We start from the raw sequence: 60,948 nt of genomic DNA, 5'->3' as shown, positions 1-60,948 counted from the left end.
TGTCCCAGGAATGTAAAATCTCATGGTATCTACATAAATTAGGTAAAGTAGGGGCCCAAGCATCAAACCGTGTGGAACTCCGCATTGGAATCGATAACTTCTTGATTTGCAGCCATCAGTATTCACTCTAAGTGGTCACCCCCCAAGATAAGACTCGAAACAATTCAAAGATACATCCTGAACACCTAAACAACGTAGCCTACTCAATAAGATTTTTAAAACAACAGTATCAAAAGCTTTGCTAAAATCTATGAAAATTAAAAGCACTAACTCACCACGTTCAAGCGCAGATTTAACAAAATTTGTGTGACGGTGGACTGCATGCATTGTTGAATGGCCTTTCCTGAATGCAATCTGTGTTTCCACGAGAAATTCATATAGATTCAGATGGTTTTACAATCTTCTATGCATGACTTCTTCATATAGCTTTGAAAACAAAGACAACATCGGCATCGGTCTCCAGTTCGAAGGCTCTATCTTCAGACCTCCTTTATGCAAAGGGATAACCGTGACCTCTTTTAATCGCGGAGGAACCTCACCCTTTTTCAGCAATAAGTAAATCAAATATACAAAGGCGGGGCAACAAATATACCATTACTAATTTAAACGTTTGCAGATTGAGACCATCATTCCCAGACGAATTTGACTTCATAAATACTATTGTTTGCTTCATCTCCTGAAGATTAGTTTCAGTTATGTTCATGTTTGCCCCCAAACCTGTTTCATATTTAAGAGGCTCGGCAATTTTACTGCTATCGTTATATGAAATTTCACTTATTGATTCACCTATTTTTGAAAAATACTCACCCAAAACGTCAGAAATTTCCTCCCTTATAACAAATATTCTATAGTTAACTTTTAGACTAGCTGGATTTCCATTCTTCTTGCCACCATTTAATAATTCATTAATAGTTTTCCGTGTGCCTTTCGTGTTCCCTTTATTATTTCAAATTTCATTCCATAATATTTTTTAATACAAGATCTGTGAAGCCGATTAGTTTCATTACGAAGTTTTTCAAAGTCATTGAAGATTCCTGTGACTCTGAAGTCAAATAAAGTATGTACAGATCATTTCTTTTCTGGATTATTCGAAGAAACTCCTGGGTAATTTGACAGTCTTTATTGGACATGTTGAATCAAATATCGATTGAATAATACCTATAAACTTATCAAATGCAGCGTATGGACTTTCAAATTCATCATAAACTTCTTGCCAAGAAAAAACACTCAGTTCTTCCCTAAATTTATCAATATTCTCTTTTTTCAGCAGCCTTTTCTTTGTCCTCTTTATTTTTGGCTTTTGTGTACGTGGGAAGGAAGTCACTGCTACCACAGGAAAATGATCAGAAGACTCACTAATTATTACCTCAGCATAAGAAGTAGCAAGTAGGTGAGATCGAATAAATATGTTATCGATTAATGTTACTGAACGTTGAGTAACGCGCGTTGGAATTCCTGCTACAGTATATAGATCATGACTAGCCATAAGGGTGGAAAATTCTAAATTAGCATTATTCAAACACAAAAGATCAAAATTAAAATCACCCAAGCAAATAAACTCGGAAGTACTCAACTGGATCTCATCCAAAACTCTACCAAAACCAAGTGCAAACTCCTCCCATCGAGTACTCGATGGCTTATATACCTCACTTATCAAAATCTTATTTCCGCCAATTTCTAGCTCAAGAGTAAGAGTTTCAACCCTACCTTCCATCCAAATGAAAGAATCCTCCCTAATATTAGCCAAAAGATGCTCCTTAGCTAGAAATGCTAAACCTCCACGCGCCTTCGTCTTTCCATATTTTACAATAAGCTGATAATAGCTCTCCAGCTATCGTTGTGTCAAGCTGCTCTCTGGAGCAGCTGCATCTCGGTCCGGCTTTGTCTAATGGTTGAGATAGGGAATGATCGCACTGTTTATATCTCTCTACAGTGGGCAGATAGGTAGATACGTAGATAGCTAAGGCAGATAGCCATACAATAAGGGTAATTTAGATAGCCTATCTGTTTTTGAGCTACTTGAAGGCAATTGGAGACCAAAAATGATTCAAAGATTCATGACCGACCATGTCCACAAGATTTGCAAGCGAGCGGGCGAACGAGATTTCTAATTAACAGCGTTTTTAACCAAAAACGGGTAAAGATTAAATTAAAAAGAAAACAAAAATTTCTGTGGGAAGTAAAGAACTAAGTTAGTATTGGACGTATCAATATCGGTCGTATTGGTACCGGGCGTATCGGTATCAGGTGTTTTTTTTTAATCATGATTTTGTGCCTTCTATGATTTTTTTTTTATTAAAAACGGGCAAAGATCATTTTAAAAAATAAAGTTTTTCTGAGGGAAGTAAACAGCAAATTTGAAACTTAAAACGAACAGAAATGATTACTTCACAGCTTATGTAATATATATCGATAAAACTAGTGCAAATAAACCAACTGGTGATATTTTCATATGTTTGTAGGATTATAAAAAATTAGCAATTTACTAAACACAAAACAATATATAAGTTTTGGTGCAATAAAAGTAAACCCTTTAAGAAAACTTTTAACAGTATCGAAATGAAGTATTTTAGGATTAGTGCTTATTTTTTTCGTTTAATTTGGCGTCACTTCTTCACAATGGGCTCAGTCCAATTATTGTCTTTCTCTTTGGATCTGAAAAAAAAAATACTTTATGATTATTTTGTAGATAAGTTCGAAGTTAATCAATCTTGGTAGTAATAGAACTACAGACTCGCTTTAGAATTTGTATCATATCTTAAAATTCTCTGTTGTATAGACAAAAATATTCGGATTTCCGGAGTTCATATTTTGGTTTATTTGTTCCTCATTTCGAGTAATACTAGGCGAGACTAAGATGTTACCTGATAAATCAATCCATTATCTTTGTATGCTGTTTAGTGACTTTGCACTTCTTAAGATAATATTCATTTTTATACCCAATTTTTTAAGGCAATTTTAATTGTATACTGAAATTTACTGATATCACAGCTCATGTAAGACTGTGACAAGCGTTATAGATAAGCTTGTTCTTGTGAGGCTACGTACCAACTTTTGACTCCATTTGATTGTATATATTGAATTCTACGGGACGTATACACCTTTTCAAAGAGAGTGAGTACCCCCTCACATGGTATACACTACAGTTTGACATGCACATTGCAAAAAGCGAGCAAACCTTTACCTATAAAGTGGTCAAACACGTTTTAATAGTATAGTCGAGATTGTATAACACAAACAGACTGGTTTTTTGAGACAATACCCATTTTTTAGGGCCCCTCAGAGACAGCAGAGGTTACTCTATATACGATAACTTGATTGGTAATTGGATTCAAATAAAAGGAGCGATTTTCATTCGTCCTTGCGATTTTGTATATAATGGCCATGCGTTACGATTAAATTTTCATAATGTTCTAACATACTATGGATAACACATTTCATATTATTGACTTTGAAGCTTTGCAAACATCGATTTATAATGAGAGTTCAGTTTACTAAATTTTCTTAATTTATTTCCAAATAAAATCATTTTACATAGTCACCTCTCCAGTAAATTCAAATTTCAGGGGCATAGCCCTCCCCCCACAATCCAACCTCTACAATATGATGATTATAGTAACTAGGAAGATTAAAATACCTTCGTTTTTGCATTACATAAACCCCATCTTCCCTCCCCCCCTCTGTTTACGAGTTTAATTCATTCATTACAAATAATTCTTTCGTTCAAAACGTCATTTCCCGTCGTGTATTTAGAATGTGCTTTCTTTTCCGGTCTAGATTAAAACCATCTGTGTTTAATCTTTTTACAAAAGGGACGATTTCAGAAACAACCTTTTGCATGCGCATTATCTAAATTAAGAAAACAAAGGAATGGAAATGCGTAATTCTAGACGCTTTGAAAAAATAGGGTGAATTAAACGAGATATTCTATTTTCAAATTTATTTGATGAAAGCAAATAATGTTTCAGTTAAATTTTCAAAGTTTTACCTTCATGGAAATGAGAGGGATGGGGCATTGTAAATGCTCTTATTTTCGAATTCATGGATTTTATAGATGATTAAGAGGCTTTTATAAAAATCTTTCACTAATTTCCTTTCTTCTATGATATTAATGGGATGTCAGATAGGAACGGAAACGATTAAACGCTACTTACAGATTTCCCGCAAAGTGTTAATACGGGGGGGGGGGCTTTATTTCTTCGATGTGTTCTGTATAATACACAAGTAGTGGGGTGATGGCAGCGGGGTGTCTTAGAGTACTTATAGTGCTCTACTGTGGGCTAAATTTCTTGTAAAAAAAACCGAGTGGATGACTTGAAATAAAATTTTTAACTAGAAATGGCTGAAAAGTGTTTTTGGGGAGATGGGTCGATGACAGATGGGTGTCTTAGCGTAGTTATAGTGTGATAGTGGGGGGAGAATTGCTAGCAAAAAATCAAAATGAATGAGTTGAAATACCATTTTTAACTAGAAATCTCTGAAAAAATATTTTTGGGGGGAGATAGTGCGATGGCAGCCGGCTGTCATAGAGTAGTTATAGTATGATAGTTTGGGGGCGTATTGCTTACAAAAAATCCCGAGTGGATGACTTGAAAATAAAAGTTTTAACTATAAATGGCTGAAAAGTGTTTTTGGGGAGATGGCTCGATGACAGAGGGGTGTCTCGTCGTAATTATAGTGTGAGAGTAGGGGGCGAATTGCTAGTGAAAAACCCAAATGAATGAGATGATATAAAAATTTTAACGAGAAATGCCTGAAAAGTGTTTTTTGGTAGATGGGTTGATGGCAGAAGGATGTCAGCTTAGATATAGTGTGAGAGGGGTGGTTAAATCTCATGAGGAAAACCCAAATGGACAAGTTGAAATAAAATTTTAACGAGATACGAACGAATTGTATTCCGGGTAAGATATCTTTATAGTACATGAGGGTTTTCACGAATTTATAGTGTGATGGTCGGAGGTGAATCGCTAGTGATAACACCGAATGGATGACTTGAAATAAAAAATTTTAACAAGAAATCTCTGAAAAAATATTTCTGGGGGGATGGGGTGATGTCAGCGGGGTGTCTTAGAGTAGCTATAGTGCTCTACCGTGTGTCAAATTGCTTGCGAAAAACCCGAATGAATGAGTTGAAATAAAATTTATAACGAGAAATGTCTGAAAAGTGTTTTTGGGGGGATGGGGCGATGGCAGAAGGGTGTTTTAGAGTTGTTATAGTGCTGTACTGCTTCACGAATTGCGTGCGAAAAACCCAAATGAATGACTTGAAATAAAAAATTTTAACAAAAAAAAATGTCTGAAAAATGTTTTTGGGGGGATGAGGTGATGGCAGCGGGGTGTCTTAGAGTACTTATAGTGCTGTACTGTGGGTCGAATTGCTTGCGAAAAAACCCGAATGAATGAGTTGAAATAAAATTTTTAACTAGAAATGCCTGAAAATTGTTTTGGAGGAGATGGGGCGATGACAGAGGGGTGTCTTAGCGTAGTTATAGTTTGATAGTGGGGGGGGCAAATTTCTAGCCTAAAATCTGAGCTAACAAGGGTTTATAACCCTAACTCTAGTTTTTTGTAAGAAAATTATGGAAAATACAATTCTCTGGTTCAAATGTGAAACTTAAGTCCATTTTTGGATCGAAAAATAAAACTATTTCAGTAAAATCTGAGATAATAAGGGTTTTTGACCGTAAACTATAGTTTTTTGTAAGAAAATTAGGGAAAATACAATTCTTTGGATCATAGGTGAAACTTAAGTCCAGTTATGGATCGAAAAATAAACTATTTCTGTAAAATCTGAGCTAATAAGGGTTTTTGACCGCAAACTCTAGATTTTTCTAAGAAAATTATGGAAAATACAATTCTCTGGTTCAAATGTGAAACTTAAGTCTATTTTTGGATCGAAAAATAAAACTATTTCCGTAAAATCTGAGCCAAAAAGGGTTCTTGAACGTAAACTCGTTTTTTTAAACAATTCTCTAGTTCAAATGTGAAACTTAAGTCCATTTTGGACAGAAAAATAAAACTATTTCCGTAAAATCTGAGCTAACAAGGGTTTTTGACCGTAAACTCTTGTTTTTTGTAAGAACATTATGGAAAATACAATTCGTTGGCTCAAGGGTGAAACTTAAGTCCAGTTATGGATCGAAAAATAAACTATTTCTGTAAAATCTGAGCTAATAAGGGTTTTTGACTTTAAACTCTAGATTTATGTAAGACAATCAGGGAAGATACAATTGTCTGGTTCACATGTGAAACGTAAGTCTATTTTTGGATAAAAAAATAAAACTATTTCCGTAGAATCTGAGCTAAGAAGAGTTTTTGACCGTAAACTCTAGTTTTTTGTAAGAAAATTATGGAAAATACCATTCTCTTGTTCAAATGTGAAACTTAGGTCCATTTTGGATCGAAAAATATAACTATTTCCGTAAAATCTGAGCCAATAAGGGTTTTTGACCGTAAACTCTAGTTTTTTGTAAAAAAACTATGGAAAATACAATTTTCTGGTTCAACTGTGAAACTTAAGTCCAGTTTTGGATGCTCATAATGATGAGGACTGATGGTTCTAATTCAATATTTTTTTCATAAAAACAAACTATTTTTTTTTAAACTTCGAAATTACTCAGCTTTATTTATTTTTTTATTTATCTATTTTTTTTGTACGTATCTTAAAATGACAAAATATGCTTATGGCTCTAACAATTGTACTCTATGATTGCTCAGAGACACGATGTGGCTTTCCCACTGGTATTCTATGTCCGGTTATCGACACTACCTAGTCTATTGCATGTATTAAATCATTATTTATTACGCAGTGGAACGATAAACACATAAGTCATATCTTTAAACAAAGTGAAGATGGAGAATTTTAATAAAGTGTGTTCACATGACAATGTTGTTGTAGCATTGAATGCCGACAAGGAGAAGTATTTAAACTATGAAACAAGTACAAGTGGTAGCACTATTGGAATTGTATGCATGCATTGTCATGACAGTAAGGAATTAAATTTCTTTGGAGTACCGAAAAAATTCAGCTCTTATGTTGGTGGATATGCGAGATTGAGATCTCCAGAGATGGTTGCACTCAAAGAGAATGCCAACATAAAAATAATCATTGATGATTGAGGACAACTCCTTGCTACTGTTGCAGGTAACACATCACCTACTGATACATACTATCGTCAGCTTTCGGGTATTAGCATTCAACGGAAGGTTAAAAAAAGAAAGGCCTCAAGAGTCAAAAGAGTGAGAGAGATAAAAAACACAAACAAATACGTAGATTACGTGCACGCACGTAACCTCGTCTAAATTAACCTTAAAAATGAAATAAAGCTATGTCGACTGTGCAAGTTCTCTCACTATATATATCCCGTCTCAGGGCACACTCCATGTCTTTGTCGGTTTTTGCGTCTAAATCTGCGTATTTCCATGTGTTTTTATCTCTCTCAATCTATTTGTCTTTGTGTTGGGGTGGATGTTTTCTTATTCTAAAGCATGCCTAGCCACTCTAAGTGAACTAAAACTAACTCAACTTTTTGAATATCTCTCTCACTATGACTGTGTGTCTGAGTGGGTGTAGTGCCATCTATAACCGGTCTAACCTAAATTCAACGTAAGGACGCATGAAGTCAAAATGAATAGAACTTGGATTTTATGATTATTATCTGATTTTTTTAATTAAAAGTTTAAAAACGAATTTATTCTTTCTGGTACTTAGATTTTATCAATTTTATCCGATGTATCTGACATTTGATGTTGATAATGCATTTAAGGGATATTGATAAAAAATTTATTCACTCTAATACTTAGATTGTGTCAATTTTATCCCATGTATCTGAGATATAGAATTTAATAACTTTGATACTTAGATTTTGTCAAGTTTATCCCAAGTAATCGAGAAAGGGATATTGATATAGAATTTAATCAATCTGATAGTTGTATTTTGTATTTTATCCGATATAGCCGACAAACGATGTTAATAATGCATTTCAAGGATGTTGATAAAGCATTTACTCACTTTGATACCTAAATTCTGTCAGTTTTATTCCTTGTATCCGAGAAAGTGATGTTGATATGGAATTTAATCACTCTGATACTTATATTCTGTCAGTTTTATCCGACATATCTGACAAAGGATGTTGATAATGAATTTATTCACTCTGATACTTAGATTTTGTCATTTTTATCCCTTGTATCTGAGAAAGGGATGTTGATATGGAATTTAATAACTCTGATGCTTAGATTATGTCAATTTTATCCACCATACCCGACAAAGGATGTTGATAAAACCTTTATTCATTCTGATATTTAGATTTTGTCAATTTTATTCAACATATCCTACAAAGGATGCTGAAAAAGCATTTTTCACTCCTATATTTAGATTTTGTTAATTATAATTGTTGTAACTGATAAAAGATGTTGATAAAAAATAAATTATTCAATTAGATATTTAGATTTTGTCAATTTTATCCCATTTACCCGAGAAAGGGACGTTGATATAGAATTTAATCAATCTGATACTTAGATTTTGTCAATTTTGTCCCATGTACCTGAGAAAGGGATGTTGATATAGAATTTAATCAATCTGATACTTACATTTTGTCAATTTTATCCGATATTTTATCCTATGTATCAGAAAAAAGAATGCTGATACAGAATTTAGTCACTCTGATGCTTAGATTTTGTCAATTTTATCCGACATATCCGATAAAGGATGTTGTTAAAGCATTTATTCGTTCTGAAATCTAGATTTTGTCAATTTTATTTGATTTATCTGACACAGGATGTTGATAAGAAAATTATTCACTCTGACACTTAGATTCGGTCAAATTTATTCAATGTATCTGACAAAAGATATTGATAAAAAAAATTTATTCACTCTAACACTTAGATTTTGTCAAATTTTTCCTATGTATCCGAGAAATGGATGTTGATATAGAATTTAATCCCTCTTATACTTAGATTTCGTGAAATTGCCGTATTGTCTGTCTAGGAAGGGACTTCAATCGATAATGAATGTTAATAAAGAATTTGCTCAATTTTTTTTCATAATTGCCTGTATAAAATTTTTGCATTGCGTATCCAAATCGTGAATTAAAGAAAGAGTTTGTGACTTGTTTACCTACCTACTTACATAATTTTGAAAATAACTTAGTGACATATCAAATTACAGATGTTGATAAAGAATTTATTCATTCTGATACCTAGATTTTGTCAATGTTATCCCATGTGCCTGACAATAGATGTAAGCAAATTCCTTTTCTTACATCTCCAGTGTTTTAATAGACATTCTAAACGTTTGATATGCTAGCTTACTCTAAATATAATGAACACGTAACAATGTAATGCATAATATATTTTTAATGAAATAATGCTATGTAGAATATGAATACAAAAATATATTATGATACATTATTAATATCAATGATTAACTTTGGACATTTTGAATCTGTTCCATAAAATAGTTCACCATGTTCTCTCTTGATATTGTAGCTATTGTCTTCTCTTAGTTCGTAATCAGTAGAATAATCATTATACCATTTTGAGTCATACACAATTTTTACTGGTGTGTCATCAACAGGCTCAATATGCTTTTCGTCTTTGGTATTATTTGGTTCATTGACTGTTTGATCAATGGCAGTAACGTTTGCTGGTGCTTCGTTTTTAATAGATTCATCTTTATATTCCATAGTGATGTTTTCTCCCACTGCCCTTTTTATTTTTCTGGCAATTTCACTGTCTATTATCATATTATTTTTACACAGGTAACAGTTTCGGCAAGTAGACACGATATGGTTTACGATATTAGTAGAAGACTAAGCCTTTCTTTTTTTGACCTTCCGTTGAATGCTAATACCCTAAAGCTGACGATTGGATGTATCAGTAGATAATGTGTAAACTGCAACAGTAGCAAGGAGTTGTCCTCTATCATCAAGGATTATTTTTATGTTGGCATTCTCTTTGAGTGCAATCATCTCTGGAGATCTCAATCTCGCATAACCACAAACATAAGAGTTGAATTTTTTCGGTATTCCAAAGAAATGTAATTCCTTACTGTCATGACAATGCATGCATACATTTCCAATAGTGCTACAACTTGTACTTGTTTCATAGTTTAAATATTTCTCCTTGTCGGCATTCAATGGTACAATAACATTGTCATGTGAACACACTTTATTAAAATGCTCCATCTTCACTTTTTTTAAAGATATGACTTATGTGTTTATCGTTCCACTGCGTAAAAAATACTGATTTAATACATGCAATAGACTAGGTAGTGTCGATAACCGGACATAGAATACCAGTGGGAAAGCCACATCGTGTCTCTGAGCAATCATAGAGTACAACTGTTAGAGCCGTAAGCATATTTTGTCATTTTAAGATACGTACAATAAAGTTGAATAATTTCGAAGTTTAAAAAAAATAGTTTGTTCTTATGAAAAAAAATATTAAATTAGAACCATCAGTCCTCATCATTATGAGTATCTAAAACTGGACTTAAGTTTCACATTTGAACTAAAGGATTGTATTTTCCATAATTTTTTTACAAAAACTAGATTTTACGGTCAAAAACCCTTATTAGCTCAGTCTTTACGGAACTAGTTTTATTTTTCGATCCAAAAATGGACTTAAAATTCACATTTGAACCAGAGAATTGTATTTTCCATAATTTTTACGGTCCAAAACCCTTATTAGCTCAGATTTTACAGAAACAGTTTATTTTTCGATCAAAAACTGGACTTAAGTTTCACCTATGAACCAACGAATTGTATTTTCCATAATTTTCTTACAAAAAACTAGAGTTTAGGGTCAAAAACCCTTGTTAGCACAGATTTTACGGAAATAGTTTAATTTTTCGATCCAAAAATAGTCTTAAGTTTCACATTTGAACCAGAGAATTGTATTTTCCATAATTTTCTTAAAAAAAACTAGAGTTTGAGGTCAAAAACCCTTATTAGCTCAGAATTTACAGAAATAGTTTATTTTTCGATCCATAACTGGACTTAAGTTTCATCCATGAGCCAACGAATTGTATTTTCCATAATTTTCTTACAAAAAACTAGAGTTTACGGTCAAAAACCCTTGTTAGCTCAGATTTTACGGAAATAGTTTTATTTTTCGATCCAAAATGGACTTAAGTTTCACATTTGAACCAGAGAATTGTATTTTCCATAATTTTTCTACAAAAAAACTAGAGTTTACGGTCCAAAACCCTTATTAGCTCAGATTTTACGGAAATAGTTTTATTTTTCGATCCAAAAATAGACTTAAGTTTTACATTTGAACCAGAGAATGGTATTTTCCATAATTGTCATACAAAAAACTAGAGTTTACGGTCAAAAACCCTTATTAGCTCAGATTTTACAGACATAGTTTATTTTTCTATCCATAACTGGACTTAAATTTTACCTATGAGCCAAAGAATTGTATTTTCCATAATTTTCTTTCAAAAAACTAGAGTTTACGGTCAAGCACCCTTATTAGCTCAGATTTTACGGAAATAGTTTTATTTTTCGATCCAAAAATGGACTTAAGTTTCACATTTGAACCAGAGAATTGTATTTTCCATAATTTTCTTACAAAAAACTAGAGTTTAAGGTCATAAGCCCTTATTAGCTCAGATTTTAGGCTAGCATTTCACCCCCCCCCCCACCCACTATCACACAATAACTACGCTAAGACACCCCTCTATCATCGCCCCATCTCCCCCAAAACACTTTTCAGCCATTTCTAGTTAAAAATTTTATTTCTACTCATCAATTCGGGTTTTTCACAAGCAATTCGGCCCACAGTACAGCACTATAAGTACTCTAAGACACCCCGCTGCCATCACCCCATCCCCCCAAAAACATTCTTCAGACAATTTTTTTTGTTAAAATTTTTTATTTCAAGTCATTCATTTGGGTTTTTCGCAAGCCATTCGTGCAACAGTACACCACTATAACGACTCTAAGACACCCTCTACCATCGCCCCATCCCCCCAAAAACACTTTTCAGACATTTCTAGTTAAAATTTTATTTCAACTCGTTCATTCGGGTTTTTCGCACTATAGCTACTCTAAGACACCCCGCTGACATTACCCCCTCCCCCCAGAAATATTTTTTCAGAGATTTCTTGTAAAAAAATTTTATTTCAAGTCATCCACTCGGGTTTTTCGCTAGCAATTCGCCCCCCACTATCACACTATAACTACTCTAAGACATCCTTCTGCCATCAACCGATCTCCCCAACAACACTCTTTTTTAAATTCTTGATAAGCATGCCTAAGACTCTAGGCAGACATGCCTTTCCAAAAACTAACCTGACAAGTATGTGTCCAATAAGAGAGTCATTCATACTCCTGCCATTTACCCGTACCCCAGCCGTTTAAACATTGGCCTCTCAATTACTTGGATTATTTGTCTTGGCTTTTCTCTGTCTACAATTACCCAGCCCTGTCTTGATGCAACCTATGCAACCTATTGCCCAAAATACTTGATAACTTCAATTCAATTCTTGGCTTTTCTCTGTCTACAATTACCCAGCCCAGTCTTGATGACTGAAACTGAGTCTTGAAACTGAACTCTCATTATAAATCGATGTTTCCATAGCTTCAAAGTCAATAATATCAAATGTGTTATCCATGGTATGTTAGAACATTATGAAAATTTAATCGTAACGCATGGCCATTATATACAAAATCTCAAAGATGAATGAAAATCATTCATTCAATTTGAATCCAATTAGCAATCAAGTTATCGTATATAGAGTAACCTCCAGCTGTCTCTGAAGGGACCTAAAAAAATGGGTATTGCCTCAATAACCAGTCTGGTTGTGTTATACAATCTCGACTATACTCTTAAAACGTGTTTGACCACTTTATAGGTAAAGGACTGCTCGCTTTTTGCAATGTGCATGTCAAACTGTAGTGTATACCATGTGAGGGGGTACTCACTCTCTTTGAAAAGGTGTATACGTCCCGTAGAATTCCATATATACAATCTACTGATGCCCAATTCAATATTCTTGTTTTTTATATTTGGCTTTTGTGTTTTCAGTAAAGTGCTAGTTTTTTTGGTACTGGTGCATTATGCGGGCCCACGAAAGAAGTCAAGTTTGGTTAATTCAAATAAAATAAAATAGGAGGAATATATAATAGTTAAGAAACAAATTTGGGCAATATATTTGCACATTATAGGGGTTGGGGGTTGGGGGGGGGGGGTAAACCATAGCATATATTAAATACGCAACCTAACCTAGGTACCTTTCCCCTAAACTCCAAAAAACAATCGTTTAAATAGTGTATCTCATTGAGAAACCACGGCTTTGCAATCATTTATCTATAGCGGTCTCTTGCAACAGTATATAGCGGTGGGCCCACATAATGCACCAATACGTTTTTTTATAATCCTACAAACATATGAAAATATCACCGGTTGATTTACTTGCATTAGTTTTGTCGATATATATTAGGTAGGCTGTGGAGTAATAATTTTTGTTCGATTGAAGTTTCGACCTTGCTTTTTAATCCCACAGAGAAACTTGGTATTTTAAATTAATCTTTGCCCGTATTTAACAAAAATCATATAGAAGGCACAAAACCATGGGAAAAAAAACGATACCAATACGCCTGGCACCGATACGGAAAATACCGATACGCCCGGTACTGACTTCACTCTTTGCTTCCCACAGAAAAACTTTTATTTTTTTAATTCATCCTGGCAGCGACTATCATATTTTAGAAGAATATTGAATGGACAATCAAATCTTTCGCTATTTTAGTGCTGAAGGAGGAATTAAATGGTACTAATCTTTTGGTATTATGGTGTTTCCTTACAAGGGAGAATAACTGTGCAACATTACCGTATAATCTGTAATATAAGGAAGACATAATTCTAAAAAAGACAAATTTGACAAATTCCTTCATATGCCTCTTGAGCTTCGCACCTGAATCCGTAAAATTATCAAGCTTCCCATCTGAGAGCAAACTGTCTCCCATTTTAAAAGCTGCAGCGAACATATTAGCTACAAAAGTAGAAATAACCAATTTTGTTCATCTTAAGTTTCAGAAATAGCTTAAAATTTTGAATAGCCCCATCCAGAGAATAAAAAATGTATTATAGGACACTACTTTTTCAGGTGAGATCTTTCGGAATTCATACCCCCCTTCTGTGTGCAAAGTACGTAGTTGGTACAAGTCTCGGTACTTGTCTATTATTCCGAAAACACCAAGGATTATGATCCGCAATATCAGACATGTATTTTAGACATGTATATTTTAGAAAAAGATGAAGCTGTTAGAAAACAAGCTGATTTATGCCTAACTTTAGTAAATGTAGCTTCAAGATCTAATAGTCACTCAATGTCACTCAGTTATATATTTCTCAGTTATATATAACTTATACAGGCTTTGTCAGTGAGTTACACATATTTAAAAGTAGTAGGCTAAATATGTCACCGAGTTATATATTTCTGTATATAACTTATACTGGCCAATTCAGTGAGTTACACATATTTATAAGCAGTAGGCTAAATATGTCACTGAGTTATATATTTCTGTATATAACTTATATAGGCCTAGTCAGTGAGTTACACATATTTATAAGTAGTAGGTTAAATATGTCACTCAGTTATATATTTCTGTATATAACTTAGATAGGCCTAGTCAGTGAGTTACACATATTTATAAGTAGTAGGCTAAATATGTCACTGAGTTATATATTTCTATATATAACCTATATAGGCCCTGTCAGTGAGTTATGTATATTTATAAGTAGTAGGTTATATATGTTTCCCAGTTATATATCTCGGCATATTAATTATATGCCTAGTCAGTGTTTTACACATATTTATTATTAGTAGGCTAAATATGTCACTAAGTTAAATATTTCTGTATATAACTGAGTTAGACCTAGGCTGTGAGTTACACATATTTACAAGTAGTAGGCTAAATATTTCACTCAGTTATATATTTCTGTATATAACTTAGATATGCCTAGTCATTGATTTACACATATTTATAATTATTATGATAAATTTGTAACTGTTTTATATATTTATTTATATAACTTATATAGGCCTAGTCAGTGAGTTACAAATATTTTAAGTAGTAGGATAAATATGTAACTGAATTATATATTTCTGTATATAACTTATAAAGGCCTAGTCAGTGAGTTACACACATTTATAAGTAGTAGGCTAAATATGTCACTCAGTTATATATTTTTGTATATAGCTTAGATAGGCCTAGTCAGTGAGTTACACATATTTATAGTAGGCTAAGGTTAAGTAGTAGGTTAAACATGTCACTGAGCTATATATTTCTGTATATAACTTATATAGGCCTAGTCAGTGAGTTATATATAATTATAAGTAGTAGGTTAAATATGTCACTGAGTTATGGCCTTTGCAAAACAAAAGTGATCCGTTTATCTGACCTCCCCAGGCCATTCAGCGTGTCCCCAGGTGGCGATAGGGGAACACTCTACAGATATGTAGGGTACCTCCATAGGAGGCACGGACCAAGGGGGGACCTTGTCCCTGGGGGTCCATAATAGAATCTGGGGCACCCTTGCCCGGGGTCATAAATACAGGCGGAGGAGGAAGAAGGCCCCTCAAATGTACACTCAAAAAGGTTAATGTTAAAAAAAGGTAAAGGTCCACTGGTTTGTCCACAAGTTCCATGAGTTGCAAACCTTCTCCCAGCAATGGGTTAAATTGCATGGTGATGCAGAACACCATCGCGGGAGGATCCTCTTTAAGAGGACAACTGTGACAGGGCGTTATATCCAGATCTATGGACAACGACCTCTTCAAAAGGCTGCCTCGACCCTGTCAGGGTGCCTGCAAGAATGGGGACCTTGCGGTCAACTCTATTCCCACTTGAGGAGTGGCGCCCCTCCAGGAAATTATAGCCTAGTAAACGACACAGTATTCGCACGGGATTCTGACTAATGGACAATTCTTCTGGGATTGGTATGTTTTGATGGGCGTCTTTGGGCTGAAAAACCTCTTCATAGCTGATTTATCTATTACGGGTTGCCTCCCCGTAGTAGCATAATATTTGTAGGCATGAATATATAATGAGTCAGAGGTAATAGGCTTGAGATTGTCTGCGCAGGATTTCGACTCTTGTTGATAGAAGAGCATCGCCAAGTGCTGAAAACCATGTTGTGACCAAGATGGGCCCAGTATTGCACAAAGCCTCCATTCATGGAGTTCCCAGGGACTTCTTGCTGTCCAGTTCTAAGCCGGCTTAAGCACTTCGGTGTAGACTTGAGAAAATATGTGATCCTCGTCCTGCACTGGTATCCGGGATCATTGCTTTTCCTGAGGCGAAAATAATTTCAATGATTTAAAGAACATGAAAATTGGAACTTGGAATGTTACAACGTTAAAAAATTACCATCGTATCGACATTTTGACTGACGGATTCAGGCGATTCAAACAGGACTTATTAGGAGTTTCAGAAACTCATATCCCAGGGGTAGGATGTATTAAATTAGGGGATATAGAATTTATTTACTGAGTCACGAAAGATGGGGTACATTGACAGGGATCAGGGATCGTAAGGAATACGAAATCTGCTATGTCTTGTACAGGTTGTGAGGGAATCAAAAATAGAATGCTAATCGTTCTTTTTTGACTAGAAAGTTCAGGGCATCAGTTATAGTATTATATGCCCCTGCAGAACCGACTGATGGAGATACTAGTGACTCAGATGAATTTTACTTACAGTTACAGGAGCAAATAGACAAGGTCCCAGGTAGAAATATGATGTTTTTACTGGGAGATTTTAACGCCCAGGTTGGTAGAAATAAGGATAGATGGTATCCCGGCTTAGGTAAATTTGGTGTAGGAAAAGAAAACAGTAACGGATACAGACTTTTGCAATTTTGCAGGTATAACAATCTAGTTATAATCAATACGGTGTTTGGTCATAAAATGGCTCATAAGCTAAAATGGTATTCACGTGATGGTATGACAGCAAACCTTATTGATTATTTTATAGTAAACCGAAGACTGGCAGGATCAATACAAGATACTAGGGTATATAGGAGTGCTGTTATTGATGTTAAAAGTAAAGATCACCATCTAGTAGTGACAAGGGTTAATTTAAAGCTGAAATATCGGAAGGGTAATTACCTCCCGGGAAGTTATGATGTTAGTAGACTCCAGGATGAGAATTTGAGAGAAACTTTCCAGGAACAGTTGAATACTAAACTTGAGAGTTTAGAATTTGATAATGTGGAAGATGGGTGGAATAATTTAAAAAAATAATTTGTGTAGTTGCTGAAGGTGTATTAGGGAAGAAAGCTAGAACTGCAGCTAAGAATATTAGTGAAAAAGCTTTATGTTTAATAGAAAGGAGAAAGGACTTGTACAAGAATTATCTGAGTGATAGATCGCATGAAAACAAAAGAAATGTAAAGAAAGTGGCAAAAGCATTGAAATATGAACTAAGGAGGTGTGAAGGGGAGGCCATGGATAAAATTGCGGAGGATTTAGAAGATGCAGCAAGACGGCATAATAGTAAAATATTGTACTGGCACGTTAACAAATTGAGAGGTAGTAGTCAATCCGGACTTGTCCCAGTTAAAGATAGGAATGGGGTGGCAATTAGCGATAAGGAAAAAGCTAAAGCGAGATGGGCCGAACATTTTGAGAACTTGCTTAAACGAGATAGTTGCAGGAAAAAATAGAGAGGAAAATGAAAAAGTTTGTGATACCTTGGATGTGAAGGAAGATTTGTTTTGTGAGGAGGAATTAGCAACAGTACTAAAAGGATTAAAGAATAATAAGGCTCCAGGTGCTGATAGGGTAGTAAATGAGTTTCTTAAATTTGGTGGCTCTGTGGTTAGAAATAAGTTATTGAAGATTATGAATATGATTTTTTAAAAAGGGGAAGTACCTAAGGATTTTAGGAAAACCTTAATTAAGCCACTTTATAAGAAAGGTGATAAAAGTGCGTGTGGTAATTATCGAGGCATTAGTCTGGTCTCTGTAGGTAGTAAATTACTCAGAAATATGATACTTTTTAGACTGAGAGATGGCGCAGACAAAGTTTCAAGAGAAGAGCAGTGCGGTTTTAGAAAAGGTAGAGGATGTGTTGACCAAATTTTCACTCTTAGGCTATTAATTGAAAAGTACCTGAGTTTCCAAACACCTTTGGTCCTCAGTTTTATAGATTATGAGCAAGCGTTCGATTCTGTTGATAGAAGAGCTTTAGTAAAGGTTTTATCCTTGTGTGGTATACCAGACAAATACATTAAAGTGATTAGTGCTATGTACGAGAATAACACTGCTGCAGTTAAGGTAGGAAATGAGGTTAGCAGCTGGTTTTGTATTGAATCAGAAATTAAGCAGGGTTGTGTTCTACCCCCTTTTATATGGATTATTTTGATGGACTTTGTTTTAAGGAGCACAGGAAAGGCAATGAGAGACCACGGAATCAAATGGGGAGGAAAAAGTCTCCAGGACTTAGATTAAGCTCTTGATTTAAGCATCCTAGATGAAAGTGTGAGCAAAATGAATGAAGTTTTAGAGGTTTTACGATTCCAGGGTGCTAGTATAGGTTTGAAAATTAATGTTAGGAAGACTAAGTCACTAAGGCTAGGAATAAGTGAAGGTGAAAAGGTGACGTTGGGTAATAAAAAGATTGATCAGGTGGGCAGCTTCACTTACCTTGGTAGTATTATTAGTAAAGATGGTGGGAGCAGTGAAGATATTAAAAATAGAATAGCCAAGGCTCACAGTTAAAAAAAAGTCTGGAAGAATAGGAAGATAAGTCTGCAAACCAAGATTAGAATCTTAGAAGCTACAGTGATGACAGTGGTCAAATATGATTCTGAAGCATGGGCTCTCCGAAAAGGGGATGAAGATTTGCTAGAGAAATTGCATAAGGATTGTTCTGGGTACCCGGCCGACTGACCATATTTAAAACAATAGGCTATACGAAAAATGTGGTTCAATACCGCTTTCTAGGTCTATAATGAAAGAAAGGTTGAGGTGGTTAGGGCATGTTGTGCGGATGAAGGATGACAGATTGCCGAAGATTGTTCTTTTCGGCCAACCATCTAGGGTTAAACGGAAAGCAGGTCGTCCCCGTCTGGGAAGGGAGGACTCCATAAAGAAAGATTTACAGGAAAGGGGAACTTCCTGGGCAGGTGTAAAAAGGGAGGCGGTGAATCGAGTGGGGTGGAAGAGGAGCGTGCGAAGCTGTGTTGGCCTCAGGCGGCTTGGTGCTGCGATGAGTTGTTAGTAGTATATATATATATATATATATATATATATATATATATATATATATATATATATATATATATATATATATATATATATATATATATATATATATATATATATATATATATATATATATATATATATATATAAATATATATATATACTACGAAAACTTTACGAAAAAGAAAGTTTTTTTTTAAAGAAAAGTAAAGGCCATATTAAACTTAAGATCAGTAGAAATAGAAGCCTACAATAATTCAAACTCAAAACGACCAGAAATTATTATTAAAGAATAAAAAAGGAAAGGAGAATAATTGGTATGGCGGTAACATTCCATATAAATTTATATGAATGTATACACAGTGGGCTGTAATAATGCAAAAGGTAAATATAACATTGGTTTAAGAATGGAAAGAAAGACAAGGAATAAATTTACGACGATAATCAAGTAGAAAATAAGTTTTATTTGAACAATGCCATAAAGCCATGACATTTGATTATGATGTTTGGTGCTTCGCATTGATATTTCAGTTTTAAAAGTTTTATCAATTTTTCTCAAAGTGAAATTACGTGGTGTGCATGAATATAGACTTGCAGCTAACTTAAATATAGTCACTTCCAATTTTCACATCTGTTTACTGATATTGGTTTGATTTTTATTGTCTGTAGTACTGAGGAGCTCATTAAGGAGATAATCAAACACATGTTTTTAAACTATTTGCACCCTTCCAAAAGATAACAAATAATCAAATAATTAAACTACTAAGACTAAAATAAATACTTGCTAGTTTATTTTTATTGATAGGTATGTCCCTCGATTTGGAACAGTGAGATGGAACACTTGCAAACCACTTGGATGGCTCACCAAGTTTTTTTCTGCTTTCGCAATTACGAATAATGCACTTAGTAACCATTTCTCAGTGATTGACGAAAACAGACTAATCCACTAATGCAGAAATAAGTGGGAGGAGCTTTTTGTTCGCACCGAGAACGAAGACCAGAAATGATCTGCGATAAGCTTACTGTCTATAAACTGTGAATCAAACACACCCGAGCAATTTGCGAAACTAATCTGTACTAACCTTGAAGGTGAAGTAGCCAGTTTTCCGGGGTAATTCTAAGCCTGGGCAGGGAGGCAGGCGCCCCCACTCCCTCCATTTTTCTGATATTAATAAATTCCTTCTATTTTATGTTTTTACATTCCTGTGGTATACCTAGCAACCCCCCCCCAGGGTTAAAAGCCATAAAACTGCTACTGGGCAGTGATAAACGAACACATATTTGCATTTCAAAAATGGCATATTTATTGGCAATAGCGGAGTTTCTGTCCTGTTCGGACCCACACACAATAATATTTATTCTCCAAATTCATTGCACTCAGAAAATTTCTATTTAATGATTTTCCAGGGTCAGTTCTGGTTTAAAAACGGGCCTCATCCTCCTCCCAACAAAATGCACGGATATAACCTCAGTTTTTATTCCAAATTTACTGATTTTATTTCAAATTTTTTATATGAACCGACTGAATTCATCAACTTTTGGATATAGCATATAGCTAAACCCGAGCAAATTCGACAGCTGAGTTACAGCCAAACTAGAAGATTCTATTAGAGAATTAATTAACTAGAAGAAAATTAAATAAAACGGTACTTGTTAATTATCCGGTAGTCACACGAGAAAGACTGCATCGAGAAAGACCGAGATGCTACATGAAAAACAGGTTTTCTATGCCTTGTGAGGTGTTGCTCACTCCGTGACAAAGAGTTAAACTTTAGTGTTGGGGGGTTGAAGGGGTAAAAAGAGATACCTAGGTTAGGTTACGTATTTAATATATGCTTTGCCTTACCCCCCCCCCCCCCTAATGCGCAAATATATAGCCCAAATTTGTTTCTGAATTATTATATTTTTATCCTATTTTGTTTTATTTCATTAGCATTAACGAAACTTCACTTATCGCGTGACTACCGGATTCTCAACAAGTACCAATAAAACTTCTAGGATATAATGAAATGAGAATTCCTTATTATTTTTTTGTTAAAAAGAAGGTCAATATATACCAAATCATATTATTGAGTTAGGACTAAAGTGAATACACCATTCGATGCCTTTTTTTATGCTGATTACGAATATAATAAGCATTTCTATCGGAAATGAATTCCAGCCCCCCCCCCTATATATGCCAAGTCTGGGGTAGGTTAGGTGTAGCCGATATAGGGGGGGGGCTGAAATTCATTTCCGATAGAAATGCTTATTATATTCGTAATCAGCATAAAAAAAGGCATTGAATGGTGTATTCACTTTAGTCCTAATTCAATAATATGATTTGGTATATATTGACCAAAAAGAAGACCTACATTCTGTTTTAACCCAACTTTCAATGCTTCTCTTCAAACAAAAGCAATAAAATGATCAATTACTCGAAAATTGATCCAGATTACCTTAAACTTAAGTAGGACTTTCTCATGCCAATGCCAAAGTCTAAAATGTTACTGATAAAAATAACCTGTTCTGTTGCCAAGGTCCCATAATTGAAAACACTCGCACCTGCGCAAAATAGATTTGTTATATAATTCTCAAAAGCATCTGGTTCTCCCTTGATTAAAGCCAGACATCGAAATTTGGAATGCATTCAAGAATACTGTGTAGAAATACTTCATAATTGTAGAAATTTCGCAAGCGCCTATGTAATGTTCATGAAGAATGAGGAATGCAGACAAACATGAATCATTTGTATCCAATAGTGATCATCTATATTAAAGAGGAAGCTAATAACTGAACTAGGGCTGAGAGAGATTCATGGGCGTAGGCAGCATATTGTCTAGGGGAGGGGGCAGTCGATAGTGTGATGGAGGGCCTTTTATCAACTGCTTTTCCAACCATCTGCTTTTTCAGCCATATCTAATGTAAATTTGAAGGTCTAGGGGGGGCAGATGCCCCCCCCCCCCTCCCTACGCCCATGGAGAGATTATATATGTTCCAGAATCGATATAAACTAAGGGCTAAATTCAGGGGACCCAGCACTTTGTTAAATAAAACAATGCAAGTTTATACGTGGCAAGCTTTTAAAGTAAAAAAAAAAGATTTAAATTAAATTTATGCTCGAGAAAAAGTAGGTTAATTAGCAGCTGAATTAATCTTACGATATTACTTGCATAATCTCACTGAAAAAATTTAACCCCGCTCTTTTGGACTAGGACATTAGTCCCATTGACCCAGCCACTGCATCCATGATTCAGTCAAATAACCTACCACCACCACCCGTAGGCTCTATAGAAGACAAAATTCTTTGAGGGGAGGGTCAAATTGGCAAATTGTGGTGAAGGTAGATAAAGCATGGAATCTAAAGATGGGTCGATAGTCCTTCTGCCTGTGATTTCGAACCTAAAGCCCTCCAAAAAATCAAAGTGGGGGCGAAGCCCCCCTAAATTGACATCACTGTGCCAAATCAATATTCCGAAAAAAAGCAAATTTTATGAAATACATGCCACGGTGCCCATAAAGGGTCATGGTCCTCCCCAAGGAAAACCATAAAGTATTTAAAGAAAACGTATAAGAATAAAAAACGAAATTTCTAAATTAAAATCCTGGTAAACAGAAAGCGATGGTAGTAACCCCCGCCTCCTACCACCAAATATTAAAATTCTGTTGGCGCTCACGATAGGAGCTGAGATGTGATTAAAGTGAAAGCAAGTATAAACTATATTAAATTAAGTTTCTCTAAAAAGAATGAAACATTTTGCTGTTATTGCAACTAGTTAGACGACAGTAGTAGTAGTAGTTTTAGTAGTAGTCGAAATTTCACGATTTTTGTTTTTACCATGGCATATATTTTCGGCGCAGTTCATTGTCCTACTCTGCCACCACTTGGCTATTTAGTTTCATAATTTCTGGGATCTAAAATATTGGGTGTTGTTTTTACCATCGTTGGAAGCCACGTTCAATGGCCTTTTTGAGCCTATACCTATTGCTGGGTAGTAGGTGCGGAAAATATATCTTTTATATAGGTTTGGAGAATTTTCCTTTCCAATAAATGTTTGTACCCTAAATATTCTGAAAAACCCCTTCCTCCAGATTATATTCTCTAGGGCATTTTGAGAAGTTTGGCTACTTGCATCTGCACTTTTACGCACATAATACAGTGATATTACAAGAAAAGGGGCTGTCTTAACCTGAAATCAGGGTGATAGTCAATAAATTTTTCCTTTTTACACGCCCATTGGAAATTTCAAGGCATTTTCCTACCTACAATTAACAAAATTTAAAATACTCTTAATTTCCTGAAATCAGTAGTATATCTTCCAAAATGAAACTCAAGTTATGCCCTGTTTCCTACATTGCATCTTTTCTTCTTTTATGCTTCTCCTTTGCTTTATTAACCCCCCCCCCCTCTAGACTTCAAAATAAAATCATTTTGATATTTTCATTGATGAACATCCCTTTTTGGTATTTCTCTGAAAACAAAAACAAATATGATCCCCTCCCCATGGTTAAAAAAATATACGTATTTTGAACCCAATGGTAATGTATATATTGGATTCTAATGCCCGGAAAACCCCAACGAGTATATTAGCTGGTACACCTCATCTAGTCTGGCTGATATTAATCCACCTCTCCTAGTAGATATGCTGATCAGGGGCGTCCTGAGGCTCATTTTATTAGGGAAGCGATTTTTGTAAATTTTACCGAATCGCTACCTGATTTATGCCAAAATTTCTGCAGAAATCAATAATTTTACTAAATTTCGGCCGATTTCACAAAATTTGTGCTGAAATTTTTGCCTTCAGCGAAAATTTTACCAAATGCCAAAAAAGTTGGGGGGGGGCGCCCCTCCCCCTGGAACGCCCCTGATGCTGATGAAAAGGGTTTAGAAACTTGGATCCCTTTAAACAGTGCCACCAGGCCAGGATTTACCTATAGACTCACTAGACCCGAGCCTAGGAGCCCGCAATAAATGACCAATTAGTGATTTTCTTCTTAGCAAAAACTAGACTGATGTGATTTATCGTCAAAGTGCCAGGTGCACTCCACCGCCGCGCTGCCTATTGACAGTAAAGTGATTTTAAAACAACATAGGAATCCTGTGGCCGCTTATAAACTGTCAGATGTCTCCAATTAATGGCAACTGAGAGTTCGGTATCACCCCTTGCTTTCATTAATCACTTAAGTGATTTTTTGACTTCATGAGGAGCCTCACAGAAAAAGCCGTGGAATGTAAGGCTGGGGTTTCCAAATATGGGGCCGCCTTTATGTACCGTGGGGCCAGTGGTTGTAAAACTGTCAAAACTCCCTAAAACTGTAAAAAAAAACCTTTGTTAGGGCCTTTTGACCCTGGTTACCAGATACATAAACTTTTCTTTTGTTTTCAGTTTCAAAAAGGCCCCTGTCAAAGGCCCCACGCAGTGGCCGCTGCGCCAGGCCCTTGCAACCGTAAAGCCGGCTCTACCTTTAAGTATAGAGGTAGGATTAGACTATGCTCCAATCAGGTACAACGAGAAATCTAGATCTTACTTTTCAGCCAATCTTGTTTAAGTCTGATAACCCATTCTGGCAAACATCTTTATTTACATTTTCTTTCCTCTTTTTTCTAGTGCCTCTTCCCACTTTGAAAAGTATTCACTAATTGTTTTAAAATCTGGGTCATTTAAATTTAACCAGAAAAATTCACTTTGGAGGGAAGAGGCTAAATTTGTCAAAACAGCAAATACAAACTGACTAACAGAAAGGAGCGGTGTTTTTTTCATTTTAGGCCCACATATATTTGTAGAATTATGATATTATTTTCTCTCCTCAGGCTATAGGCCAGACGCCCCCTTTATAAGTGGTAGCATTAGTAAGTACATGTAATTATATGTAATTTATTCACATTTGTTGAACGACAAAAAATAAGAATTACCACGGCTTTTTTGCAATAAATTTCTATTTATCACCGTAGACCAAGTCACAAAAAATTTGGTTGGGATGATGTCTCATGTAAATCGCGCTGAAAGTTCAAATGGTGGTTTCGTAACAAAAAAGTCTTGAATTGTAAACGTCACATACAGCGAGTTTTGTCAGTTTTTTTGTTCTTTTCTCATTGAACGTCTGCCAGAACTTCGGTAAATCGAGCCAGACTCAGTCTATTGCTTAATTTAACTTGAGCAAAACTCCAGCATCAGAACATACTCAATTGTCGTAAATCGTCAAAAAGTCCAAAATGGCTCTAATCAACAGAAATATACGAATATTTCTTATTCTCCGTGCAATTGACTTTCCATTTAAAAGTAATGGTTATGATTACCACATTAATGAAAACATTGTAAAAAGTAATCTGTGGAATTTATAGTATTCATTTTCAGAAATAAAACCCTGTGTTTCAAGTCTATTAACTGGCCAATCCTGTGCAGGCAAAAAGGCCTACCGTATAGGTGTTGCAGGCTTTTCAAAAGACTCCATTAGAAACAAAAAGCTTTATAATCTTGTGATGGGACAGAACATGAAACTTTACTTCCTGATTGAAAGAGTTCTGGTTCCATCCTGTCTGTCACAGAGGAGTCTCAACTTCAAAATCATTTTATAATTGTTTAACTGCTACAAGTAGGGGAGCCTCTCTAATTTCAGGACGAGATTTAATGTCCTTGGAAAAAGTCTTATTTCTAAGCCAATCACAGAGCTAGAAATACTTGATGAGATGACGTGACAGCCACAAGATCATTGAATACTGCCGGGTGTTACATCAGAGCAGATTTATGGAAATTGATTAGCTTGAATTTTACGTAATATGTTTGTTCGTCCAGAATTGATTGCATTATTAGCGGTATCTAATAATGATAACTGTTTGTTATGGTTTCGCACATTATAAGTTGTTTTTGCATCTCGTCCAGAATTGGTTGCATTGTTAGCGGTATCTAATAATGAAAAAGTTATATCATTTTTATAGGGGTTAAACAAAGCTCGATAACATTCATACTTTTATTTAGATTGCATGAAGGGGATAAAAAAGCTAAAAGCGTTTAATAGATAAAGAAATTCTGAGAGAATGATATGTCTTGCGTAGCTTACCGTAATTATTAGAATAACATCACAGGTAAAAATCTATGGAAACGGTTAGCGACGCCAAAACGATTTTGTGACTTAACTTGGCTTTATTTCTTATGTGACCTATGAAAACTTAAATATTTTTTAGGGAGGGGGATGTTTCAAGGGTTAATTGGGTAAATCATTATGCCCTTCTCACATATTATGAGTTGTTTTTGTATCTCGTCCAGAATTGATCGCATTATTAGCGGTATCTAATAATGATAAGATGTTATATCATTTTCATAGGGGTGAAACTAAGCTTGATAATATTCATTTTTTTACTTGGATTGTATGAAGGGTATAAAAGAGTTAAAAGTGCGTACCAGTTAAGGTAAGTCTGAGAGGATGATAAGTCTTAGGCAACTTGACATAAATGTTAGAATAACATCATTGGTGTCAATCTATCGAAACGGTTAGCGATGTCAAGAAGATTTTGTGACTTATAAAAACTTTAATATTTTATAGAGAGGGGATTATTCAAGGGCTCATTGGGTACATTTTTATGCCCTTTCCATACATTATAAGTTGTTTTTATATCTTGTCCAGAATTGATCGCATTATTAGGGGTACCAAATATTGATAACTGTTTGTTATGGTTTCACATATTATAAGTTGTTTTTGCATCTGTTCCAGAATTGATTGCATTATTAGCGGTATCTAATAATGATAAAAAGCTAAATCGTTTTCATAGGGGTGAAACAAAGCTTGATAAAATTCATATTTTTAATTGGATTGTATGAAGGGGATAAAAGAGTTAAAAGTTTGTACCAGATAAGGTAAGTCTGAGAGGATGATATGTCTTAGGCAACTTGACATAAATATTAGAATAACATCACTGGTATCAATCTATGGAAACGGTTAGCGATGTCCAGAAGATTTTGTGACTTAACTCGGCTTTATTTCTTAGGTGACTTATGAAAACTTTAATATTTTTTAGGGAGGGGGATGTTTGAACGGCTAATTGGGTAAATTCTTATGCCCTTCTCACATATTATAAGTTGTTTTTGAATCTCGTCCAGAATTGATTGCATTATTAGAGGTATCTAATAATGATAAAAGTTTATACAATTAATATAGGGGTGAAACAAAGCTTGATAACATTCATATTTTTAATTGGATTGTATGAAGGGGATAAAAGAGTTAAAAGTGCGTACTAGTTAAGGTAAGTCTGAGAGGATGATAAGTCTTACGCAACTTGCCACAAATGTTAGAAAAACATCAGTGGTATCAATCTATGGAAACGTTAAGCGATGCCAAGAAGATTTTGTGACTTAACTCGGCTTTACTTCTTTGGTGACTTATGAAAACTTTAATATTTTTAGGGGGATGGGATGATTCAAGGGCTCATTGGGATACATTCTTATGCCCTTCTTTTTCAAATTAGCTAATGTATACTGTTTTTTTTAGGGGGGGATGATCCAAGGGCTAATTGGGTGCGAGTTGGGAATAGGATCCTCCCACGCAAATAGAATATTGTGGTTGCGGGGCAACAGTTTGATTTTTTTGTATTTTTTCCCTGTGTCGATAGTATAATATCAAATTTCAAGTACCACTTCACAGTAAGATTCGAGGGTTGAGTTAGGCTGAGACCCTCCTACACAAATAGGATAATTTGATTGCGAGGGCAAAACTTTGATTTTTGTCATGTTTTTTTCGCTTCGTCCAGAATTGATTGTATTATTAGCGGTATCTAATAATGATAAAAAGTTATATCATTTTCATAGGGGTGAAACAAAGCTTGATAATATTCATATTTTCAATTGGATTGTATGAAGGAGATAAAAGAGTTAAAAGTGCGTACCAGTTAAGGTAAGTCTGAGAGGATGATAAGTCTTAGGCAACTTGACATAATTATTAGAATAACATCACTGGTATCAATCTATGGAAACGGTTAGCGATGTCAAGACGATTTTGTGACTTAACTCGGCTTTACTTCTTAGGTGACTTATGAAAACTTTAATATTTTTTGGGAGGGGTGGGGGGATGATTCAAGGGCTCATTGGGTACATTCTTATGCCCTTCCCACACATTATAAGTTGTTTTTGCATCTCGTCTGGAATTGATTGCATTATTAGCGGTATCTAATAATGATACCTGTTTATTATGGTTTCACTTATTATAAGTTGTTTTTGCATCTAGTCCACAACTGATTTCACTAATAGCGGTATCTAATAATGATAAAAAGTTATATCATTTTCATAGGGGTGAAACAAAGGTTGATAATATTCATATTTTTAATTGGATTGTATGAGGGGGATAAAAGAGTTAAAAGTGCGTACCAGTTAAGGTAAGTATGAGAGGATAATAAGTCTTAGGCAACTTGCCATAAATGTTAGAATAACATCACTGGTATCAATCTATGGAAACGGTTAGCGATGTCAAGAAGATTTTGTGACTTAACTCGGCTTTACTTCTTGGGTGACTTATGAAAACTTTAATAATTTTAGGATGGAGGATTCAAAGGCTCATTGGGATACATTCTTATGCCCTTTTTTTCAAATTAGCTAGTGTATTTTTTTGGAGGGGTGGGGGGTGGGGGATGATCCAAGGGCTCATTGGGTGTGAGTTGGGAATGGGATCCTCCCACACAAATAGAATATTGTGGTTGCGGGGCAACACTTTGATTTTTTTGTATTGTTTTTTTTTATCCTGTGTCGATAGTTTAATATAAACTTTTAAGTACCGCTTCTTAGTAAGATTCAGGGGCTGAGTTGCGCTGGGACCCTCCCACACAAATACTAGAATTTCACTTCGACGGCAATACTTTGATTTTCGTCATGGTTTTTTCACAGTGTTGATGATTTTAGTTTAATATAAACTTTCAAGTACCACCTCATGGTAAGATTCGGGGGATCAATTGGAGTAAAATCCTCCCACACCGACTTATTATTTATTGTTAAAGCACAGAGGACAGTGAAAATAAAATATGTTGTTCCAATGGGTTAATGTGATGTTTGGATTGAGTATGCTAATGGGTTATTGAATTGGCTTTTAGGTATCCTTGGAAAAGTAACATTGCCTTTTAGGTTATCCCCCTCTCTCCAACTTTTTCTCAAAATGTCATGAAATATACTTTTGGCTGTACCAATCATAAGATATGCTTCCTTATAGACACGAGGCGGTTTTCCCTGCGGTACTCTATGGCCGATAATCGACACCACACGGCTGTACCATTTGAGAACTAAAGTTACATCAAACAACAACATAACAGATTATAACATGGATCAAAGTGTAGAGTTACAGATATCTTTTTATTGTGAGTGTGCTATTTATAATGGCCACTATCATGAATTCAGTAATGCGTATGAGAGTAATGCAGTAAATTTAGAAATCATGGAAAATGGAATAGAAGAGGACAATCTGCGTCAAATGAGTAGAAGAATCTTTGATGAAATGGTGAGAAAAAGGGTAGGCTCATCAGTTTCTGCAGTGAAAGAGAGTGACCATTATCACAAGAAACAATACAAACAATGAACATCCTCTCCATTACAAGGAACATCAGGAACACAAGGAAGCTCTCACAAAAGGAGGTTCGATATAGCAGAAAAGAAAGATATAAAGAAGAGCCAAAGACGAGATGGATATCTCTACAGAGGGCACTATCAAGAGAGAACACGATGAATTATTTTATGATGCAGATTCACAATATCTAAAGTTGTTCAACAATGTTAAATATTTTGAAAAAATCATCTTGTGGTGTTATATTTGAATATACATTTTAAATATTGACTATGGAACTCGAAGACATTGACTGGGATTCTACGATAGAGTGATTACACCATATAATAAAAGTGGTCAAGAACTGAGAAATGTTCAGGAGGAATTTAGTGAAATTTGCAGCTTTTTTTGGGGTTGAAGCACTATACGTAAAGGGCGACGTATCTACAGATAAAGTTTTAATTCGAAACTGTGACCCTAGGATCTCTACTTTTCAATTTAAAAGAATTTTAGTGTCCTAAATTTGAAGGGGCTTATCACCGTCCTGAAAACGAGGTTAGGTTCTTCGCGCAGTGGTTACCTAGGGACATACCTGATCGTGATAAGCGCAGAAGGCACGGTAAAAAGTATTCTATATCATGGGATTCTCGTTTGTGGATGTTTGGCAGTGAAATTCAAGTATTATTTTTATGTAAATATGTGTTTTTTTTAAAAAAAAATTTTTTAATATGTTTAAGCAATAAATATCTTTAAGCTTAACCCGTCTTTATTCTCTAAAATAGTTCAATTTATTCAGAAAATTATATGAAAAATTGTAAGTAAATAACAAATAGCCTCTTGAAATCGCCTCGTTGACAAACAACATGGAAATTTTATCCAGGAAAATATGAGAAAATTGTAAGTAAGTAACAAACTCTTTCTTGAATTACCACTTGGATAGACAATACAGAAATTATGAAAAAATTATAAGTAACTAACGGACTCTTTCCTGAATTTGCCTCTTGGATATACAATACAGAAATTTCATTCAAGAAATTATGAAAAAATTTTAATTAACTAACAAACTCTTGAATTCGCCTCATGGATACACAATACAGAAATTTCATTCAAGAAATTATGAAAAATTGTAAGTAAGTATCAAACTCTTTCCTGAAGTCACCTCTTGGATACACAATGCAGAAACTTCATTTAAGAAACTATGAAAAAATTGTAAGTAAGTAACAAATTCTTTCTTGAAGTCACCTCTTGGATACACAATACATAAATTTCATTAAAGAAATTATGGAAAAATTTTTAAGTAAGTAGCAAATTCTGTCTCAAATTCACCTACTGAATAAACGAAAAGATGTTTTTTTACTGTATTTATGAACAAATTTTAAGTAAGTAACAAACTCTTAATTGTTTTCACGAATTAGACATACAACGTAGAAATTTAATTCAAGAAATTATTAAGAAATTCCCAGTAAGTAACAATTTCTTTCTTGAAGTCAACTCTTGGATACACAACATGGAAATTTCATCCAGGAAATTATGACAAAATTGTAAGTAAGTAACAAACTCTTTCTTGAATTACCACTTGGATAGACAATACAGAAATTATGAAAAAATTATAAGTAACTAACGGACTCTTTCCTGAATTTGCCTCTTGGATATACAATACAGAAATTTCATTCAAGAAATTATGAAAAAATTTTAATTAACTAACAAACTCTTGAATTCGCCTCTTGGATACACAATACAGGAATCTCATTTAAAAAAATATGAAAAAATTGTAAATAAGTATCAAACTCCTTCTTGAATTCGCCTCTTGGATACATAATACGGATATTTCATTCATGAAACTATGAAAAAATTGAAAGTAAGTAACAAACTCTTTTTTGAATTTACCTCTTGGATACACAATAGAGAAATTTCATTCAAGAAATAACGAAAAAAATGTAAGTAAGTAACCAACTCTTTATTGAATTTGCCTCTTGGATACACAATCCAGACAGTTCAATTAAGAAACTATGAAAAAATTGTAAGTAAGTGGCAAACTCTTTCCTGAATTAACCTCTTTGTTTCACAATACAGAAATTTCATTCAAAAAATTATGAAAAAATTGTAAGTAAGTAACAAACTCGTTCTTGAATTTGCCTCTTGGATACACAATACAGAAATTTTATTCAAAAAGTTATGAAAATTGCAAGTAAGTAACAAACTTTCTTGAATTCACCTCTTGGACACAAGACACGGAAATTTCATCCAGAAAATTATGAGAAAATTGTAAGTAAGTAATAAACTCTTTCTTGTATTCACCATTTGGATACACAATACCGAAATTTCATTCAAGAAATTATGAAAAATTGTAAGTAACTAACAAATTCTTTCCTAAATTTGCCTCTTGGATATACAATACAGAAATTTAATTCAAGAAATTATAAAAATTGTAAGAAAGTAACAAACTCTTTCTTGAACTCACCTCATGGATACACAATACAGAAATTTCATTCAAAAAAATAAAAAAAAATTGTAAGTAAGTATCAAACTCTTTCTTGAAATTGGCCTCTTGGATGCACAATATAGACATTTCATTCGAGAAAATATGAAAGAATTGTAAGTTAGTAACGAACTATTTCTTGAATTCACCTCTTGGATACACAACACAGAACTTTCAATCAAGAAACTATGAAAAAATCGTAAGTAAGTAACAAACTCTTTCTTGAATTCACCTCTTGTATGCACAATACAGAAATTTCATTCGAGAAATTATGAAAAATTGTAAGTAAAAAGCTATTTCTTGAATTCAACTCTTGGATACACAATGCAGAAATTTCATTCAAGAAATCATGAAAAATTGTAAGTAAGTAACAAACTCTTTTTTGAATTCACCTCTTGGATACACAATAAAGAAATTTCAACAAACTCTTTGTTGAATTCACGTCTTGGATAAACAATACAGAAATTTCATTCAAGAAATTATGAAAAATTGTAAGTAAGTAACAAACTCTTTCTTGAATTCACCTCTTGTATACACAATAAAGAAATGTCATTCAAGAAATTATGAAAAATTATAAGTAAGTAACTTTCATTCAAGAAATTATGAAAAAAAGAGTTTGTTAGTTACTTACAATTTTTTCATAATTTCTTGAATAAAATTTATGTATTGTGTATTTAAGTGGTGACTTCAAGAAAGAGTTTGTTACTTACTTACAATTTTTCATAGTTTCATGAATGAAATTTCCCTGTTATGTATCCAAGAGGCAAATTCAAGAAAGAATTTGATATTTAATTACAATTTTTCCGTAATTTTTGAATGAAATTTCTGTATTGTATATCTAAGAGGCAAATTCAGGAAAGAGTTTGTTAGTTACTTACAATTTTTTCATAATTTCTTGAATGAAATTTCGGTAGTGTATCCAAGCGGTGAATTCAAGAAAGAGTCTGTTACTTCCTTACAATTTTCTCATAATTTCCTTGAAATTTCCGTGTTGTGTGTCTAAGAGGCGAATTCAAGAAGGAGTTTGTTTTTTAATTACAATTTTTCATAATTTTTTGAATGAATTGAACTATTTTAAAGAATAAGGACGATTTAAACTTAAACATATTTATTTCTTAAACATATTAAAAAAAGATTTTTTGAAAAAAAACACACATTTACATAAAAATAATACTTGAAGTTCACTGTTAAACATCCACAAACGAGAATCCCATGATATAGAATACTTTTTACCGTGTCTTCTGCACTTATCACGATCAGATATACCCCTCGGTATTCATTAGGTGAAGAACCTGACCTCCTCTTTAAGACGATGAGAGGCCCCTTCGAATGTGGGACACTTAAATTCTTCATAATTGAAAACTGGAATCCTAGGGTCACAGATTTGAATCAAAACTTTTTCTGTAGTTACGTTACCCTTTACATAGAGTGCTTCAACCCTGAAAAACCTGCAAATTTCACTGACTTCTTCCTGAACATTTCTCAGTTTTTGACCACTTTTATTATGTGGTGTAATCACTCTATCGTAGAATCCTAGTCTGTTTATATGACGTAATGTAGTACTCCATAAGCTTTTATCATACTCAAACATATTATAGTTCACTATCCAATGATAAGAGTCGATTTCTTCGAGTTCAATAGACAATAATAAAAATGCACATTCCAATTTAACACCACAAGATGATTTTTTCAAACCAATAAATTCTGTATCATATAGTCCTATCATTCTGGAGGCTACTAATGTAATATTTGAGCAGAGAAATACTTGATCAAACTTTTATATCTTTGCTCAAGGTTAGAAAGACTTATGACTAGGGGGAGGAGTCCTAAAACCATCTGAATTCATTGTATGTAGGAGTCATAAATCCTGTTGATTTCATTGTAGGGAGAAGTCATAAGACTCTCGGTGTCTATTGTATGCAAATGAAACATGGAAATTGTTACGTAACTTAGCTTGTAAAATATTACATGTTTGTTCATATCATACATCTTCAACTTTTAATAGATATTCTAAGCGTTTGTGGTGCTAGCGTACTCTATATAACAAAGTAATGTGTAGTATATTTTAATGAAGTAATTACAGGTAGAATATTAATATAAAAATATGTTTCATACATTATTATACATTATTAACGTTGTTGAACAACTTTAGACATTCTGTGTCTGCATCACAAAATAATTCATCGTGTTCTCTCTTGATAGTGCTCTCTTTAGAGATGTCCATCTTGTCTTTGTCTCTTCCTTATATCTTTCTTTTCTGCTATATCCAATCTCCATTTGTGAGATCTTCCTTGCGTTCCAGATCTTTCTTGTAATGAAGAGGTTATTCTTTTTCTGTACTGTGTCTTGTTATAATGGTCACCCTCTTTCACTACAAAAACTGATGACTTTGTTACTTTTCTCCCCATTCCATCAGGAATTCTTCTTCTCATTTTATGCAGATTGTCCTCTTCTATTTCATTTTCCATGATATCTAAATTTGCTGCATTACTCTCATACAAATTACTGAAGTCATGATAGTGGCCATTACAAATAACACACTCACAATAAAAAGATATTTCTAACTCTACACTTTGATCCATGTTATAATCTGCTATGTTGTTCTTTGATGTAACTTTAGTTCTCAAATAGTACAGCTGTGTGGTGTCGATAATCGGCCATAGAGTACCACAGGGAAAACCACGTCGTGTTTATGAGGAAGCATAGCGTATGATTGGTACAGTCGTAAGCATTTCATGTCATTTTGAGAAAAAGTTGGAGGGAGGAGGGGTAACCTAAAAGGCAATGTTATTCTCCAAGTATAGCTAAAAGCCAATTCATTAACCCATTAGCATACTCAATTCAAACATCACATTAACCCATTCGAACAACAGATTTTATTTTCACTGTCCTCGGTGCTTTAACAGTAAACAATGAGTCGGCATGGGAGGATCTTACTCCATCTCAACCCCGAATCTTACTATGAAGTGGTACTAGAAAGTTTATATTAAACTAAAATCATTGACAAAGCGAAAAAAACATGACAAAAATCAAAGTGTTGCCCTCGCAATCAAATTATCCTATTTGTGTGGGAGGTTCTCAGCCCAACTCAACCCTCGAATCTTACTATGAAGTGGTACCTTGAAAGTTTATATTAAACTATAGACACAGGGAAAAAAAAAAAATCATTGTTGCCCCGCAACCACAATATTCCGATATTCTATTTTTGTGGGAGGATCCCATCCCCAACACGCACCCAATGATCCCTTGGACCATCCCCCCCCCCCCAAAAAAAAAATCACTTGCTAATATGATAAAGAAGGGCATAAGAATGTATCCCAATGAGCCCTTGAATCATCCACCCTAAAAATATTAAAGTTTTCATAAGTCACCTAAGAATTAAAGCCGAGTTAAGTCACAAAATCTTCTTGACATTGCTAACCGTTTTCATAGATTGATACCAGTGATGCTATTCTAACATTTATGGCTAGTTGCTTAAGACTTATCATCCTCTCAGACTTACCTTAACTAATAAGCACTTTTAACTCTTTTATCCCCTTCATACAATCCAATTAAAAATATGAATATTATCAAGCTTTGTTTCACCCCTATGAAAATAATATAACTTTTTATCATTATTAGATACTGCTAATAATGCAATCAATTCTGGACGAGATTCAAAAACAACCAATAATGTGTGAGAAGGGCATAACAATATACCCAATGAGCCCTTGAAGAATCCCCCCCTCCCTAAAAAATATTCAAGTTTTCATAAGTCACCTAAGAAGTAAAGCCGAGTTAAGTCACAAAATCTTCTTGACATCGCTAACCGTTTCCATAGATTGATACCAGTGATGCTATTCTAACAATTATGTTAAGCTGCCCAAGACTTATCATCCTCTCAGACTTACCTTATCTGGTACACACTTTTAACTCTTTTATCCCCTTCATACAATTCAATCAAAAATATGAATATTATCAAGCTTTGTTTCACCCCTATAATAATGATATAAATTTTTATCATTATTAGATACCGCTAATAATGCAATCAAACCTGGACAAGATGCAAAAACAACTTATAATGTGTGAAACCATAACAAACAGTTATCATTATTAGATACCGCTAATAATGCAATCAATTCTGGACGAACAAACATATTACGGAAAATTCAAGCTAATCAATTTCCATAAATATGCTCTGATGTAACACCAGGAAGTATTCAATGAGCATGTGGCTGTGACGTCATCTCGTCTAGTATTTCTAGCTCTGTGATTGGCTTAGAAATAAGACTTTTACCGAGGACATTAAATCTCGTCCTGAAATTAGAGAGGCTCTCCTACTGCTACAACCCAAAGGCTCCGACGTTTACCTTGGATTAAGGAGGTTTAGGTTCGAGCATAGGTTTTATTAGTGAAGTATATAATTTACAGCAATGTTCTTATGACTTGTCGACACAAGAGCCTTTGTAATCCGTGTTCAAGTCAACGGTCGACAAAGCCTATTTTTCTGTGCTCTATTAACACTAAATTTTTGCAGTCGATTCTGAACACTAAGATAACATCACATATCACTTCACAGCCAAGATAGCTTCACTCCTTATATTCTGGCTAAAATTTAGAAACTCTAGGCTCTTGGACGATTACACCGTAAATAATTTGGTACTTTTGACGGAATCAAAGAAGCACCAAATACAAATACTGTGCTTAAAACAGAGACAATGTTAAAGTGAGACTGCAGGTAAGAACTAGCATATAGAAATTAACTTAAAACATTATTTCGACACAGCTTCTCACAATGTTTTGAACCTCAGCTATCCACGAGCCCTGTCAAAATGGTTTTGCACTTCCTATATATTGACTCGATTACTGACACATTGGGTCCACTTCCCTGAACTAGACGAGATTTTAATCGAAACATCCAATGCTACAGCCACGTTAAACAATCAGTTTTGGACGAACCCTAAATCCGCAACAATATACGGCTTATAACTTTCGACGCTCTTGTCAGCTGGGTAATTTTATGTAACTGAAGCCCAACCTTCTGCAATTGAAGCACTCAAAGCCATTGAGGTATTTAAATCCTCATCAGAAGATTTGAGATAGATGAACAACTTTTACATACAACCCAACACTATTCTTGAGAAAACTAGCCCAGCATGCCCTGTGATTGTCCTGCTACCTCCTCAAAATGAGGTAGTCTTTGGTTCGTTTCTGATCTCTTCATTTACTAATGAAGATAGGATTTCAAACACCAGCATTTTTTTTTTTTTTACCAAAAATACGAAACATGCAGAGGCAATTGAAGAGAGCATTATTTTACCAAAAATACGAACATGCAGAGGCAATTGGAGAAAGCTAAATGTAGCTTTCAATCATCACCTCTTCGTTTACTAATGAAGGTAGGATTTTGAATGCCACCACTTTTTACCAAAAATGCGAAAATGCAGAAGCAATAAGAGGAGGCTAAATGTGGCTTTCAATAACCACCTCTTCGTTTACTAATTAAGGTAGAATTTTGAATACCAGCAATTCTTTTTTTACCAAAAATATTGGAGGAAGCTAAATGTCGCTTTCGATCATCATGTGACAGACCTAGATTAAGATAAGAAAGCTTACTTCAGGACGGGATTCCTTCTATGAAAATGTTCTTTTAGGGGCTAATAATTTAACAATAGCAAAGCACATACATTTTTATGTGATAGATCTCAAGCCGAAATGGCCAGCCATGGCAAAAAAAAAAAGAGAAAAAGAATATCAAGATAAAGAAAACAAACAGGACTACGGCCAGTAGGAGTAAAAGACAAACTAAAACGACGCGGATATTTTAAAAAATATTAAAAAAAACTTTTGTATATATACAATTGATATTACTGTGATGAAGCACCAGAGAACTTAAATAGAGTCACTTCAATGAGAACACTGGGGTGACCTTCTACATGCTGTATTCCCCTTAGTTTTCTTTATCTTAAAATCTTTCTCTCTTTGTTTTTGTATGTGATTTACTTTATTTCGATGACGTGAGTTTGAACCTCCTCAGAGTCTTTACTGGCTATGGCAATCGTTCACGATAGTTCTTCCAGCTTTCTTAAGATAGAACTAAAACAATACGATAGTCAAAATTACGTAGTTTGGAAATGCTTTTATTAAATTCTTCATCACAGAAATGAGGAGATAGAATGGCTAGCCATTGAGGTAATTTTACCACTTCGTGAATTAAACACATATTATTAGATAATCTATTAAACTAAGCTACTAAGGCATTTCCAAGCATAAGCTCAACAGAAAAAAACAATAACAGAAACTGAAAGTGTCGATAATCGGATTCTAGTGGCTTTATTTGAATTCCACCATTCATTTTGCGGTTTACTAAGAAAATAAATTGCAAGTCAGCCAATGGAGGGAAGCAGAATATGGTTTTCCTGCTATCTAATTTATTTAGTTGTATATACGTAAAATGTCAAACAAAAACTGGTTACTGCAACATGGTAGTGAAAAAAGTAGATTTAAAATGCTGTTGGAGTTTATTCATGGCTATAACGTCTTACTCAAAACTGAAAGGTGTATCCCACTATGTTATTATTTTACATAGGTTGAAGTTCTCCTTTAGAAAAAATAGAAGCTTACATCTTGATGTTTGACGAGCTTTTTGGCACATTTAAATAAAAAAAGTGTGAGAAAATGAAAGTTCTTCGCTGAGCGACACGGCTTTATTTAAGTAAACGGAACATAAAATTAAGTTGATCTGTCTTTGAGCAAGACGTAGAAATAAATTTGCCTATCAAATATGGGCTTTAACAATTTTTGCTGGAAACCAGCAAAGAGTTAAAATGCTGCTTTAACTTTCTATTGGTCCGTCTTTTCCATTTCAACTTAAAAAGTCTAGATATTGGATCAACTTTAAATTAGTTAGGGACAAACCGATATCTGACTGAAGGTGTTTTCGTGCCCTCTTGTTGGTAAAAAAAAAAGGTGTTATTATCCTGAAACAAAAGAAAACCCTATGTCAATATGCAGAGTTAAAACACATAAATACATTCGTTCTTGAATAACTTATATACAAAAGTTAAAACTATACTCTAAAGAGAGGGCGGAGAGTGGAAGGGCTGAAGCCTTCTTACTATACAAGATAGCCCGAAAATGACCATAAAACATTCTTTTCCCAATGGAAGAAATGGGTTACACTCAAGTTTATATCCAGGATTTTTGTTCGGGGGGAGGGGGTATCAAAAAACTTTAAAAGAGTATCAAAAATGTGCTTATTTCCAATTTTGTCCGCTTTTACGAGACGAACAAAATTTCACGCGGGGGGATTCAAACGCTCCCCCCCCCCCTGCTGGACACGGTCTTGGTTACACTAAAACTTATAATGCACAGACATGATTGTAGACAACAAGATAAAAGCCATTCCCTTTGACTCTCCCCGACTTTTACGCTAAAATTTGACCATCTTTCATTTCAATACTAAATTACAAGGACTGACAACGACAGTTATGACATTTTAATGAAACACTTCGAGAATGATATAAAAGATAATTTAGTTGTGCTTTCCTTGAGCAATAAAACTTTTAGTTCAATTTCTTTTGAAAAACTACCGAGAAATGTAGTCAGGAAAGATATTGGTCTATCTTTTAAGGACAGTGGGCGACAGACGCCTAGTAATTGGGAGATCGCAACCCCTTTACCATGCAAGATAGACCTGAATATGATTTTACAACCAAAATTGTTTTTTGCTTTTTCTTGGAAATAAAGGGCGATGTTGGAATTTAAAATAAGCTGAAATATATCAAGGAAACAAAAGTGCCTTTACCTCCCCCCTCCTTAACCGGTTTTTAACACTAAAGTTCGACCATCTTTACATCAATTCTTTAATAATAAATGCTCAGAGATGAACAGAAGCCAGCAGAGTTAGAAAACTGTATTGAAACGTACTGAGAAAGAAAAAGCTTAATTCGTTTCATTTTTTTTAGTTCCCTGTGAAGTATTGCTATTATTACATAGCTGAGACAGGAGGCCGTTTTGGAGAGGGGAAAGGACAGAGGGGACAATTGCCCCTGGCGATCAAATTTAGAAACACAAAATTTCAAATAAATAATCTAGCCGTTATGAACATTTTGTGATTTTAGAAATTTCATTTTTATTAAAATAAAGAAGAGCAGTTAATAAATGAAAGGAAAAATAAATTATTAATTAATCAATTAAATAAACAAATAAATAATAATTAAATTTATATAATTAAGTAATTTAAATAATAAAATGAGAAACAATTAAAAATAAATTATTAACAAACTAGATATAACTTGTTAATAAATGAAAACCTTTTCTAAAATTTGGCCCAATAATTATGTGGGATACAGGGGGGGCTAATCAAGATTTTGCCCCGGGCGCTAAGAGGCCAGAACTGCCACTGGCTGAGACTCAGTTTTATCCAGCCATCGAATTAAATTTTTGAAATTTAGTGAACAGTGTTTTTTAGAGAAAACAGACGCTGCAAATATTTTAGAGTAAACAATTTTCCTAATTCTAAACTAAACGATTTTCCTATTATCTGAGCAAATCTAAATCCTTCTGTAAGTAAAGTGTATAAGTAGAATCATAATTCTGGGTCGATGAATGGATAGATCTGAGACCAATGAATGCACTGTCATAAGCGCCTCGTCTTTTTGGTGGAACATGAGTAGTAATCAACATTATACTTTGAGGACTTTATGTTCCATCCGGTTTTTCTGGTAGGTAATTCTATTCTACAGGGGCATTACACCCTTTCAAAGAGACGGGTTTTCTATTGTGACATCGATTTTTTGGAGGTCAAACTCATGGATACATGTTTATTTTTTATTTTTTTTTAAACTGGTATTTTTTCAATGAAGCCCATAGCACTTTGCAGAAACCCGTGAATGTAGGACTGAAAGTCCAATTACTAATCAAGTTAGTGTGACCGCCCTTTTTGATCTGGTTAAGTGGGTATAATCTGGTTTGGTTTGTTCTTGCGAGAGGATTACTCAATTTACATCTTAATTGTAGCTGGGCAATGACTAAATGAACATTTGAAAGTGAATAAAAAAAAGGGGTTATTACCGATTGGATAATTTTAACAAGAAATGACCGAAAAGTGTTTTAGAGGAGATGGAATGAATGTGTACTGTATAATACACAAGTGATGATTTGCACAGTGTTGTCAATTTTAAATAGTTTAGAAATAAAAAAAGTTAACAAGAAATGGCTGAAAAGTGTTTTGAGGAGTTGAGTTGCACGAGGTTGACTTGCACGAGGGTTCAGTTACATGCGGATTCAGTTACACGGGGATTAGTTAAATGGGGTCGAGTAGCACGGAGGTTCAGTTGTACGGGGTTTCGGTTATACAGGGGTTCAGTTACATGGGGGTTCAGTTGCACGGGGGGCATCTGCTATAAAAAACACTCCATTCTAAACAAATACGAACATTTTGAAAAGCAGACAAAAAATTGGACACCATAATCAGAATTATTTAGCACATGCAAAAAGGGGTAATTAGTGATTGGAAAATTTTTTAATGCTTTTACAATCAGAGATGTTTGATTAACCTTTGCAAAAAAAAGGTAATGGGATTTGCGAATTGGAGGTAATAATTTATTTTAGTAAAGTAATTATTTATTTTAGTAAAGTAATAATTTATTTTAGTAAAGTAATAATTTATTTTAGTAAAGTAATAATTTATTTTAGTAAAGTAATAATTTATTTTAGTAAAGTAATAATTTATTTTAGTAAAGTAATAATTTATTTTAGTAAAGTAATAATTTATTTTAGTAAAGTAATAATTTATTTTAGTAAAGTAATAATTTATTTTAGCAAAGTAATTATTTATTTTAGTAGAGTAATTATTTATTTTAGTAAAGTAATAATTTATTTTAGTAAAGTAATTATTCATTTTAGTAAAGTAATAATTTATTTTAGTAAAGTAATAATTTATTTTAGTAAAGTAATAATTTATTTTAGTATAGTAATAATGTATTTTAGTAAAGTAATAATTTATTTTAGTAAAGCAATAATTTATTTTAGTAAAGTAATAATTTATTTTAGTAAAGTAATAATTTATTTTAGTATAGTAATAATTTATTTTAGTAAAGTAATAATTTATTTTAGTAAAGTAATAATTTATTTTAGTAAAGTAATAATTTATTTTAGTAAAGTAATAATTTATTTTAGTAAAGTAATAATTTATTTTAGTAAAGTAATAATTTATTTTAGTAAAGTAATAATTTATTTTAGTAAATTATTGTTTTAAAAAATAAAGTTGTGAGACAGGGTCAAACTTTAGCGTAAAGAGCGAGGCGCTGAGGAGGGGGCAGTCCCTTTCATATAGGGAATAATTTCTGTTCGTTTTAATGTCGCTCCATACTTTCAGTTTAAAAAACTTGTTTTTTTATTTAATTTCTGATCGTTTTTTAGTTAATGCAGCTTTTATTTGCATAAAACTTTTACTTTTCTTTTGCTAAATGGATGTCTTTACAAATTAACTTACGTAACTAACTTCTATATTCGTCTATTATTCTTCTGACAAAAAATACAAAGTTGCAGATTTTTGCGGATATGAGCTTTTTTTTCTTGCTCTTTTAACTGTCTACCAGCTCAATGTTATCTAAACACTCCGAGAAACTTCCTAAGAAGAGTTTTTGATACAAAACATCACCTATGAAAAGATTCTTTTAAAAGATACCCCTTAAATTGAAAAAAGAAACCATAAGCAAATAATCTTAACAAAGTTTTATCTCTTCCAAAAGAAACTTAAAAGGTAAACAAATTCAACCCATTTCTCACTGGCAAATTCCTACGACATTTTTGGGTATATAAAAAACATAATTTCCCATTCTTGCTAAACTTTGATTGAACGAATATTAGACAAATCTACTTTACTTATACAAGTAGAATTATCTGGCAAGATTTATGTTTCAACAGGGTTATCCGATATTGGAATACAGTTTTTAGAATGTGCCATTGAAGATGTATCACTTGTGGAACTTATATTAAGCCTCAGCTTCTTTACAGGGCTTCTGTCTTCTTCATTACCACCTGTCTTTCCTTTTTCAACCGACCACTTCGTTTCCATAGCCTCAGAGTTTCTAAGTTTTTTTTCAGCTTTTGCTGGGTTTTCTAGTTTTTCTTTTCTAATTTTTCTATAAGTGCATCATCTTTCACATAAGGTGGAATTTCAGAAACTCTTCCAGATGTTGACAAGAACTTGTTGTTTTTGTTTTTAATTTGTGTGAAAATGACCTTTGTCTTATCTTTAATGTATGTCTGACAAGTTTGTTTCTTTTTCAGGCTAGAAAACTTGGGGGAATGTGTATCACTTCCATTGCTTAAAGAACCATATTCTACTCTTTGCTTTTTCTTCTTTGGTTCGCTTATTTCACACTTGGAATGAAAGTCCAATTCGTCATAACGAGGATGTAAAGATCCTGATGCCAGCAGAGCACAGGACTTTAACTCACTTTCTGTTAGTTTGTTTATCACTACTGTAGAGAACTTCAATTGTCTCCGAATTCCAGGTATTTCAGCGAGGCTAATGAAACATCTTTTTGTCATTTTTTATTTCCTGAAATGGAAATTAAATTTAAGTTAATAAAGATTGTTAACTTTAAGAGCAGCAGTTTATATCCCTACTGACTTCCCTTCATGGCAGATAAAAGTAAGGAGCGACTAGTTTTTTTTTGGAGTTGAGTTGCACGAGGGTTGACCTGCACGAGAGTTCAGTTACATGCGGATTCAGTTACACGGAGATTAGTTAAATGGCTTTATTATATCTTTACAGAACAAATTATTATTTTAGAGAATTATTTCGGTGAAACAGTTAGAGATATTTTAAAAGAGGATTTTAGAAGAGGATTTGAGGGTGAAACTCTGTGATCGTTATAATATACAAGTTCCATTTGAACAGCGTTGTGAGGTCCCTTACCACAACCCCAAAGGGCTCCGATCCCTCCACCCCAACCCCGAAGGAAGCCCCCATGTCCTCAAAGGTTCTCTGGGCTCCCAAAGGGTCCCCCGGCGCCCCAAAGACTCCTGAGCCTCCATTATAATACTTTTTAAGGCTTTATTATATCATTTCTATTTTTTTGATAACTTGATAGGTGATTTGAATAAAAGGAATTCAAATATTTTGTCTATGAAATAGAAGCTTACTCAATTTGCTAAAAGATATTCCATTTTGCACAACTCTGATCTGATTGAATTGTCACCGACAATGAGATTTAATCACTGCTAAGCCTATTGTTACTGTGAGAGTTACCCGATTTACAGCTTAGTGTTAACTGACAAGAATTTGGTAACAAAAAATGTGCAGTTTCTATAAAAATGACTGAATTACAAAATCAAAATTAAATTGCATTTACTACTTTTCATTTAAACTAATGCAGCTTCAATAAAAGATTTTAAATTATTTTGTTTAAACTATTGCAGTTTCTATAAAAATGACTCAACTACAAAATCAAAATTAAATTGCATTTACTACTTTTCGTTTAAACTAATGCAGTTTCTATGAAAAAATTTGAAATTATCTCGTTTAAACTATTGAAGTTTCTATAAAGTTAAGTTAAAAAACTGCTCACCAAGTTTGGCGAAATAAAAGCGTCTATTTGGAGCATTCCCCCTTCAGCTTCCAAACTGTAAGAAGGACCTGAATGTATATCATCCCATTTTGAAGGTATTTTATACGTTATATTATGGAAATTAAGTCTCGCTCTTCTTATCAGATTCAAACGCTTAATATCTCAAGCATATGCGAGTCAAATTTCACCTTAAAGCCCTAACGTATCTGATCAAGCAATTTAAGTCTTAGGATCAATTTCATAGGAACACTCAATACCCTTAAAATGTCTGATTCAAATTATTAAACCTATGGAAATTCTTGATTATGTAATTCAGTCACTTTTACAGAAACTGTACATTTTTGTTACCAAATTCTGATCTAGATTTCATTTTTACAGAAACTGTACATTTTTCTTACCAAATTCCGGTCTAGATTTACCTTTGATTAGGGAAGCTGTAATAATAAATGAAAAGTTATACTATTAAAATAAATTTGCTAGTAACAACTCATTGCACTACAAAACCATCTGATGTAGTCACGGCTATGTTTAATCAAGAAAATATCTGAATGAATTTAAGGTATAGTATGAAATGCTTGCAAAAAAAACACGAAAATACTACTACTAGTAACAACTCACTGCACTTCAAAACCATCTGATGTAGTCACGGCTATGTTTGATCAAGAAAATATCTGAATTCATTTAAGGAATAGTATGAATGGCTTGCAAAAAAAACACGAAAATACTACTAAAAATAACAACTCACTTCTCTACAAAACCATCTGATGTTATCACGACTATGTAAAAAAAACACGAAAATACTAATACTAGTAACAACTCACTGCACTACAAAACCATCTGATGTAGTCAGCTATGTTTGATCAAGAAAATATCTGAATGCATTTAAGGTTAGCATGAATGGCTTGCAAAAACACGAAAATACTACTACTAGTAACACCTCACTGCACTACAAACCATCTGATGTAGTCACGGCTATGTTTTATCAAGAAAATATCTGAATGCATTTAAGGTATAGTATGAATGGCTTGCAAAAAACACGAAAATACTACTACTAGTAACAACTCACTGCACTACAAAACCATCTGATGTAGTCACAGCTATGTTTAATCAAGAAAATATCTGAATGCATTTTAGGTATAGTATGAATGGCTTGCAAAAAACACGAAAATACTACTACTAGTAACAACTCACTGCACTACAAAACCATCTGATGTAGTCACGGATATGTTTTATCAAGAAAATATCTGAATGCATTTAAGGTATAGTATGAATGGCTTGCAAAAAACACGAAAATACTACTACTAGTAACAACTCACTGCACTACAAAACCATCTGATGTAGCCACGGCTATGTTTTTGTCTATGTCGTTCCTCCATTTCTGAGGGGGCAGGAGATTAAGAAGGCTATTATTTCATTTTTTAATTTTCATCATCATCTTCAACTAATTATTTTTTTTGTTCGACATGAGGTTACATTTTGACATCGTTTGACAATTTACTAAATTTTAACGTTTTCTTATGCAAGAGTCGGAACACACGCATTTAAGGTATAGCATGAATGGCTTGCAAAAAACACGAAAATACTACTACTAGTAACACCTCACTGCACTACAAAACCATCTGATGTAGTCAAGGCTATGTTATATCAATAAAATATATGAATGCATTTAAGGTATATTATGAATGGCTTGCAAAAAACACGAAAATACTACTACTAGTAACAACTCACTGCACTACAAAACCATCTGATTTAGTCACTGCTATGTTTTATAAAGAAAATATATGAATGCATATAATGCATAGTATGAATGGCTTGAAAAAAACACGAAAATACTACTACTAGTAAAACCTCAATGCACTACAAAAACATCTGATGTAGTCACGGCTATGTTCAAAAAACACGAAAATACTACTACTAGTAACAACTCACTGCACTACAAAACCATCTGATGTAGTCACGGCTATGTTTTATCAAGAAAAAATCTGAATGCATTTAAGGTATAGTATGAATGGCTTGCAAAAACACGAAAATACTACTACTAGTAACAACTCACTGCACTACAAAACCATCTGATGTAGTCACGGCTATGTTATATCAAAAAAATATATGAATGCATTTAAGGTATAGTATGAATGGCTTGCAAAAAACACGAAAATACTACTACTAGTAACAACTCATTGCACCAAAAAACCATCTGATTTAGTCACGGCTATGTTTTATCATGAAAATATCTGAATGCATTTAAGGTATATTATGAATGGCTTGCAAAACACGAAAATACATACTGTAAAATACTGCCAAAACTATCTGTTAGTCATATTTCAAAAATTCGAATGCTTTAAGGATAGTATGAATGGCTTGAAAAACACAAAACTACTACTAGTAACAACTTACTGCAGTACAAAACCCTGATGTAGCCACGGCTATGTTTTTGTCTATGTCGTTCCTCCATTTCTGAGGGGGCAGGAGATTAAGAAGGCTATTATTTCATTTTTTAATTTTCATCATCTTCAACTAATTATTTTTTTTTGTTCGACATGAGGTTACATTTTGACATCGTTTGAAAATTTACTAAATTTTAATGTTTTCTTATGCAAGAGTCGGAACACACACACAAACACACACAAACACAAAGTTCGCCCCCGCTTAGCATGCACTACCTAGTGTACATCTTGGAGCACCACGCGATCTGTACAGTTCCAACTACATTTGGCGCATTTCGACCGCGCTTTCCGCAGTTGTAATATGCTAGAAAAAGTTCACTACGCTTGGCTGTGTATGTGTATATGTGATCATAGGTTTGGTTAGCCTATGTAAGCGCCCGTAAACTTGAATAAAATATGCAATGTCGACATAATTTTATTTCATTTTTTAAGGTTAATTTAGACGAGGTTACATGGCCTGCCATGAAACCTCGTCTAAATTAACCTTACAAAAATGAAATAAAGTTCTGTCGACTTTGCATATTTTATTCAACTGTACGCGCGCGTACATAGGCTAACCTAACCTATGATCACATATACACATACACAGCCAAGCGTGGTGAACTTTGCCTAGCATATCACAACTGCGCAACGCGTGGTGGAAATGTGCCAAATGTGGTTGGAACTGTACAGATCGCGTGGTGCTCCAAGATGCACACTAGGTAGAGCATGCTAAGCGAGGGCAACTTTGTTTGTGTGTGTGTGTGTGTGTGTGTCTGACTCTTGTGTGTTTTGTATCTGTGTTTGTGTTTGTGTGGGTGTGGGTGTCTGTGCTGGTTGGGGGGGGTTTGTTTGGGTGTGTGTGTGGGTGGGCGTATGTTGGTGTTGGTTCGTGTGTGGGTGTGAGCGAGTGAGAGAGTGTGTGAGTGTGTGTGTGTATGTGTGAGTGTATGGGTAGGTGAAGGTGTATATATAGGTACATATAGGCACAGATATATATGTAGGTATGTATGTATGTGTGTGTGTGTGTGTGTGTGTGTGTGTGTGTGTGTGTGTGTGTGAGTGTGCGTGTGTTCCGACTCTTTCATAATGAAAAGATAAAATTTATTAAATTTTAAAACGATGTAAAAATTTAACCTAATTTCTAACAAAAAAAAAAAAATTAGTTGAAGATGAGGAGGAAAATAAAAAAATGAAATAATAGCCTTCTTAATCTCATGCCCCCTCAGAAATGAAGGAACGACATAGACAAAAACATAGCCATGGCTACATCAGATGGTTTTGTAGTGCAGTGAGTTGTTACTAGCAGTAGTATTTTCGTGTTTTTTGCAAGCCATTCATATTATACCTTAACTGCATTCAGATATTTTATTTATAAAACATAGCCGTGACTACATCAGATGGTTTTGTTTTGCAGTGAGTTGTTACTATTAGTAGTATTTTGGTGTTTTTTGCAAGCCATTCATACTATACCTTAAATGCATTCAGATATTTTCTTGATCAAACATAGCCGTAACTACATCAGATGGTTTTGTTGTGCAGTGAGTTGTTACTAGTAGAAGTATTTTCGTGTTTTTTGCAAGCCATTCATACTATACCTTAAATTCATTCATATATTTTTTTGATAGAACATAGCCGTGACTACATCAGATTTTTTTGTAGTGCAGTGAGGTGTTACTAGTAGTAGTATTTTCGTGTTTTTTGCAAGCCATTCATTCTATACCTTAAATTCAATCATATATTTTTTTGATAAAACATAGCCGTGTCTACATCAGATGGTTTTGTAGTGCAGTGATTTGTTTCTAGTAGTAGTATTTTCGTGTTTTTTGCAAGCCATTCATACTATACCTTAAATGCATTCAGATATTTTCTTGATAGAACTTAGCCGTGACTACATCAGATGGTTTTGTAGTTCAGTGAGGTGTTACTAGTAGTAGTATTTTCGTGTTTTTGCAAGCCATTCATGCTATACCTTAAATGCGTGTGTTCCGACTCTTGCATAAGAAAACGTTAAAATTTAGTAAATTGTCAAACGATGTCAAAATGTAACCTCATGCCGAACAAAAAAAAATAATTAGTTGAAAATGATGAAAATACAAAAATGAAATAATAGCCTTCTTAATCTCCTGCCCCCTCAGAAATGGAGGAACGACATAGACAAAAACATAGCCGTGGCTACATCAGATGGTTTTGTAGTGCAGTGAGTTGTTACTAGCAGTAGTTTTTTCGTGTTTTTGAAAGCCATTCAAAGTAGAAATTCAATTCATTGAGTTATTTTCACGATTGATTATAGTCGTGAATACAGCAATGGTGTTTGCGCTTAAGTTTGTTTGTACTGTCAGTAGCATTTTCGTGTTTTTTGCACGTCATTATTGGAAAAACTACTTTGCATTCAGATATTTTCTTTATCGTTCGTAGTAGTGGCTCAATACGAGTTTTTTTCGTAGACGTGTGTGTTTAATTTTTTCAGATTTTTCGTGTTTTTGTAATCCCTTAATGCTACAGAAGAAATGCATTCCGATATTTTATTGATAAAACTTATCCGTGACTACATCAGACGGTTTTGTAGTGCAGTGAGGTGTTACTAGTAGTAGTATTTTCGTTTTTTTCAAGCCATTCATGCTATACATTAAATGACTTCAGATATTTTCTTGATCAAACATAGTCGTGACTACATCAAATGGTTTTTTAGTGCAGTGAGTTATTACTAGTAGAAGTATTTTCGTGTTTTTTTGACATACTCGTGATCACATCAGATGGTTTTGTATTGAAGTGAGTTGTTAATAGTAGTAGTATTTTCGTATTTTTTTTTGAAGGCAATTCATTCTATTCCTTAATTGAATTCATATATTTTCTTGATAAAAAATATACATGAATAAATCAGTTGTTTTTTCATTGATGTTATTTTTTAGTATAATTAGTATTTTCATGTTTTTTTTTGCAATCCATTCATAAAATACATTAAATTAAATAAGATATTTTCTTTATTAAAAATATCCGTGACTACATCAGATGGTTTTGTAGTGCAGTGAGTTGTTACTAGCAAATTGATTTTAATAGTATAACTTTTCATTTATTATTACAGCTTCCCTAATCAAAGGTAAATCTAGACCAGAATTTGGTAAGAAAAATGTACAGTTTCTGTAAAAATGAAATCTAGACCAGAATTTTGTAATAAATATGTAAAGTTTCAGTAAAAGTGACTGAATTATATAATCAAGAATTTCCATAGGTTTAATAATTTGAATCAGACATTTTAAGGGTATTGAGTGTTCCTATGAAATTGATCCTAAGACTTAAATTACTTCATCAGATACGTTGAGGCTTTAAGGTGAAATTTGACTCGCATATGCTTGAGATATTAAGCGTTTGAATCTGATAAGAAGAGCGAGACTTAATTTCCATGATATAACGTATAAAATACCTTCAAAATGGGATGATATACATTCAGTTCCTTCTTACAGTTTGGAAGATGAAGGGGAATGTTGCAAATAGACGCTTTTATTTCGCTAAACTTTGTGAGCAGTTTTTTAACTTAACTTTATAGAAACTTCAATAGTTTAAACGATATAATTTCAAATTTTTTATAGAAACTACATTAGTTTAAACGAAAAGTAGTAAATCTAATTAAATTTTGATTTTGTAGTTCAGTCATTTTTATAGAAACTGTAATAGTTGAAACGAAATAATTTCAAATTTTTTATTGAAGCTGCATTAGTTTAAATGAAAAGTAGTAAATACAATTTAATTTTGATTTTGTAATTCAGTCATTTTTATATAAACTGCACATTTTTTGTTACCAAATTCTTGTCAGTTAACAATAAGCTGTAAATTAGGTAAGTCTCTCACAGTAACAATAGGCTTAGCAGTGATTAAATCTCATTGTCGGTGACAATTTAATCAGATCAGAGTTGTGCAAAATGGAATATCTTTTTTCAAATTGAATATGCTTCTATTTCATAGACAAAATATTTGAATTCATTTTATTGAAATCAACTATCAAGTTATCAAAAAAATAGAAATGATATAATAAAGCCTTAAAAAGTATTATAATGGAGGCTCAGAAGTCTTTGGGGGGCCGGGGGACCCTTTGGGAGCCCAAACAACCTTTGAGGACGGGGGGCTTCGTTTGGGGTTGGGCTGGAGGGATCAGAGCCCTTTGGGGTTGTGGTAAGGGACCTCACAACGCTGTTCAAATGGAACTTGTGTATTATAACGATCACAGAGTTTCACCCTCAAATCCTCTTTTAAAATATCTCTAACTGTTTCACCGAAATAATTCCCTAAAATAATAACTTGTTCTGAAAAGATATAATAAAGCCATTTAACTAATCCCCGTGTAACTGAATCCTCATGTAACTGAACCCTCGTGCAAGTCAACCCTCGTGCAAATCAACTCCAAAAAAACTAGTCTCTCCTTACTTTTATCTGCCATGAAGGGAAGTCAGTAGGGATATAAACTGCTGCTCTTAAAGTTAACAATCTTTATTAACTTAAATTTAATTTCCATTTCAGGAAATAAAAAAATGACAGAAAGATGTTTCATTAGCCTCGCTGAAATACCTGGAATTCGAAGACAATTAAAGTTCTCTAGAGTAGTGATAAACAAACTAACAGAAAGTGAGTTAAAGTCCTGTGCTCTGATGGCATCAGGATCTTTACATCCTCATTATGTCGAATTGGACTTTTATTCCAAGTGTGAAATAAGCGAACCAAAGAAGGAAAAGCAAAGAGTAAAATATGGCTCTTTAAGTAATGGAAGTGATACACATTCCCCCAAGTTTTCTAGCCTGAAAAAGAAACAAACTTGTCAGACATACATTAAAGATAAGACAAAGGTCATTCGAACACAAATTAAAAACAAAAACAACAAGTTCATGTCAACATCTGGAAGAGTTTCGGAAATTCCACTTGATGTGAAAGATGAAGCACTTATAGGAAAAGTAGAAAAGAAAACCCGGAAAACCCAACAAAAGCTGAAAAGAAAACTTAGAAACTCTGAGGCTATGGAAACGAAGTGGTCGGTTGAAAAAGGAAAGACAGGTGGTAATGAAGAAGACAGAAGCCCTGTAAAGAAGCTGAGGCTAAAAATAAGTTCCACAAGCGATACATCTTTAATGGCACAGTCTAAAAACTGCATTCCAATTTCGGATAACTCTTTTGAAACAGAAATCGTGCCAGATAATTCTACTTGTATAAGTGAAGTAGATTTGTCTAATATTTGTTCAATCAAAGTTTAGCATGAATGGGAAATTATATTTTTTATATACCGGAAAATATCGTAGGAATTTGCCAGTGAGAAATAGGTTGAATTTGTTTACTTTTTAAGTTTCTTTTGGAAGAGATTAAACTTTGCTAAGATTATTTGCTTATGGTTTCTTTTTTCAATTTAAGGTATTTCTTTTAAAAGAATCTTTTCATAGGTGACGTTTTGTATCAAAAACTCTTCTTAGGAAGTTTCCCGCAGTGTTTAGACAGCATTGAGCTGGTAAACAGTTAAAAGAGCAAGAAAAAAAAGCTCATATCCGCAAAAATCTGCAACTTTGTATTTTTGGCCAGAAGAAAAATAGACGAATATAGAAGTTAGTTACGTAAGTTAATTTGTAAAGACATCCATTTAGCAAAAGAAAAGTAAAAGTTTTATGCAAATAAAAGCTGCATTAACTAAAAAACGATCAGAAATTAAATAAAAAAACAAGTTTTTTAAACTGAAAGTAAGGAGCGACATTAAAACGAACAGAAATTATTCCCTATATGAAAGGGACTGCCCCCTCCTCAACGCATCGTTCTTTACGCTAAAGTTTGACCTTGTCTCACAACTTTATTTTTTAAAAACAATAATTTACTAAAATAAATTATTACTTTACTAAAATAAATTATTACTTTACTAAAATAAATTATTACTTTACTAAAATAAATTATTACTTTACTAAAATAAATTATTACTTTACTAAAATAAATTATTACTTTACTAAAATAAATTATTACTTTACTAAAATAAATTATTGCTTTTCTAAAATAAATTATTACTTTACTAAAATAAATTATTACTTTACTAAAAATAAATAATTACTTTACTAAAATAAATTATTACCTCCAATTCGCAATTCCCATTACCCCTTTTTTTGCAAAAGGTTAATCAAACATCTCCGATTGTAAAAGCATTAAAAAATTTTCCAATCACTAATTACCCCGTTTTTGCAAATGCTAAATAATTCTGATTAGTGTCCAATTTTTTGTCTGCTTTTCAAAATGTTCGTATTTGTTTAGAATGAAGTGTTTTTTATAGCAGATACCCCCCGTGCAACTGAACCCCCATGTAACTGAACCCCTGTATAACCGAAACCCCGTACAACTGAACCTCCGTGCTACTCGACCCCATTTAACTAATCCCCGTGTAACTGAATCCGCATGTAACTGAACCCTCGTGCAAGTCAACCCTCGTGCAACTCAACTCCTCAAAACACTTTTCAGACATTTCTTGTTAATTTTTTTTATTTCTAAACTATTTAAAATTGACAACACTGTGCAAATCATCACTTGTGTATTATACAGTACACATTCATTCTATCTCCTCTAAAACCATTTTAGGTCATTTCGTCTTAAAATTATCCAATCCGTAATTACCGCTTTTTTTTTCTTCTCCTTCAAATGTTCATTTAGTCATTGCCCAGTTACCACTAAGATGTAAATTGAGTAATCCTCTCGCAATAACAAACCAAACCAGATTATACCCACTTAACCAGATCAAAAATGGCGGTCACACTAACTTGATTAGTAATTGGACTTTCAGTCCTACATTCACGGGTTTCTGCAAAATGCTATGGGCTTCATTGAAAAAATACCAGTTAAAAAAATAAAAATAAAAAATAAACATGTATCCATGAGTTTGACCTCCAAAAAATCGATGTCACAATAGAAAACCCGTCTCTTTGAAAGGGTGTAATGCCCCTGTAGAATAGAATTACCTACCAGAAAACCCGGATGGAACATAAAGTCCTCAAAGTATAATGTTGATTACTACTAACATGCTGCAGCAGGCCTGTCTCAAAAGTACTTGTTTCAGAGGGAACATGTGTTTTAAGCAGCAACACTTTCAGTTTAAGGGTTTTCAGAGACACTTGAAAAATAAAACACTAACATTTACCAGCTAGCTATATTGGCTGCATTCTAGAACTTATTTCAGAAAGTACTGGCCAAACTTCAAAGCGAGTATTGGAACGGGGCTGAGTAAGTGGCAGCCCCCTAAACACATAGCATAATTTCTGCTCTTTCTATGTTTTATTGTCACTACTTCCTTTCTTCTGAAAAAACGTTTAATCACACATCCATTAATAGCCTGAATCTAGTTTTTCTTCAACGGTGTTGCACTTGGGTTTCTTGGTATCATGAGCTCTACGTTTTGTCGAAAACTATGTACATTAGCTTAATCCATTTTTTCTAGTCCAATTGGCAGAAAATAGTCCGACTTGGTAACACTGACTCGTACCAAAAACTATACTGGGAACAAAATTAAATAAGGCAAACAACTGACCCTTGTGCATCCTACGAATCTGAACGCACTTAAAAATTGGCTCTCTACTACAAGCTATAAAATTTATTGGCAGTGTAAACGCTTTAAAGTATACGTATTCCAACTTGATACTTGAGTATTATCACAGTGTCAAAACCAAAGTTTCAGGAAGCACCTAGAGAAAGGATGCATAGAATCAGCACGAAAAGAACACGTGTTCTATCAACAGCTGATTGCTTCGAAAGACATGTTCCTCTCGAAAAATAGGCAATTCACATTTAAAGATTTGTGTTTCAAATTTCTTCTGTTTCATTATGGCACCATTCTCTGGAAGGTGGAGCCTTGGGAAACGTGACTGCTTCAACTCTTCCTTTTGCAAAAGTGTCGATGAACTGACCAATGAAGTCTCTGCAAAAGTTAGAGATGGTAAAAGTACGGTATCTAATCGTAATTCGTAGATGAATCTTTCTAATTACCATTTGACCAAACCTGTTTTACAATTTTAAAATTTTAATGTTAACATACTTGATTGCATCTTAGTTTGTGTAGTTGAAAGGATATCTCTAAGGAATACATTAACATCAAAATTTGCAAAACTATTTTGCATTTGAAATACATAATGACATTTCAGCATTATGTAAATGCTGTTAAAGGTCATGAAATGGATAATTAATTGTAATTCTAAATAAGCCTTCCCAATGGCAATCTGGCCGACTTTGTTTTACAAATTTATTAAGGAAAAGTAATAACTGTATCGATCCTTTATATAAAATTTTCAGCTATTTCTACGACCATGATACAAATGAACCTTACATAATCCATATTCATAATGATGACCGGCGTTTACCCCCCCCCCCGGCAATTACCCCCGGACCCCCCCCTGCGATTACCCCCCCCCCCCCCCGCGGAAAATAAGGCTTCCCAAATTTGAGAATTTTATTTTTTATTTCCGTAGGGGGAAGGAACTTTGGTATTTGTGTATTATGCGCCACTCACTCAAGTTTACGCTATGTAAAATTCGAGGACACAGCGGTTTTTTCGTTACTTTAGAAATAAATTTGGGCAATATATTTGCACATTAGGAGGGGGGGGGGGGTAAAGTATAGCGGGTCTGCATGCAAAATGTGTTTGGTACAATTATTCTGCATATTAGATAGATAGATAAAAAAGTGTATTTTAAAGCCAAATATATGGCTATGAACAAAGTAAAATAACATAAATGAAAGCCGTAAATAACATAAACTTTGATCAGCGATCATCATAAAACACTTAAATAAAACACTACATTAACGTAACAATAGTATTTAATACTTGTAAACATGGTCATTGAAAAAAAAACATTTAACATTTGGAAAAAACGCTTACATGAAAATTACATTTACTTTATACAGGGATTTTTTTTTTTTTAGGTAACAAAATTTCCAGATACCACGCTATTCTTCTGTAATTTTTTAGTGGTCATATACCTAGAAAGAATTGTTTTTTTAATTCAAACTATCCAAAAACTTTACCCCCCCCCCCCATGTGCCAATATATATTCAAAATTATATATTTCCCACCGGTTTTTTCGTCAGTTTTTCGTTACTTTAGAAATAAAATTGGGCTATATATTTGCATATTAAAGGGGGGGGGGAAGTATAGCGGGTCTGCATGCAAAATGTGTTTGGTACAATTATTCTACATATTAGATAGATAGATAAATAAGTGGATTTTTAATTCCAAATATACGGCCATGAACACAATAAAATAACATAAATGAAAGGCATAAATAATATAAAATTTGATCAGCAATCATCATAAAACACTTAAATGAAACACTACATTAACCTAATAATAGTATTTAATACTTGGAAACACGGTCATTGAAATAGAACATTTAACACTTGGAAAAAACATTTAAATAAAACATTACATTTACTTTATACTGGGATTTTATTTTTAGTTAACAAAATTTCCAGGTACCTCGTGTATTTTTAGTGGCCATATACATAGAAAGAATTCTTTTTTGAATTCAAGCTATCCAAATACTTCACCCCCCTATATGCAAATATATAGCCCAAATTGTATATTTCCCATATATTCTGTCACTTGTCTTTGTCTTGTCTCGCGCTAAGATGGAAAAACTAACAGAGAAATGAGTTTTGTTCTTGAGTTTTACACGGCGTAAACTTGAGTGAGTTGCCCATAATACACAAGTAACAAAACTCTTTCCCCTACGGAAATTAAAAAAATAAAACTCAAATACAGTTCTCAAATTTGGAAATCCTTATTTTCCACGAGGGGTATTTACCGGGGGGGGAGTATTTTCCGGGGGTAATCGCCAGGGGGGGGGTAAACGCCTAGAACCACTCACAATGAACTATGTCGACCCCTTATGTAATTTCGACCCAGATAGGCCCCATTTGTAATAAACTATATCTATCCATTATGCATTTCTAATATTATCTTGTCGAAAGATAAACGTGTAAAAATATTGCATTCACTTATTACGTCATATACGATACAACCTACGATAAGGGCGTCATTCGTCAAGCTTGTACAAGAAAATGCAGTTTTTTTGTAAAAACGTGATTCTATCTTTAAAACCATTTGTTTTTTTAAATACAAAAGGCAGTAGATGTAGCAATTTCCTTTAAGATGAGCCGTTAAACAGCTCTCTATGAATTTCCAGTGCTGAGCTAGCTGAGTGAAAAAAGATGCCGTCGATGCAGAATATCGTAGATCAAGCCACTTTTCTTGTTTTCAAGTCGACATATTTTCTTTGTTGTTAAAGTCACGAGACTGTAAGTTTCCTATATAGAAGTTTCAGAAAAGTCAGTTCTAATAGTGTACTTTGTGTTTCGATCTGACACTATTTTTAGGAGTTATGGGCTATTGTATTTCTTAGTATGGGACGTGATCGTCTCTTACTAGGTTGCTAGCTACTTCTGCGACCCAGATTCACGAGGTTTTAGTGTCAGCCTGTTTGATGGACTCTTAGTCTCATGCAGTCAAAAGGATAGCCCAAAGGGAAACAACAATTTCAACATTGACCGCGGCAATTTAAATGCTTTTACTTTGCATTTAAATGCTTATTGCCCCATTTAAAAAATGGCAAAATATGTAGTGTCATGAAAATGGAATTTAATTGTGATTCGTGATTGAGCCTTTCAAAAGACAATCTGACAAACTCTATCTCATATTCTGAGATGCTAACGTCAATAAAACTTTATTGACTTTTAATTTATGCAGCCAAAAGGATATCCCTGATGAACAGATTACTATATGGATGAATAGGTCAAATATGTTTAATACTAACGAAAATGATTTGCAGTTTTTCTTCTGGGTGAGGATTTATTGTTTATGCCGTCTTCTGACAAGATCCCAGGCGCAACCAAAGTGAAGATAGGAGGGTTAATTAATGCGTTAAATAGCTCATTGAGCTCTGTGGTAGAACTAGGTTAGCTATCGAAAATGGAAGTTTTGGCATTGATGGGTTTTGCGGGGAGTATCACAGAATAAATATTAAACATAAACCAAAATTTCTATACTCTCTTTTGGGACACAACAGTCGCACACCTTTCTTCATAACTGCGCCTTCTTTAACATTTATGCTGTTGTAGCAACTGAAGCTATTGCTGTGACACAAAGGGAAACTTCTCTTTGGTTGCACTCCATTGTAGACCTAATAAAAATTTGAATAGTTCGTCACGACCTTTTAAATAAGTTGTCTCTTCAAGGAGGCTTAGATATACAACATCATTTCTCCTCTGAAATGATAAGTCAAACAATTGTCAGAATACTTCAATATATTGAAACAAGCGGCAGCCAGGCAGATGGCATTACGACGAAATTTGCCTCGTTTCTCCAATTTAATTTGTCATCATATTTGCAAAGACGTAAGAACTCTTATACAGCGGATTTTTTTTATGCTAAATGTAAAAACATTTGATTGCAGCTGAATTTATATTTAATAAATTACAGTCGGAGGATCATGAAAAATCAACAGTACAGCACTTACAGAAATATATACACAACGAAAAAATTAAAAAAAAATATCAAAAGAAAAAGAAATCGTTCAAAACTTGTTCAATTGTACAAAACTTGTAAGACACGAGATTTTTGGACAGCTTTAAAAAACCTGAATTCAGCCGTCAATATTAATAAACAAATGGAGAGTCCGAGTCTGGAATCGTGGCCATCATATTTTGAGGAACTAGATAGTAATTTGTCTTCCTTGTATTGGCCTAATCATAGGCAGTGCAATCGCGCTGCCTAAGTAAAGAACGATGTTAGCACAATGTATTATTTTATTTATTTTCTTTTTCCTTTAGAACAGGGCATTTCGTATCGATGGAGTTGTCGTAGAAACTTCGAAAAGGCCTCATTCGATTGGAAATTGGAGTGGCTTGTGCCCTTTTTAATAGTCAAAAGCGATTGAGAGGCAAACCCCCCTCCACGCCCACCATTTCCCCAACATATCCAATCAAAATTTTGAGATAGCCATTTTGTTCGGCGTAGTTAATTTCCTAATAGAAATATGTTTTTGAGGAGGACACTCCCCATAGCCCTCAAGGCAAGGGTTGTAAGTTATGCCCTGGGGACATATAAGGTTTTTACAGAAAGTGATGTCGTAGAAACTTCTAAAAGGCTCATTCGACTGAAAATTCAAAGGGCTAGTGCCCTTTTCAAAAGTCGAAAGTGATTGGAGGGCAACTAGCCCCCCTCTCACGCCCACCTTTTCCCCAAATACATATAATCAAAATTTTGAGATAGCCATTTGGTTCAACGTAGTTGAAAGTTCTGAAAATTAGGTCTTTGAGGATGACAACCCCCCCCCCACAGCCCCCAAGGCATGGGTTGTATGTTATGCCCTGGGGGCATATAAGGTTTTTACAGAAAGCGTTGTTGTGGAAACTTCAACAAGGGCTCATTTGATTGGAAATTGAAACGGCTAGTGTCCTTTTAACAGTCGAAAGTGATTGGAAGGCAGCTGACACACCTTCCACGCCCACCATTTATCCAAACCCACCCAATCTAAATTTTGAGATAGCCATTTTGTTCAATGTAGTTGAAAGGTCCAAACATTATATCTTTGAGGATGGCACTCCCTCCACAGCCCTCAGGGTTGTAAGTTATGCCCTGGGGGCATATAAGGTTTTATTGAAAGCTTTGTCGTAGAAACTTGAAAAAGTGCTCATTCAATTGGAAATTCAAAGGGCTAATGTCCTTTTTAATAGTCGAAAGTGATTCGAGGGCAACTAAATTCCCTCTCAAGCCCACCTTTTTCTCAAACACATCCAATCCAAATTTTTTAGATAGCTATTTTGTCCAACGTAGTTAAAGTTTTAGAAATAAAGTTTTTTAGGATGATATCCCGTTGTCGTAAAAACTTCAAAAAGGGCTCATTCGATTGGAAATTGAAAGGGCTAGTGCCCTTTTTAATAGTCAGAAGTGATTGGAGGGCAACTAACCCCCCTCTCATAGCAATCTTTTCCCCAAACACATTCAATCAAAGTTGTTAGATCACAATATTCTTCAACAGTTGAAAGTTCTGGAAATTAGGTCTTTGAAAATAACAACCCCCCCCCCAGCCATCAGGGCAAGGATTGTAAGTTATGCCCTTGGGGCATATAAGGTTTTTATTGAAAGCGTTGTCGTATAAACTTCAAAGGCACTCATTCGATTGGAAATTGAAAGGGCTAGTGCCTTTAGTACCATTTCCCCGAACACATCCAATCAAAATTTTGAGACAGCCGTTTTGCTTAACGTAGTTGAAAATTCTGGAAATTAGGTCTTTGAAGATGACAACCCCCTCACAGCCCTCAGGGCAAGGGTTGTAATTCATGTCCTGGGGGCAGCAAATAAGGTGTTTATAGAAAGTGTTGTCGTAGAAACTCAAGAAGGGCTCATTCTATTGGAAATTGAAAGGTCTAGTGCCCTTTTTAATAGTTGAAATTGATTGAAAGGCTTGACATTTTTATAGTATAGATCGATGAGAGTACAATGTAATATTTTTTTTGTTTAGACCAGGGCACTTCGTATCGAAGGAGTTGTCGTAGGAACTTCGAAAAGGGGCTCATTCGATTGAAAATAGAAAGGGCTAATACCCTTTTAAATAGTCGAAAGTGATTGGAGGGCAACTAGTCCCCCTACCACGCCCACCCTCCCTTTTGCCTATTATGTTTAAAAACTAAATGTTACCTTAGGATTAAATCAAAATGCACTGTGTTAATGCTAATTCCCTATAAGAAATCTCAGCAGCATCCCAAAAACAG

At 34.1% G+C, this 60,948-nt stretch overlaps 1 protein-coding gene and 2 long non-coding RNA genes across 3 annotated transcripts in view; 1 reads left to right on the top strand and 2 right to left on the bottom strand.

Annotated features, from left to right (window-relative positions):
• Positions 1-2,419: 2,419 nt before the first annotated feature.
• Positions 2,420-21,706, bottom strand: LOC148947847 (uncharacterized). The gene is made up of 2 exons (XR_016142266.1): positions 21,658-21,706; positions 2,420-2,655 (listed from the first exon to the last, which is right to left on the bottom strand). It is a non-coding gene; the product is annotated as an uncharacterized LOC148947847 (long non-coding RNA).
• Positions 21,707-38,296: 16,590 nt separating this feature from the next.
• LOC148947846 (uncharacterized) lies at positions 38,297-43,714 on the top strand. Its single transcript, XR_016142265.1, has 2 exons — positions 38,297-40,897; positions 43,470-43,714. It is a non-coding gene; the product is annotated as an uncharacterized LOC148947846 (long non-coding RNA).
• Positions 43,715-51,848: 8,134 nt separating this feature from the next.
• The window catches only part of LOC148947845 (uncharacterized), a 26,083-nt gene continuing 16,983 nt past the window's right edge, over positions 51,849-60,948 (bottom strand). Inside the window, exon 4 of the mRNA XM_089096022.1 lies at positions 51,849-51,968. Coding sequence (XP_088952148.1) covers positions 51,927-51,968 — 42 coding nt within the window. The 3' untranslated portion in view covers positions 51,849-51,926. The remainder of the gene's footprint in view (positions 51,969-60,948) is intronic.

The sequence above is a fragment of the Artemia sp. Qi Xiang Cuo genome, chromosome 10, assembly GCF_049724085.1.
Source record: "Artemia sp. Qi Xiang Cuo chromosome 10, ASM4972408v1, whole genome shotgun sequence".
Taxonomy (NCBI): Eukaryota; Metazoa; Arthropoda; class Branchiopoda; order Anostraca; family Artemiidae; genus Artemia; species Artemia sp. Qi Xiang Cuo.
Note: the sequence above shows the minus strand (reverse complement) of the source record. Positions and strands in the feature narration are given on the sequence as shown.